The following is a 72089-nucleotide window of genomic DNA, read 5'->3' as shown; positions in this document are numbered from 1 at the left end:
ACAATATGAAGTATCTCATTGGAAAAAAAAACTGACCTGGAAAAATAGATCCAGGAGAGAGAATTTAAAAATCACTGGTCTACCTGAAAGCCATGATCAAAAAAGAGCTTAGATATCTTCTTTCAAAAATTATGAAGGAAAACTGCCCTGATATTCTAGAGCCAGAAGGTAAAATAGAAATGGAAAGAATCCATGTATCATCTCCTGAAAGAGATCTCAAAGTGAAAACTCCTAGTAATATTGTAGCCAAATTTCACAGTTCCCAGGTCAAGGAGAAAATATTGCAAGCAGCCAGAAAGAAACAATTCAAGTATTGTGGAAAAACAAGATCTAGCAGCTTCTACCCTAAGGGATCAAAGGGCTTGGAATATGATATTCCAGAGGTTAAAGCAGGTAGGATTAAAACTAAGGATCACCTACCCAGCCAAACTGAGTATAATACTTAAGTGGGAAAAATGGAATTTCGGTGAAATAGAGGACTTCCAAGCATTCTTGCTGAAAAGAACAGAAGCAAATAGAAAACTTAACTTTCAATTACAAGAATCAAGAAAAAGATGAAGACAAACATAGGGACTTATTAAAGTTGAACTATTTACATTCCTACATGGAAAGATGATATTTGTAACTCATGAGACCTTTCTTAGTATTAGAGTAGTTAGAGGGGATATGTATATATATGTACATATACATATATATATATATATAGACACACATATATATATATACATATACATATATACACATATATACACGCACGTACACACATATACACACATACATGCATATATGTGTGTGTATGTATATGTGCATATGTGTGTGTGTGTGTATTTATAGACAGAAGACACAGGGTGAGGTGAATATGAAGGGATGATACCTAAAAAATAAAAGTAAGAGTTCAGAGAAATTTACTGGGAGAAAGAGAAAAGGAGAGGTAGAATGTAGTAAACCATCTCACATAAAAGAGGCAAGAAAGAGCTTTTACAATGGAGGGGAAGAGGGGGGAGATAAGAGGGAATAAGTGAGCCTTGCCCTCATCAGATTTGGCTTAAGGAGGCAATAACATACACAGTCAATTGGGTATGGAAATCTATCTTACCCCACAGGAAAGCAGAGGGGATGGGGGTTAATGGAAGGGATGGCAGATTGGGGGAAGGGGTAATCAGAAGTAAACATTTTTGTGGAGGGACAGGTCAAAGGAGAGAATAGAATAAATGGAGAGCTCCACAGGGTAGAGGGAAATAGAGTTAGTCTTTCACAATATGAGTGTGCATGACTACACATGTATAACCTATATTGAATTGCTTACATTCTCAATGAGGGTGGGTGGGGAGGGAGGAAGGGAGAGAATGTGGAAGTCAAAGCTTTAAAAATGAATATTAAAAATTGTTTTTACATGCAATTGGGAAATAAGACACATAGGCAATGGGGTATAAAATCCATCTTGCCCTACAGGAAAATAGAAGGGAAGGGGATAAGAGAAGGGGGAGGGAGCAATAGAAGGGAGGGCAGATTGGATGTATGTGTAATTAGAATGCATGCTGTCCTGGGGAGGGGGTGGGGAAGAGGAGAGATGGGGAGAAAATTTGAAATTCAAAATTTTGTGGAAATAAATGTTAAAAACTGTAAATAAATACATTTTTTAAAAAATAGAAAGTTAGAAAAAAAGTTTGTGGTGTAAAGTTAAATTGTTCTTTAGACCCATTCAGATCACTTAGTAAGAGCCTGTAGCTAACCAAAGTGATGCCAACCGTGAGAAATTCCAATTGAAAAAAAAAGTATTTTCAAGGAAATAAAGTTCCATGGAAAATACTGACTCGAAATGCTCCTATAATGTTGCAAAATTAATGAGATATATATATCATAGTCGAACAGGGTTCTACATGAGTGATGCCAGATGTCCAGGCAAAAAAGTGCTTATGCATATTAAAGGCAAATTCACACTTTTATAAGAGCTTTAAGTATTGCTCACATTAAATTTGGGAACATGACTAGAAGAACCAATGGCTTAATAAAATCAAGATTCACTCTCATTAGCATCATGATAATAGCTAACTTTTTAAATGAATCTTTGTGTCTTCTAAAGAACTTTACAAGTTCATAATTTCATGTGATACAATAAACTGATGGGATGGATACTATCATCATACTGATTTTACTGAAAGAAATCAACAACAAAAGAGAGAATCAATGATTTCCCTTGAATCATACAGCTAGTTGTGTATGGAGCAGAATTTGAATCCAGTTCTTCCTGATAACAAGTCCAACACTCTGTCAGGCACCAATGACACATTTTTATCTTGGGGAGGGGGAGGGATTCTCTCATTTGAAAACTCTCCTCATTTTCATTCATGACCCCTGATTTAAATATAATATGACTGGCATCTAGTGCTTTTATAATCCCTACCTGCTACTGCTAATGCCAAAGCACATTCCTCCTCTTTAAAAAAAGGATATTACTGAGTGTTGGGTTCATTTAGGTCCCAATCACCTTTTTTATTATTATTTTTAAAAATAGACACAGAACAGTGATTGGCTCTAAATATTTGTTAAAAGAGTAAATGAATATAATTCAAAGAATTGTGAGAGTTTGGGATGCACTAGGCTGGGCTAAACTAGAACAGATGAAGCTTTTTGTAGTAAAAATACTTGCATATTTACTTCGAATCATTTTGCAAAATCCCACATATTTTAAATTATTTCTAGTCCTATTAGTTTTGTGGGATTGGTATAGATTTCATGGAGGTTCATTCTAGTTTTATAATGTCATGATTCTTTGAGTACAGGTCATTCAGAGATAATGGTTTTTGTTATTTTTTAAAATAAGGAGACAGGCATGCAGAAAACACAAGGAAGTTGTTTCTGTGTGTTTATCAAATTGGAAGCATTAATGGTAGGTAGGAGAGAACACAATAGCTGTCTTCAAGTATTTGAAGAGCTCTTCTGGAAGCAGAATTAGAGTTATTTTGCTTAGACCTAGAGGGCAATAAGAATAGGGAGAAATAACAGAGGCAGATTTTGGCTTAGGATAAGAAAAGAAGAAAGTTGACACAAAACATCCATTTTTATACATTTAGAGCTGTGATTCTTTAGGAAGATGTTAAATGGACACTTATAAGGGATATTGTATTGCAGGTGCCTACTTATCTATGAGTTGAATTGGACTCCTTATAGATTCTTACAAGTTGGAGATTCAGTGACTCTAGCCAATTTCTCTTGTGCACATTACTACTGATACCAAAGCTTCAGTTTTCTTCTTTCTTTTTCTTCCCTCCTTCTTTCTTTCCTTCCTTCCTTCCTTCCTTCCTTCCTTCCTTTGTTCCTTCCGTCCTTCCTTTCTTTTTTTCTTTCAACAGTTTACACACATCATCAACAGTGGGAAACCTGGAGCCTCTTGGGAGAACTAAGTTCAGACCAACATTTATATCACATACCAAAATAAACTAAAACATATAGATGCATGACCTATGTATAAAAGATCATTTTTATTAGAAAAAGATGAGGTCAATGACCTTTCACAAATATGATTGAAGTAGAATTTTTAACTAACCAAGGAATAAAGATCATGAAAGGCAAAACAGACAAATATGATTATATAAAATTTAAAAAGCTGTCCCACAAATAGCATACTAAGGACAAAATTAAAAGATAAATGGTAGAGTGGGAAATATTTTCTTATGATATCACCGATAAAAGTCTAAATTCAAAATATACGGGAATTTACATAAATATATATCACTAATTATCATTCCCCAATAGTAAAAATAAGTTTGATGAAAGTATAATGAAAATATATGAACAATCAGTTTTCAAAAAAAACCCCACAAACTATAAATGATTACCTGAAATACCCTCAACCTTTCTAATAGTAAGCAAAATTAAAATAACTGTGAGATTTTGCTCCACACTATGTCAATTGCAAAAGATGACCAAAAAATGAAAACTCAATGGTATTGGGGCTGTAGAATGACAGACACATCAATATAATGTTATTGGAGGTGTGAAGAGTGCTAATTTTTCTAGCTGAGGTATCTCAAAGGTCTTAGTGCAGTTTTAAGCTATTAAAACTTAAGACACTTTAAACTTTAATATAGTATTAAAGTTTTATAACTTAAAACTGCACTAACATATTTAGGACACCCTGTATAGTAATTTGAAATTGTGTTAGAAAAGTGATTAGACTGTCCATACCTTTTGAACCCAGCGATTACATTACAGGGTATATATCCCAAGGCAGTCAAATATGGATAAAAGAATCCAATATATACAAAAAAATTCAAAGAACTAGGAACAAATTGATATTCATTGCAAGGGAAATGTCTGAAAAATCGATGGCATATGAATGTAATAAAGTAAGAAATTATGAATATGAGTAATTTAGAAAAGTCATAGAAATTGGGTCACTCTGGTAATAAGTTCACGCTTTATTCCCCAATACTCTGGTGACAAAATCTAACCGTATGACAAAAGGTGTCATATGGAGGTTTTCAGTTTAGTGATTCTCTTGAGGTCTTCCATAAACTATGGTCTAGTCACTCTAAAAATCAATCTACAATTTCCCATTTATTATATGCCTGTTTCTAAAAGCAAAGCATTTTTTGGAATTTTACCATCCAACTCCAAGATCACATAAAGAAAGGAACAGAACAACAACAAAAATGGGTGTGGCAGGTTTTGAACAGATGATGGACATGAATCTTTAATAACTAATTGGACCTATTTCTCACTTTTGCTTTAGGGTGAGCCCTGCTGTGATTCACTAAGTTTTGAAAATTCGGATTTTCTGTTCAGATTTATGTGTGATCTGATATGTGAATGTAAACATTTTCCAAAAGCACCTGAGGAAAAACAAATTCAACTTCATCAAGACAATAAAGTTAACCTTCATTTCTGAAAAAGGAATACTTTAGGCAGGTTTTTATTTTGCATGAATTCCATTACTGTACTCCACTGACCATCTAAACCTATATTTACTTAGCTGGCTACATTTTAAGTCGATTTCTTCTTGTTTCAGCCCCAGTGAAGATTCAGAACAGCTGACCACATACCTCTACATAATAACTCCTATTACATAAACTCAACAGAATTGGGACTATATTCAGTTTCAACCGAATATTTCTTTCCCATAGAAAGAGGCTTATTTGCATGAAAAAGAGAGTCTTAGACACATTCTTATTTTTTTCCAACCTAATTTGTTCACATACACTGAGTAAAGCCTGAGGAAAATTAACAAGTGAAACCCTCAAGATTTGCATCTGTTGGAAAATGAAATATTTGGCAAGCTGCTTTCAGTTTGGGGAGATTAAAAGATGTATTTTTTTTTGTAAAGTGTTTCGAAGATTTTAAAAACACCTTCTAAATGCTTATTATGATTATTCTAATTATCATTATTCCTCAGTAAGCATTCATTTTAAAAAATCTACATATTAACCACCTTTGCACTATAGGTTTCCTTCCCTTAATTATTTCAAAAGCAGGTATCTCGTTTTGGGAACATTTATTTTTCTTGTGTGCACAGAGTCCTATCATTGTTAAGAACTAGTGTGTTTGCTTTATTTATTCAAGATTGGGAATAAAGCTACATGCAGCATATCCTGTAGATTTACACTCGGGACTTGTACAAATCAGTTGTGGGATATCAAATATATTTACTAAGTATTGAATATATCTTAAAAATTACCTAATATTATAATACAAACAGGTAGGCACTGATGGTTCGGTATAGGCCTGAGTCACTTTTCATTTTGAACAAGTTTATACCACATCTGATTAATTTGGGAAGGGAGAAAACAAATGTGGAGTGTGGTCTGGGGGGGGGGAGCTGACAGGCAGAAATGGCTATGTGTTAAATGAAGTGTCTGCTCGTCTGCTGTGGTTGGACTAGCAAGCAGTTGTTATTACAAAGGATTAAGTGCTTTCCTTCTGTTCATTTCGGCTGTTAAGTTAAGCAGCATCCATAAACACTGGTTTTCAAGGGTCACCACACTAGACAAATCTGAACTGTCATTATTAAGTGAGATTAATATGGGAGATATGGGTACCATTCTCAAATCTTTAAGTGGATGCCATAAAGAGAATAGGGACTAATTATTACTATCAGTCCAAGTGGGAATAACACGTTAAAGCTGTAGTCAGGGTTTTTAGATTAAATATTGTGAGACAAAAACTATAATTATCCCATCAAAAACCTGGGATTGCTTTTTTATGGAGTTATTCAAATTTAAGACTAGAACTTTACTTGCCAGGTTGGATTAGATATAATTGTCACTCTGTTTGTAGAGATCAAAGAATGATAAAATTCAGAGAAGACTTATATTTAGCCAGAATATTTCTTTAATTGATTTAATGACTTCGGTTTCTTAAAATATGAATACATATCAATACATTCCAGCCACTGAAACCTATCTTAAAATAAATAAATTTACCTAGTCAAATGTATCTGATACCATAAGTGATATTCTACACTAATAGTCTCTTTCAAAAGGAAGTCTGTTTCATCATCTTTCTCCAGGACCAAGAATGGTCTTTGTAATTAATCTTAGTTCAGCTATCTTTGTGTGTGTTCCCTTCCTGACTTAGAATATTTCAAAGTTAATAATTTTAAGACTCAGAAGTCCACCTTTCCTAATACAAGGTTTCAGCTGCAAGCACCCATTGGAAAAAAAATAACAAGAAACCTGACGAGATAGTATTTGGTAGGATTGACTCAAATAGGGGGTCATATCATGCCACTGGGCCTGATTCCCTGAGACTAATAGAATGTTGGCATTCAGGAAACAAATAGATGGCCAGTACCTGGCAGCTTCTTATGAAGAGGCCACTGGATAGGATTACATATGTTTAATGCATTCTTGGCCACTGTTACCAAGATATCCTTGCAAGTGCATTTAATTCAGAAAATATTATGACAGACATCATTCATTTTGAGAGTTAGTATAGCGTATTGCTTAGAGGGCTGGTCCTGGAATCAGGACTACCTGGCTTCAAATGCTGCATTTGACACCTATCATATGAACTAGATAACTCATTTAATCTCTTTGAAATTTAATTTCTTCATTGGGAAAATAAGAATGATAGTACCTATAGTACCTGCCTCCCAGGTTTGTTATGATTCTCTTATGACCTAATTTAAATACTGAACATTTAAGCATAATATCCAGTAGATAGCAATTATTATTTCCAGACTATCCCTGGTGCTGATGTTCAGAATATTATGAGTTGTTCAGGAAAGGAGGAAGTTATACACCTGAGGTCATGGAAGACTACAGCTGCATGATATTATCCCACAATAATTATGGGCATCAGGAACTAGCCTTACATTGCTCTTGGTTTTGTAACAAAAAACTGGCCTGGGAGAAAGGAAGGAAGAGGCACAGATGGACAAGGAATATTTGGAATGATTAAGAGTTTAAGACAGGTTGATTGTGGGAGACTGGAGTGAGTCACCAATCAAAGAAAGGACTCAGTGAATAAGAATGGGAAAACAGGAGACGGGGCTAGGCTGGTTTGGCATACCTGAGCACTAGACACTGATCACAAGGTATATGAAACTATGAGCTACAGTTGTATGATGATTAGTGGTGTCTTTTGTAATGTAAATTCCTTCATATATATACATACATATATAAACAATACCTATTTGATTCATAAAAGTTTATGCTTCCTTTCCCTTTGAATGATCTTGAGGCACAAATATATATGTAACAATTAACAAGTTAATACATAAACACTGGACAATAGCTTTAGTGTTTTTAAAATTAAACACAGAAGTTCGTAACTGAAAACACAAAATACTATTAAGCAACTATTATATGCCCAGAAGTGTTCTAGTCCCTAGACAAGATACAATTATGCCCAAGCAATAGTAACTGAAGATCTGATATCAACAAATTAACTTAAATAGTTGAAAGGTGAAAAGCAACAAGTGAAGGTGATATTAAATTCCAACTATTCTACTGTATAATTCACACTTTCATTTCATTCCAAAGTTCTAACTGTTTTTTAGGGGTAGGGACAGTGAGAAGGGAAAGATGAGAAAAGAGACTAAGAAGAGATTGATTATGTCAATCGTCCTCTATTGAGCCAGATTACCTTAAAGAGTTTCGTGGTATATGTTACTCAAACAGTCCAAGAATTTCATGATCTTGTCGGGCAGTTAAGAAGCTACAAGTTCTGAAATATGGGTAATATTGTGGGTTTAGAACTACAAGCGCCTTTATCAGTATTGTGGTCCAATATTCTTTACATATCAAGCAACTGAGGCCAAGACAGGTGAAATGACTTATCTAAGGTTACTTAGCTAGTAAGTACCAGAGCTCGTATTTGATTCCATGTTTTCTCCTTCCGAATATCAAACTCTTTCCACTAAACTGACTCTTATGGATTCCTGGGGATGCTACATACCCTTAAATGATTATAATTTGAGATACCCTTAAATGATTATATTTGAACTATATTGGTATTATATAGTTCAAATATAATCATATCTATTAAGTGTAATAGATATATAATCAGGTATAAGGTAGGTAATAGAGTATAAGATGCCTTTAAATGATTAGATTTGATATATATATATGTATTATGTATCTAAAATCTAATAATTTATATACAGATATTATGTCTCAAACATTCTATATGTATACATAAACATATATACAATCATATACATATATATAAACATATATCTATCTATCCTTATATGCAATTTTTATTATATAAAGGGTATGAAATTCCTGACAATTTCAATTTATAATACAACTATGAGAAAAAGGAAATATATTACAAAGAATTTCATCTTGAGGCACAAATACATAAAACAATTAACAAGTTAATACATAAACACAAAACAATAGTTTTAGTGTTTTCAAAATTAAACACAGAAGTTCATAATTGAAAACATAAAGTACTATTAAGCAACTATTGTATAATGTGAAAGCATGAACTAGTGAAAATTGTGGTAGCTAAACCTTAAAAATTCATCAGTATTGTTATTAGCTGCTGTAGTACAAATTGTCTGCCTTGTACACTGCCTTGTACCACTGTCAAGGAGGATGCCTAAAATGAACTTGTGTGGCTGAGCTTATTGGAAAATTGTTCCTGGGCAGCAGCTCCAGTTGCAGTATCAAATCACCAATTACACACTCAAACCACTGTCAATAACATCACTTAATTACATACTGGTATCTTAAATTCAATCCAAATGGTAGAATATGCATTTGAGATTGATTGCAATAAATGCATTTGCTTGTTACTTAAAACTGGTTAGTAAGGTTTCATCTCAGTAAAGGAAATTGCTAAGTTAATCCAAGTACTCTTCTCTTTATTTTCCAAATATGTCAAATAATTCATACTACATCACACCCAGAAAGACTGATATTGACCTGAAAGACAGGTTAGACTACCTCAGGTTTCCAAAGATGGGGAATGGCACAATTTCTCAGACTCACTACGGATTGTTAAGTCAAACCATTGTTTTATTCAATGGACCAAGATGTTATTTTATTTGATTTCACTAGATTTCCCCTTGATTGACAAACATATGTGTAAAGCCTTTACATTTTTATCCTTGGTCCTGCTTATTCTTTCTTTTGTTTACATTTTCCCCTCATAAATTTGCACTTTTATTTCTTGTTCTTCTTCTTCTTCTTCTTCTTTTTCTTACACATGACTTTGATAGGTAAACAGACTACTCAGTATGTGTGAGAATCTCCAACATTTTACTTTGGTCATCACTATTACTAATATTCTTTTAGGTCATAGTGCCAACCTGGGAAACTTTCGCAGTGATAGGGTTGTTAACATTTGCTCCTGGAAATGTTGAAGACTAAAGACTAAAGTGTCACTATGAGAAAATAAATAATTTCTCACAATTCCTACACATATTAAGTACTTGATAAAAGCTTATTGATTATTTGGCTAACTAAAAATTGTGGAGAGCTATGTATTTTGATCTTCCCTGCCACCAAGATATTTCTCTACGGTCATTGTTTTTCTTTGATTCTTCTTGTTCATGTTGTTTGCTTTTTTTTTTCTGGCTTTTAAATTTGTTCTCTGCTTCTGGGGCCCAGGGCACACTACTCCAGACTTTTTGTGCTGGGGGCTAGGGGTCTGGTTACTGGTTTTCTGTGTTAGGACCTTAGGTACTAGCCTGCTGGATGTTGTAGTGGTCTGATAGTTTACCTGGTGCTAAGCTGGAGCTGGTAGTGGTGGCTGGTGTGTGCATGGTGTTGACATTTGTATGCTTCTCCACCCTAGGGCTCAGGATCTCCTGCTCATCTACTGAGGCGGAGCTTGTTGCTGCCTTGTGTGATGGCTCCCCACCTTGTATTGGTTCCCTTCAGCCACAGCAAGAGGGACCTTTCCCGTTAATCCCCCTAGCCTCCTGAGCTAAAAGCCTGCTGTAACCCATCTTTTCGCCGTCTCTACTGTTCCAGGGTTTTTCCTGGGGCAATATTTTCTGGGTTTTTCAAAGTCTGTAAGAGAGGGTGAGAGTGACTTACTGCTTATTTCACCATCTTGGCTCCCCATGGGGATCTATGAGGATGTGATTATATCATACTTGTGATATGAATTTTTCTTGAATTTGGTGAGAATTTCCATGGAGGAGGACATGAGCATCAGTAATCAACACAAATATCCCTAATCACTAATTAAAGTTGATAGAAGTTGGAAATGTGACAGATATACAGTGGGCAGAAGCACAGAATCTAGGAGTTTGTGGAAGGGTGCATGAAGAATATCATGTTCAAAGGGAAGGAAAGGATCATGTTTAGGATGGAAAGGGATCTTGTCAATCATCTAGTCAATTATTCAATTGAAACAAATAGTATGTATTCAGTATGTGCTGGGTACTCTGCTACACACCAGGAATATGAAGACAAAGGAAAAAAATCACTCCCTCAAAATGGTTGTATTTTATAGGGAAGTGGGAAAACAACATCAACACATAAAAATATACAAAATATCTACTACCAAAAAAGCACAAGGTAATTTTTTGAGGTGAAGGACCTGGTTTATTTGAGGTGAATTTTTGAAGGAAAATGGGAATTCTAAAAGCTTGAGGTGAAGGGGGAGGGTATGGTAGACAACTTCTACAAAGGCATATGGATATAGTGTCTGTAAGTAACAAAGAGGACCAAGGCTAATTTGGCTGTACTTGAGAGCAGAGGGGGTGTCAAACATGCTGCTCAAGGCTTGCATGAGGCCCACAAATCCCCCTGAGCATGACACAAATCAGATGAAAATGCACGGAAAATAATTAACAAAATAAACAAAAATACAATGAAACATAGATAATGCTGCATTTTAAAACTAAGTCAATATTCAGCCACAGGTATCTTTATGTACTGTTTAGTGGCCCCTCATTTCTATTTGAGTTTGATACCATTGCTTTTGAAGATGTAAGGAGAATAATAAATAAAATTATGGGGGGGATGGTTGTATACAGGTTGTAAAGGATTTTAAATTCCAGAGGAGCTTGTATTTGAAATAACAGAAAACTGTCAGAGTTTATTGATCAAGTCAGTGATATAATTAGATGTGTGGAATACTATTGTGCTTTAGGAAATGATGACCAGACAGACTTCAGAAAAACCTGGAAAGACTTATATGAACTGATGCTGAGTGAAGTGACCAGAACCAGGAGAACATTGTACACAATAACAGCAACAGTGTATGGTGAATGATTTTGATAGACTTAGTTCTTCTCAGCAATGTAAGGACCTAAAACAGTTCAAAAGGCCTTGTGAGGGAAAATGCTATCCACATCCAGAGAAAGAACTATGGAGTCTGAATGTAGATCGAAGCAGACTGTTTTCTTTCTCTTTCTTTCTTTCTTTCCTTCTTTCCTTCTTTGTTTGTTTGTTTCTTTCTTTTTTGTTTTGTTTTCTTTCTCATGGCTTCTCCTATTCATTATAATTCTTCTATACAACATGACTAATGTGAAAATATATTTCATAGAAATGTATATGTAGAGACCATATCAGATTTCATGCTGCCTTGGGGAGGGAGGTAGGGAGGGAGGGGGAGAAAATTTAAAACTTATGAAAGTGAATGTTGAAAACTAAAAATAAATAACTGATATAAAAGAATATCATTTTGGCAGATGTGAGGGATAGATAGAAGGGAGTCAGTGAGAACAATGAGGGACCTATTGCAATTTCATAGGTGAGGGACGAGGAACCCCTAAACTACTATTATGACCATTTGAAATAGGAAGAAGGAGTTTGATGAGGAAAACATTATGGATTTAGAATTGACTGCATTTGTTGACTGATTGGATATGTTTTTTGAAGGAGAGTAAGACATTGAGGATGACACTGAGATTGTAAACCTGAATGACAAGGGGAAAAATGCTAATGCCTTAAACAGAAATAAGGATATTGGGAAAATGGTATATCTAAAGCAAAAGGTAAATATATATTTATATATATAATATACATATACATATATACATCCACACACATATATACACACTATATATATATACATATATACACATACACTATACACACACACACACACACACACACACACACACACACACATATATATATATATATATATATATATATATACACATATATATCAATCTGTTTGAAAATGTTGAATTTGAGATGTCTTCAGAACAGTTTGAAATGTCCAAAAGGGAATCTGGTATATAGAACTGAAGTTCCTTAGAGAGACTAAAATTGGACATATAGATCTGAAAATCATATGCATAGAGATTAATCATTAAACCCATGTAAGCTGAAGAAGCCAACAAAAGTTTACAGACAGAAGAGAAGAGGTCATATAAAAAAAAGCATTGAGTTTCACTCATGGGTAAGGGCTGCATTATGGATGATGATTCAGGAAAGAAAATTGATAAGGAGCTGTAAGACTGGTGGGAGGAGAATTAAGAGAAAGTAGTATCATTAAAATGCAAAAGGAAAAGAATATCCAGGAGATAGTTGGCATTAATATGAAATTATGCTGAGAGGTCAAAATGAATGAACATTGAGGAAAGGCCATTCAATCTGCCAGGAAAGTTTCCAGCAGAAGTTTGGAGAAAGCAGTTTCAGTTGTTATAAGACAGATTGCAAAGTGTTGATAAGTGAGAAGAAAAGCAGTAGAATTAAAAGGAGTGAGCACTTTTTGATTAAGAAAAGTAGGAAAGCTAGAAAATGATGACTTGAAGGCATGGTGCGTTCCAGTGAGGTTTTTATTTAAGGAGGACTTAGATGTATTATATAGCAATTAGGGAAGAAGCCAGTAGAAATGAACATAGTGAAGATCAGATATAGAAAAGGGATGATTGTGGGGGCAATCTCCTGAAGCCAATGACATCTAGGATATAAGTAGAGGGAATATAAGGGGATATAAGTAGTCATGGGAAAGAGAAAGAAATTATCATCAGAGATTGTTATGAAGGAGGAGGAGATTGGGAGGTATAGTCACAGAATTTTGAAGTGTAGAGAAAAGCGGAAGAGGGTGAACAGACTCAATTTTCTGAGTAAAGTATGAGACTGGGGCCTTAGCTGCACAGATGGGGAGAAGGTGGTGGCAAGGGTGGGGGTGGAGTTGGGAGGGGATGGGTTGTGGGAGGTGTGAATAGAAAACAAGGTTTTAACAGCTAGTGAGGTCCTTAAGTAGGCCTGGAAGAATGGCTTTCAGAGTTGCATGCCCCTACAACCTGAGGTGAACAGTCCTCCTGAAAGGTCCTGTGAAGTCCTAAACTTCTGCAATTAATAGTAACACTTTCATACTTAGCAATAACAATAATAATAATAACTGATACTTATGCAGTACTTAAATACCATCAGGAAATCAATTAGGTTTGAGTAAAAGAATGGCTTTGTTTCACCGAGGGTCTGGTTGAGATTAAATACCATATATTTGTAGTGCACTGAGTCACAGAGTTGAATTATTTCCTAGCTACTTTGAGAAGCACATGCCTAGGAGAGATGGAGGCAGATGGTGTCCGTAAAACAGAACTTGATTTGGAAGAGACACAAGCAGGGAATGGATCGGGTGTCAAGAGATTTAAAAGTAGAGGACAATAATATTGCACTGGTTAAATATGGTGTTGATCCTAGGACAGGAAAGAAGTGAAGCCAGAGCAGGGGTGGCAGCCTTGGACACCATTTTGGGATGACAGAAGAGACCATGATGAGAAAGAATATGCTCAGGACGAGTGAGCCATAAGGAAAGATTGAAGGATAGGTTGTTAATCTTAAAGAGCTTCTGAATACTTGACCTTGGAAATGAAACTCTTGTGGGTGATGTGGAGATCAAAGATATTCCTATACTCTATGTGTCGTTGAGGTGGAATGAAGAATAGGTCATGGGAATTGAGGAGATTTAGGAAGTTGGGGGGTAGAATATTTGATGGAACAACAACATGTATATTGAACTTCTTTAGCACAAGGTCAAGAGTTGGAGTGGAGAGGGATTTCATGAGTCAAGCCCTGAACTCTAAGAGAAAGAGAGAGAAAAGGAGAGAGGAGAGGAGGAGGAGGAGGAGAGAGAGAGAGAGAAAGAGAGAGACAGAGAGAGAGAGAGAGAGAGAGAGAGAGAGACAGAGAGAGAGACAGAGAGAGAGAGACAGAGAGAGAGACAGAGAGAGAGACAGAGAGAGAGAGAAGGAAGGAAGGAAGGAAAAAGGGATAGAAAGAGGGATGGAGGAAAGAAGAAGGAAGGAAGGAAGGAAGGAAGGAAGGAAGGAAGGAAGGAAGGAAGGGAGGGAGGAAAAGGAAAGAGGAAGGGACCAAGGGAGAAACAAAAAGAGAGAAAAGAAAGAAAGAAAGAAAGAAGTAAAGACAGGGAGGGAGGAAGGACATAGAGAGGGAGGGGAAAAAAGAAAGAAAGGAAGAAAGGAAGAGAAGGGAGAGAGGGAAAAACTAGAGATGGAGGAAGGAAAGAAAGAAAAAAAGAAAGAAAGAAAGAGGAAAGAAGGAAGGAAGGAAAGAAAGGGAGGGAGGAAGTACAGAGAGAGAGGGAGGGGAAAAAGAAAGGCAAAGGAAGAAGGGAAGGAAGTGAGAGAAGGGAGAGAGGGAAAAATGAGAGATGGAGGAAGGAAAGAGAAAGAAAGAAAGAAAAGGAAGGAAAGGAGGGAGGGAGGGGGAGGAGAGAGAGATGGAAAGAAGGGAGAAGGGAAGAAGAAAGGAAGTAAGGAAAGAAAGAGAAAAAGAAAAAAATAAGAAAGGAAAAGAGAAAGAAAGAAAACTAACATGCTCATAAATAGAAAGATATAGGTTTGATGGTATATTATGATGGAGTGAATTTTAAAGGAGGAAAAGATACAGAGTGATGGCAGCAGATGGGAGGGTGTTATCCCCCAAGGCTCCGCCCTGGGCTCTTTTCTTTTTTCCCTTTATATTATTTCATTTTGTGATCTATCAGATTCCAAGGATTCAACTACAATTTCTATGCGGATTATTCTTGGCTCTATTTGTCTAACCCTAACTGCTCTCTTGACCTCCATTCTCACATTTCCAACTGTCCACTAGCTAGATATTTCAAACTGGATGTGTCATAAGTCTTAAATTCCACATGTTGAAAGCTGAATTCATTATCTTTCCCCCATACACTCCCCTCTTCCTAACTTCCCCTTTTGGTCAAGGGTGTCATTATCCTTCTAGTCGCTCAGGCTCCCAACCCTAGGAATCATCCCTGACCCTACACTTTCTCTCACCTCCACTCCCCATATCCAGTGAATTGCAAAGTCCTGTTGTTTTTACCTTTATTGCATCTCTTCTGTATATCCCCTTCTCTCTTATAACATTTCCTCCGTGCTGGTTTAGGCCCTTCCATCATTTCATGCCTTGGAGTATTCCATTTGCCTTACTGTTGGTCTTCCTGCCTCAATTCTTTCCTCATTCCAATCCCTATTCCGCTCAGCTGTCAATACGGTCTTCCTAAAACACAAGTTTGACCATTACACTCCCTATTCATTCAATTCCAGTGGCTCTTTATTACTTCCAAGATCAAATATAAAATCCTTTTTTTTTCTAGTCTTAGAATTTTTTTTTCTTCCACGTATGCTGCCATTCAGTGACCCTGGCCTCTGCTATTCTATCACTCGCTGTCCCTTCATGCCTGTAATTCCTCCTTTTCTCATCTGACCTTCTAATGTCCCTGGCTCCCTTCAAGCTTCAGCTAAAGTCCTGCCTTCTCCAAGAAGGCTTCCTTGATCCTCCTTAATCTGTTTGTATGCTATTTCCCCTATCAGACTGTGACTTCTTGAGAACAAGGACTGTTTTGTTTTATTTTTCCTTTATTTTCTGATTTAACTTTATTCCCTATGCTTTGATTAGTGTCTGCCACATACTCAGTGCTTAATAAATATTTGTTTAATGACTGACTGATTGACTGATGGAGAATCCGGAAATGGTAATGGGAAGCAAAAAACATTCAGTAACCACTTTCAGGACCAGTACGTCAGGAAAAAATGGTCAGGGATTCACTATCTTCTGAGGAAGAAAGAAAGTTTAAAATTGGGTTTCCTTTAGTTCTAAAAAATGCATTGTAAAGGCAGGAAAGAAAGTTTTTTTTTTTTTTAATTGGGGGATCCTAATTCCAAAGTGCATAGTGCAAGACGTAGCAGAGTTATAGCTCAACATAGAAGATGTAGCATTATGGTACATGGGTATGAGAACGAAAATTGGGTGCTAAAGTGGTGTGGTGGTTAAACAGGTATCTAAGAGAGTAAAAAGTGGGAGGAGTATGTTGCCACAGAGGATGATAGGACCAGAAAGAATATCACTCTGTGCTGACCATTCGGCTGATGATAGAAATTGAGTAGAAAATTCCCTGACTAAACTCAATCTCTTGATATCTCAGCTCAGTCTAGCTTTGTGATGTCTAATGGTCTGAATCTGTCTTACTTCTTAGTATAGACAGGTCAGGCTGTTTGTCCAATGTCTTTATCTTACAGATGAGGAAATTGATGTCACTAAAAGTTAAATAGATGCCCTAGGTGACAGAGGTGTGATTTGAACTCAGGTCCTCTGACTACAAAGGTAGGGTTTTTTTGTTTGTTTTGTTTTGCTTTGTTTTGCTATGTCACCACTGTTGTGTGGACATTCATCTGGGGACAGGATATACAAAGTTTTACCCTTAAGGCAAAGTGTTAGGACCAGAAAGAGAATTGAAGTAGATAAGAGGGGATTAGTTAGCATTGTATTTGAGAGCAGTGAAGCATCTTAGAATCCAGTGATGTCAAACTCAAGTACAAGGGGCCCATGATCTACACATGAGGATCCCTGTGGACTGTATAAAGTTGATTTAGTTTTAAATGTAGTATTACCCATATTTGATTGTATTCTTAAGAATTTTATTAAATGTTTCCCAATCATATTTTAATTTTGTTCTACCACACCTGGGAAGTGTTGTGGGGTGTTGTGGGTCTCATGTGACTCATGAGTTATGTATTTGACTCCCCTGATATAGTCCTGCCCACATCTCCATTTTGAAGATGAGGAAACTGAGGTACATTAAGTCACATATTCAAGGTTACACAGACAAGTAGTAGAAGAATTGCAAACAAATTCCAGGTCTTTTGACTCTCAGTCCTATGTTCTTTTCATTTGACTGTATTTTCTATGACACATCTTTGAAAAATTGTGCTGTCTCTATGATTAGTGTGGGGATATTTAGAAAAAAATAGTCTCATGCTTTATGACTCAGCAATTCTATACTTTTTCTTATTTTAACTTCTTTCCTTTAAATGCTACTGAACTGCCTTTGAAAGTTTCTACCTTCATATTTAAGTGTTTTAATGAAAAAAGAAATAAAATAAAAAGAAGCATGTAGGTCAAACTAGTCAATAACTGGTGACAGCCATTTGGAGGTCTTAAAAGGTAGGAGATATTCGAAAAATTCAGATGTGTGAAGTTTGACTTCTCTCCTTTCCTATCTGAGGTCCCTTTTTCTCACATTGACATAAACCCAAAAAATTATAATATGGGCCTTTACCTAATACCATAATACTCCTTCTCTGTTTTCTCTCAGCACTCACATGGCAGGGTGTTAATTTGCAATTCTGTAAACCCATAGTATGCTCAATAAACACCAAATGATTGGCAAAAATAGAGAACTGATTGTAAGCCTTGTGCCTCTGTGTATGCTCACAAATCATCCTCTATTCATCTAAGCCTTAATTTTAGGATGTGTGTGACAATTCCTAGGCTTACCTTAAATTGACTTCAGGTACTGTATATGAATTGTTAATATACAAAGAATAGGGACCATCTGTGTATCATTATCCCTCAGGCCAGAACAAAAATAAATGGACTCAAGTTGCAATTAAATGGATTTAGGTTAGAAAAAAAAATGTGATTATAATGTTTACAAGTAACTGAAATAGATCCCTAATGGAACGGTGAAATTTAGGGCATCCAACACAACAATAATGCATATTAAACTCAATATGAATAAGATCACACATAATAAACCCACCAAACAAAAACATGGGCAAAGTGTTCCTCTGTAGTTTTCCCTCATTTAGTCTTTATTATTTTTGACAGTGAACTCAGTGTTAAATAGTATATATATTTGCATTCTAGAGTGTGTTTCAACCTCCTATTCAGTTGTAATCATTAACTTGTTGAGAAAATTATGACCTAGATTGATTTTATTAATGAATGAAAATCTGTCAGAAAAGTTTGCACCAAAAAGAAACTTCTCCCAAATTGTGTATTTGTTGTATATTTCACCCCCAGCCCCCATTAACAGACATTATATTTAGATTATCATATTATAATTTCCAAATTTTCTTAGGGGAAATTCAACTTACTTTCATGGCCAAGCTAGAATGGTTGCTGTCATAAATGATGAATGAGAAAAGTAGTATAAAGTTCCAGGAGGAATTTTCTTTCTTCCTTCCTTCCTTCCTTCCTTCCTTCCTTCCTTCCTTCCTTCCTTCCTTCCTTCCTTCCTTCCTTCCTTCTTTCCTTCCTTCTCTCTCTCTCTCTCTCTCTCTCTCTCTCTCTCTCTCTCTCTCTCTCTCTCTCTCTCTCCTTTTCTCTCCTTTTTCTTTCCTCCCTCTCTGTCTCTTCCTTCCTGGGGAAATTACAAAAGGCAAGTCAATTAGTTAGAGGAGGTCAAGGACTTAGGAACATCATTGGCAGGGCTTTCAAGGAGCTAGCTAGTGACTAGGCAATTCTTTGAGTTATTATCCTGCACTAGCTCTTGCTGGTTTTTGAAGTCTGCCCTGTTTTTAAGTCTACATGAAGCTGATTCACCAAAGAATATTAATTCTGTAATTAGTCCTGAAATTCCCTACTGTTAGAGTTGATTAAGCTCATGCCTGGAGGTTTTGCCATCAATTTTGGCAAGAGAAAGTTGGGGAGAATTGTAAATATGAAAAAGAAATGCATCCTTATCTGTCCTTCAAAAGCCATGTCCTGATAGATAGATAGACAAGTTTCCAAAGAAGAAATCCAAGCTATAAACGACCACGTGAAAAAATGTTCCAAAGCATTCATTATTAAAGTAACTCTGGAATTCTTCATTTTCATCACTTTGGCAAAGATGACCAAAAATAAATAAATGAAACCAATAACTGTTGGAGAGGCTATAAGAAAATAAGGATGCTAACGACTGAACCAATTCACAACTCTACTCCGGTGTTTCCTTAGCCTCGCTTAGTAGATGCTATCGTCTATTACTTTTTTTTTGAGGTAATAGAGACCATTCTCAGTGAGGTCACTCTTCCCCCATTCACATTACATCAAAACCTCTCCACATCTTTATTGATCCTCTCCTCCTTTACCAGACCAGAGTCTCTAGGGAATAGGTGGCCTTTCTCCTTGATGAGATCAACTCTTTATCAAAGCCCTCTTTCCCATTCTCTTTTGTCTCTTCTATGAGCTTGCCCCATTAATCATTTCCTCCCTCCTCTTCAGTTTCTCTCTATCCACTGACTTTTCATACACTGCCTGAAGATATATACAGGCTTATTCTAGCTTTAGAAAACTCTCTTTTGACCCTGTCATTCATTCAAGGTCTCGTCCTATATATCTTCTTTCTTTCACTGTCAGATTTCTCAAGAGAATCAAGCAAACTGAATTTATCAAGCACTTAAAACATGCCAGGCAGGCAATGTATCATATTCTGGAAATGCACTTTTTAAAATGACTCCTTCCCTCAAGGAGTTTACATTCTGATGAAAGAGATAATATGTATCTAAATAAATATTTTCATGATGTACATAAAGTAAATATAAGAAAACACTAGAGAGAAAGACACTAGCAGTTGAGGAAGGGAAGGGGGTGACAAAAGCCTCCTGAAGATGGTGCCATTTCAACTTGACCTTGAAGGAAGCTAGAGATGAGATGAAAGAACATTCTAGATATAAGGGATTATCAGTGCATAGGCAGAGATAGATGGAGCAATGTGTGTGTGTGTGTGTGTGTGTGTGTGTGTGTGTGTGTGATAAATAGCAACGAGACAAAAGTGCTTGCCTCCTTTTAAGCAATTGAGAACAGACAGCACTATTTAAGTAGCATGCAGCCTTCTCAGTTCCTTTTCAGCCACTCAATTTTTTTCCATCTTCTCTGTTCTCCTTTGGTTACTAACTGCTGCTTCAAAATAGGTCCTATTTATATGGCATGACTCAATATTGAAATAATTCATATTTCTGGTCAGATGCAGCACAAAATGTATGTGTATATGTCTCATATTCTATGTAAAATTCTAATTATTAGAGATTCCCAGTTATCATCCTCAAAACCATAATAGTCACATGTAAACTAGCTGATGGAAAACAGGACTCTAGCCATCTTCGCCTATAGTAAGCATTGTTTTTTTTCTCCCCTGAGAGACTATATTCTCAAAGTTTCTCTCAGAATGGTCTCTATTTCTGCTACCTTCCCAGAAATAAAATTGTCCAGATCCAAATGAGTCAGCACTTTATACTAATATGAGATGAGTATGAGGACTTTCATGCTCTTCTTTGGTCTATTTTGGATATACTATAACTTACTGAAGTCCTTCTCAAAATGTGGCAACCAAACCGCAAAAGAACCTTTTAGATGGTGTCTTACCAAAGCACAATGATGTCGAACCATCACCTTCCATGTTCTGAATATTTCCTCTCATAATGCTGCTTGATGCTACACTAACTTTTTAGTTTCTGTTTATTTGTGTTTTATTTTCAATCCACTAAAATCCCAAGACTTTTTTTCAAATGAACTGCTATCATGCCTCTCTCATTTCCATAAATGCATAGTTATATGTGCATGTGGTATGTGTAGGGGTGTATGTGTGTGCGTGTGTGTGTGTGTGTGTGTGTGTGTGTGTGTGTGTGTGTGTATGGAATGAATCTTAGAGATCAATTATTCAACCCTTTCATTTTAGCTATCACTATAAAGATGATGAAAACTGACATTTACACAGAGCTTTAAGCCAGGCAAAGCTCTTTACATAATCAGTCAAACAAACAATCAACATGCATTTATTGAGAGTCTACTAAAAGACAGGAGTGATGTTAGGCACTGGAGAATACAAAGACAAAAGTGGCATAGTCCATGCCCTTGAAGAGCTATACTCTTCTAAAACTAGGAAAAACAGCATGCATATCTATACGCAAAATTCTTACAGCCTAATTTAGGGGGAGATTATCAATTCAGGGGATCAAAAAGATTTCATGCAGATGATGGCACTCTAATATATGTCAGGAACCATTGTTAATACAAATATTACAAATATTATCTCATTCGATCCCTCAACAATCTTGTCAGTAGGTGCTGTTATGATCTCTATTTTACATTTCAGGAAGCTGAGGCCAAGAGAGGTTAATTGATTTGCCCAGGGGCGCAGCTAGTTTAGCATCTGAGCCAGATTTGAACTTGAACCTCCCTGACACAAGGCCAAGGATTCTATCCACTTTGCCACCTAGTTGTTTTAAATATGGAGATGAAAATAGAGTGGAAAGAAATGCTAATTTGACCATCACAGCATGAAGAGGATTTATGTTTTTAATATGGATAGAAATTGAGGTTTGAGCCAGGTTATAAAGGCCTTTAAATGTATGTGTGTTCACACAAACAAATGTGTTTGAATGTATATTTGTGTGGAGAGAGGAAGACAGAGAGAGAGAGAGAGAGAGAAAGAGAGAGAGAGAGAGAGAGAGAGAGAGAGAGAGAGAGAGAGAGAGAGAGAGATTTTGAAAGTTAACAGGGTTGGGCTTCACTAAGTAGGAAAATGACATGGTCAGACCTATATGTTCAGAAAATCACTTTGACAGTTACGTGCAGGATGGATTAGAGATGGGAGCAAATTGAGAAAAGGAGATCAATTACCTTAAAGAGCCTATTTCAACATTCCAGCAGAGGGATGATGAGGGCCTGAACTAAACTATGGTGGCTGTGGAACTTGAGAGAAGTGGATGAATTTGAAAAAAAAATGGTATTTGATAAGGTTTGTGTGGATTAAAGAATATTGATGAGTTGAAGATGAAACCAAAGTTGAGAACCTGGGTGACTAGGAAGATAGTGATACCCTTTAAAGAAATAGAAAATTTGAGGTGTGCTGGGTTTGGGGAGAATGATAATATAATGATTTCTACTTTCAACACATTGAATTTGAGATGCCCATGGAACGTTCATTTCAACATCCCCAATAACAACTGGTCAGTGGGTGATGTAGGAGCAGTGATCTTGGGATAGATTAGGGATGGGGGTACATGTATGGGTGTGTTTGCTGCATGTACACTAATATGTAATGTGTGTATATGTATATACGCATATAAACATGCATATTGTAGTATGCATATATATCATCCTTGTGTATATGTTTTATATATACACATAGATATATAATATGTACATAGTCATATATTTATACACATGTACATATGAGAAGTATGGCTAGAGGTGCTCATTATACCTACGTCAGCTGATGAAGTAAAGAGAAAACAAGAGAAAGAATAAAATAGGGTCCAGAACAGAGATTTGGTGCATTTCCATGGTTAGGAAGCATGCTATGGCTGATAATCTCACAGCAGACTGAGAAGGAGCTGACTTGACTGAGAAGTAGGAACAAAGGAAAAAAGAGCAGTGGTTTAAAAACCCAGAGCAGAGAGCATTTTGAAGTATGATTAGGTCTATAAGTGAAGTCAAATGATATCAAGAAGAATTTAAGAATTTAAGTGGATACTATGTGCCTGGCACTGAGGATATAAACAAATGCAATGACCATAAAAACAGTACCATCACTACTGCCAGCACCAACAAAAACAGTTCCTGCTTGGAAGAGACAATAGTTCTAATGAGGGAGACAACTATGTATGCAAAACATACATACAGGGTAAATTGGAGAGCATCTGAGAAGGAAGATCCTAAGATTAAGAGGGACTGGGAAAGGCTTCTTACACATGAGACTTGAAGGAGATCAGGGAACTCAGGAGGTAGAAATGAGGAGGGAGAGAGTTGCACTGGTTAACACAATAAGATGCTGCTAAAAGGTCAAGGATGAAGACTGAAAAAAGCCATCCCATCTGACAATTAAAAGGTCACCAGAAACTTAAAAGCTAGCAGTTTTAGTTGAATTTTGAGAAAAGAAAGTAGACTGCAAAGGATTTAGAAGTGAGTGATAGGCGAGGGAGTGAAGGCAAAGAGAAAAGGGAAGTTCTCTACCCACCCCCACCCCCGCCCCAGGAGTTTGATAGAAATAGGATGGAGAGACATATAATTTTAAGGAATGGTAAAATCAAGTTAATGAAATTAGTATTTATTAATGGGCAAAATCTGGGCCTGTTTGTCATCAGCATGGTAAGAAGTAGATATTGTAGAAGAAAAAGATGAAGGTGGAGCTTGTGGGACAATTTGCTTCAAAAGAGGAAAACAGATGGAAACAGACATATGTGTAGAGAGGTTAGCTTTAGCAAAGAGAGGAGACAGCTCTTTATAAGAGAGTAGATTAAAGGAGAAAAGAAGTGACATCAAGGGATGAGGAGATGAAGAAATAAGATGGATGGAAATTCTTAGTGAAAGACTTCTTTTTTCTCAGAAAAAAATATGAATTAAGGTCATCTGTTGAGGATAGGAGAGAGGGGGTGGTGTGTGAGACTTGAAGAGAAAAGGGATACATAAGGTAAACCTAAGTATGTATTATTATCGCCATGAATATTTAGATGCCAAGAGTGAATATATGACTTACCTTCCATAGCTGGTAGTTAGCCAAAAAGAGATTTGACTCTAGGACTTCTGAATATGAATTTTATATGATTTAAATTATCTCTAAGATGTGACTTTTTATATATCATCACTGAGTAAAGAATGCCAGAAGAATGGGAAGGAAGTAACTAACCTATGCATGAATCAAGCATGGAAACTTGATGTCACTAGCATTGTGTTCTAATCAGTTAAAGTAATTCACCTTGCTCTTGAAGGATTAAAAATTCAGTTTTGCTCCACCCTTGACTGTTCAAATTATCCCTTCAATGATACTTATAGTCATGTCAATTCTCTTCTTTCCATGGTTTTATCAAGATGTATGTGTAAAATGGAAGCACATGTTAAATATAGATGTATTTAGAAGTTCTATGGTGAATTTGTAAAATGTCATGGGTTAGTTGTACAGCATGAAAAAGTCATGGGGGAGGGTGGGAGGGTTATGATATGTATGCCATGGTGGAGAGAGAACTCATTTTGATGACATTGCAGAACCAGCAAAGTATATAGAAAATGTCCCAACCACTTACTCCCTGTAGACATTGGGTTAGTCATCAAAAGGCTATCATCTTAAATTCTATAGCACAGAAGAAAACTAGAAGAATCATCCTAGTGAGACTTAGTACGATAAGGTAGATTTCTTCTTTGTCCAAACTGTTATCTGTAATGAGCTGTAAGTATCTTCCCATCCAAAAACTTTGACACTTTTCTCAGTCATTACATCTTTCACATTGTCATCCAGATTCTCAAAAAAACTCTTTCTAAATGTCTAAGGGGCAAGGCAAGGGGAGAGAGGAAGGGTGTTGTAAACAGCATTTCAAGGAATTGGCACAATAACTTCAACTCAGCAAGGGAAAGTGGGGAGTACTAGAGATGTCATCGATTTTATGTCATTCATTTTTGTAAATAAATTAAAGTTCTTTGAAAAGTGGAAGAAATTTGAATGTTTTAAATAAATACTTGAATTTAAACTTCTTAAGCAAAGACAAGGCTCTGTGACAATAAAATCAAATAACACAATCTTGAACTAGTTGATATATTCAACTAATATAGGCTTTTGATCCCCACCCTTTTTGCATTGAGGCATACTACGCCCCTTGAGATAACTCAGACATGGCAAAGACATTTATCTTATGACACAAGAAGATGGCAGGGCCCAAGAAATAACACATTTTCTTTAATTTCAAAAATGTGATTCTTGGCCCTTCTTAAGACTTAGTTATGCTGTGTTATGAAGTAAATAAAACATGAAGATATTTTAAAGCAAATTCCATTTCCAGGTATTTACCATTTAAATTACAATGGTCGGCAAGACAAATTAGAAATGCACATCAGATCAAGAGGTTAATGAAAAGAAATGATTAGAAATAGATTGTAAAACAGGTCAGGAGGACTTTTTTCCACATAATTTTAAAACCATTCAAATAGGTGGCTGAAATAATAGTAAACAGGCTAAAGAAACTTGATTGTGGTACTGCAAATCCAATCCAATCATTTTGATTAACTTCAATTAATGGGAATAGCAGGGTTTCTTAAGCCATCATCAATGAACTTTTTAAAATTTGGTAACTGTATTTCAATATAATTAGTTTCCTTTGTAATATTATTCATTTTATTTTATGCATATAAATTATTATTCTGAGAAAGGGTTCACAAGTTTCGCCAGATTGCCAGAGGGGTCTGTCTGCCTGTCTGTCTGTCTGTCTGTCTCCTTCTCTCTCTCTCTCTCTCTCTCTCTCTCTCTCTCTCTCTCTCTCTCTCTCTCACACACACACACACACACACACACACACACACACACAGAGTTAAGAACCCCTGGTATAGAACCAATATAGTACAATTGACAGAGGGCTAGTCTTGGAATCAGAAAAATCTAGGTTCATATACCTAATCTGGCACTTACTGTGGAGAGGTTTCAAAAGTCATTTAACCCCTAAGTGCCCCAGACATCTCCCAAGGCTATATCTATTATGTCATACACAGATTTTACGATTTGCATCTATCCATGTATAAAGCATTTAATGTCTTTGACCCCCCAGTTTTCTCACCTGTAAAATACCTCAATAATACTTATACTACCTACCATAGAATTATCAGGTCCCAATGAGCACATGAGATTTCTCTGTCAGTTGTCTGTGCCTGTGTCTGTGTCTCTCTCCATATACATAGACATCTATCTATTTATCTATCTGTCTATCTATCTATCTATGTGTATGTATATATGCATATATAATATATATTTATAAACACACTTATATGCATGTGTATTTATGTCACACCTTTCAAACTGTAACATACCACATAAATGGAAATTTTTATTATTATTCTAGTCCAGATATTTTTTCCACTGTTTCTTGAATGCTGAATGGTATAATGAAATAAATATTTGATGGGGCAGCTAGGTGGCACAGTGAGTAGAGCACTGGCCCTGGAGTCAGGAGGACCTGAGTTCAAATATGGTCTCAGACATTTGACACATGAACTAGCTGTGTGACCTTGGGCAAGTCATTTAACCCCAATTGCCCTGCCAAAAAACAAAATCAAAAAAAATTAAAAAACACACCTCTAAGGTGTGAATGTGACTATGGACAAATCATTTACCCTCTGTTCTACTGCTTTCTCAGATAATATGAGAAGTTGGCCACTGAACAAGTATTTATTAAGTGTTTACTATGTACTAGGAATTAGGTTAAGTAATGAGAATCTCACCACGCTGCAACTGCAGCCATGGGTATGCTCAGGCTTCAGAAGAGGCTTGCCTCTAGTGTCCTTCAATGTGGAAAGAAGAAGGTACGGCTTGACCCCAATGAGACCAATGAAATTGCCAACACCAATTCCTGTCAGCAAATCCGGAAGCTGATTAAAGATGGGCTGATCATCTGGAAGCCCGTTACTGTACACTCCTGTGCCAGATGCCGGAAAAATACTCTGGCTCAATGGAAGGGCAGGCACATGGGTATTGGTAAGAGAAAGGGTACTGCCAATGCTCGTATGCCTGAGAAGGTGTCATGGATGAGGCGAATGTGGATTCTGCGCCGTCTGCTCCGAAGATACCGGGAATCCAAAAAGATTGACTGCCACATGTACCACAGCCTGTACTTGAAGGTGAAGGGAAATGTGTTCAAGAATAAGTGGATCCTCATGGAGCATATTCATAAACTGAAGGCAGACAAGGCCCAGAAGAAGCTCTTGGCTGACCAGGCTGAAGCTTGCTGGTCCAAGACTAAGGAAGCACAACAGCATCGGGAAGAGTGTCTGCAGGCTAAGAAAGAGGAGACCATCAAGACTTTGTCCAAGGAGGACTTTTTATTGTCTTTTGTTTTGGAGTGCTTCTCAGCACTAAGGGGGAAAAGTCAGCACCCTGAACTTCAGAGAAAACACAAGCAAAAATTACAAGCAGAAATTATGTAAATAGAGCAAAATAACACAAATCAGCAGACAGGCTTCTAGCTATCTGTCCAAGACATTACATATATAGTTACCAAAGACAGAAGCACTAACATTTGTGTTTTTCAAAGCCAAGGGGCTCCAATGGCTACGCAGAGTCTCATCTGGGCAAATCACACAACACTGTTCCAGTGAGTGAGCACCCAAAGCAAAACCCCTCCTCCCACAGTTCTGAGAGTTCAAGCTTAACTGCTACCCTAAGAGTATATATACCCTTTTTCATGGCTCAAGGGCTTCACACCTCTCCAGGGCTTCACACTTCTCCTGACATAATTAGCAAAAGGGTATGGGCTTTCCTACAAACAAAGGCAAGCCTTTATCAAAGGCACTTGATTACCTTAATGCTGAGAAGCACTCCAAAGGAAAAAAACAGTAAAAAGTCCCACTTTGGTTGCCCTTACAACATCCACAACCACACCCCCATATATGTGTATACATAAATATACACACACACATATATGTATATACACACATGTACATACACACACAGATAAATTACAATAGGCAATTTGGCATAAGACCTAGGAGGCTTGTTTCTGATTAACAAAGACCTAGGTAAAACTCTTGAATCAAACACATACTGACTTTGTGATCCTATGTAAGTTATTTAATTTATCTACGATTAAGGAAAGATGATACATTTTAGAATAGATGCTTATTGCTCTGGTAGGCTGAGCATCCTCATAAGACATCCCTTATTCTAATAACACTACGGCAGGTCCAAAAACAGTTTCTTCCTTCCTTCCTTCCTTCTTTCCTTCCTTCTTTCTTTCTTTCTCTCCTCTTTTTTCCTTTCCTTCTCTCTTCTTTCTTTCTTCTTTCCTTCCTTCTTTTCTTTATCTCTAGACATATATGTATTTAATTATAAAACCACCCTCCTTTTTGACACTTCTGTTTCCAGATAGGTCCCCATTAACGCAGATAATGAATAATGTGACGTGGTCACATATATTTGAATTCCCACTATTCAAAGTTATTGTTCTATAAAACGTGGTACTTGGTTATAGCCTAATAGAAATAGACAATATGAATTCCAAATAATGTGGCCATTCTACTGAATTCATTATTTGTAATAATTGAGATCTGACAGTATTTATATTACCTTCCTTACAAAAACATTTCCTCATGATGCTCAGTGTTTTTTCACATCCTAACTATCTGTGAAGGCTCAATTAAATTCTTACTCCATTTTAATCCCTGGCCACTCTAACCCACAATTCTAACTCCTTTTTTTTTCACCATGCTATTATGTTTATTGCCAGAATTACAAAGTTCAAAATGGTGAAGTAAAGCCGGGATTCACCTGAGTACTCCCCAATTCCCCTCTAAATAACTTTAAAAATAATTCTTCAAAATGAATTCTGGAACAATAGAATAAAAAAGAAATAAAACAAATGATGGGGTAAAACAATTTTCCAGCCCAAGACAACTTAGGTTTACTAGGGAAGCTTAAAAAGGATTTTAAAAATCAAGTAAGAGAGATAGAGGAAAAGTTGGAAAAAGACATGAGTGATGCAACACAATCATTTAAAAAAAAGCATCAAGATGGGAGCAGAGCAAAGATGGAGTAAAAGTAGGGACTTGGTTGACCTCTCTCCCAAATGCCTCCACATTAATTTAAAAAATGGCTCTAAACAAATTCTAGTGCTACATAACCCACAAAATGACAGAATGAAACAAATCTCAAGTCCAAGACAGCTTGGAAGGTCAATGGGAACTTCTATCGCACGGTTCTGGGAGCCAAACACAGTCCAGTGTGGGCTGTGCTGGCACAGACTTGGCTGGAGCAGACCAGGTGGAGCAGGCCTCAGGACACCCAACCACTAGCAGCTATGGGGGTTTCCAGACTTCTCAACCCACAAATGCCAAAGACAACTTAGCAGGTCCGTGGGAAAACTATTGGACCTGGGTGAGAGAAGAGTGCAGTCTGATCCCAGCCAGTAACAATAGTGTTGCTAACAGCTGTTGTGGGGGTAAAAGACCAAGCACAAAAGCACACAGAAGGGCTGCTAGCACAGGTTCTTTGATATGCTTTTCTAAGGAAAGCAACTTAAAGGGGTTTACAATCTCACTTTAATTAAATATACATATATCATTCACTTAGTTCAGGGGAAAAGTCAGCACCTTAAACAGAAACTACAAGTGTACATTATATAAACAGAGCAAAATAACACAAATCAACAGACAGGCTTCTAGCTGTCTGACCAAGACATTACATACATAGTTACAGAAGAAAGAAGCACCAATATCTGAGTTTTTCAAAGCCAGGGGGAATCCTTAGTGGCTACCCAGAGTCTCCACATAAACACTCTTTCACTGAGTGAGCCCCAAACAAAATGCTAACCTCAGAGTATATATACCCTTCTTCAGGTCCCAAGGGCTTCACACCTCTCCAGGGCTCCACACCTCTACACCTCTCATGACCTAATTAGGAAAAGGTTGTGGGCCTTTTTTACAAACAAAGGCAAGGCTCAGTCAAAGGCACTTGGTTGCCTTAATGCTAAGAAACACTCCAAAAGGAAAAACAGTAAAAAGTTCCACTTTGCTTGCCCTTACACAGTCCTGGGGCAGCAGAGGTGGCTGCAGTAGCAGCAAGATCAGTGGCTGCTTCCAGAGCTCCAGGCATACAGACAGTGGGAGGATCAAGTGGCTGATCAGAGAGGGGATCTCTTTGCTGGTGCTAAGGCAGGATTCTCTTGCTTTGCCCTGCTTGGATCTGTGTCACAGTCCTGGGTGGTGGTCATTGGGTGAGTAGCATTGGAATGGCATAGCTCGTGGTGGCTGTGGAGAGGAAATCCTCCTCTCAGTTCCAAGGCAGAAAAGAGTGCTTGAGGTCACTCACAGACCAGAGCATAGGCCTTCAACTACCCTAATACTAACAAAGGTCTCATGAGTGACACACATCATCTTTCCATGTAAGAATGTAAGCAAAACAGTTCCACTTTAGTAAGTCCCTTATGATTTCTCTTTCTTGTTTACCCTTTCATGCTTCTCTTGATTCTTGTGTTTGAAAGTCAAATTTTCTTTTGAGTTCTGGTCTTTTCACTGAGCAATCTTGAAAGTCCTCTATTTTATTGAAAATCCATATTTTGCCTTGGAGCATTATACTCAGTTTTGCTGTGTAAGTGATTCTTGGTTTTAATCGTAACTCCTTTGACCTCCGGAATATCATATTCCAAGCCCTTCAATCCCTTAATATAGAAGCTGCTAAATCTCGGACTATTCTGATTGTGTTTCCACAATACTCAAATTGTTTCTTTCTGGCTGCTTGTAGTATTTTCTCCTTGATCTGGAAACTCTGGAATTTGGTGACAATATTCCTAGGAGTTTTCTTTTGGGGATCTTTTTCAAGAGGTGATCGGTGGATTCTTTCAATTTGTATTTTATCCTCTGGCTGTAGAATACCAGGGCAGTTCCCCTTGATAATTTCTTGAAAGATGATATCTAGGCTCTTTTTTTGATCATGGCTTTCAGGTAGTCCAATAATTTTTAAATTATCTCTCTTGGATCTATTTTCCAGGTCAGTGGTTTTTTCAATGAGATATTTCACATTGTCTTCCACTTTTTCATTCCTTTGGTTCTGTTTTGTAATATCTTGATTTCTCATCAAGTCACTAGCTTCTACTTGCTCCAATCTAATTTTTAAGGTAGTATTTTCTTCAGTGGTCTTTTGGACCTTCCTTTCCATTTGCCTAATTCTGCCTTTCAAGGCATTCTTCTCCTCATTGGCTTTTTGGTACTCTTTTGACATTTGGGTTAGTCTATTCTTTAATTTGTTATTTTCCTCAGTATTTTTTGGGTCTTCTTTAGCAAGTCATTGACTTGTTTTTTATGGTTTTCTTACATCATCCTCATTTCTCCCCTCATTTTTTCCTCTACTACTCTTACTTGCTTTTCTAAATCCTTTTTGAGTTGGCCTGAGACCAATTCATATTTTTCTTGGAGGCTTTTGATGTAGGCTCTTTGACTTTGTTAACTTCTTCTGACTGTATGTTTTGCTTTTCTTTGTCACCAAAAAAGATTCCAAAGTCTGAGTCTGAATCTGAGTCTGCATCCTTTTTCGCTGCCTGGCCATGTTCCCAGCCAACTACTTGACCCTTGAGGTTTTAGACAGTGTATGACTGCTTGTAGAGTAGAGAGTACTTTGTCCCAAGCTTTAGGGGCCTTGCGCTGCCATTTTCAGAGCTACTTCTACACAGCCAACTTTGCCACACCAGTGCTCCTCCTTCCCCCAGAACTGCTAACCCAGACCCTTGATCTAGATGCAAGCAGGCTCTGCCCTCCTGCTCTGATCCACTGCTTAATTCCTCCCACCCCATGGGCCTGGGGCTGGAAGCAATCACAACTGGTGCTCTGGAAGCAGCCCCAGAGCTGCACTACTTGGCTGGGGCCTACCAGGCACTCTTTTTACTCCTTTCCAGTAGTGGATAAATTATCTCATCAAAAAGGCAAGAAAAAGCTGTTATAATGGAAGGGAAGGGAGGGAGGTGAAAGGGAATGAGTCAACCTTACTCTCATTGGATTTGGCTTAGGGAAGGAATAACATACACACTCAATTGTGTATCTTACCCTACAGCAAAGTAGGGAAGAAGGGAATAAGACGAGGGATGAGAGAAGGGAGGGCAGATTGAGTGAAGGGGTAGTCAGAAACAAACACTTTTGAAAAGAGACAGTGTCGAAAGAGAAAATAGAATCAATGAAAGGTGGGATAGGATGGAGGGAAATGTAGTTAGTCTTTCACAACCTGACTATTATGGAAGTGTTTTGAATAAAGATATATGTGTAACCTATATTGAATTCCTTGCCTTCTAAATGAGGGTGAGTGGAGAGGGAAGAAGGGAATTTGGAACTCAAAGTTTTAAAAACATGTTAAAAGTTGTTTTTACATGCAACTGGGAAATAAGATTTACAGGCAGTGGGGTATCAAAATCTATCTTGCCTTATAAGAAAGTAAGGAGGTAAGGGATAAGGGGGTGTAGTGGAGTGATAGAATGGAAGGAAGATTGAGGAAAGAGCTAATCAGAATGCATGCCATCTTGGGATGGTGGAGGGGAGAGATGGGGAGAAAATTTGTAACTCAAAATCTTGTGGGAATGAATGTTGAAAACTAAAAATAAATAAATTAGTCTTAAAAAGCAAGCCAAGAGATTGTTAAAAGAAGCACAAAAAAAATGGGGAAAAAAAGATGTACAGAAATTCACTAAAGAAAACAATTCTTTGAAAAGTAGAACTGGCCAAATGTAAAAGGAGGTACAAAAGCTTGTTGAAGAAAATAATCCTTAAAAAATTGGAATTGGAGGCAGCTAGGTGGTGCAATGGAGAGCAGCAACCTTGGCATCAGGAGGTCCTGAATTCAAATCTAGACTCCCACATTCCCTAGCTATTTGACCCTGGGCAAGTCACTTAACACCTATTTCCTCCCCCAAAAAGAAACAACAACAACAAAATAGAATTTGCCAAGAGGAAGCTAATGATTCCGTGAGACATTAAGAAACAACAAAACAAAATCAAAAGAATGAAAGAATAGAAGAAAATGTGAAATATCTTATCAGAATTACAAAGTTCATCACTTAATTATTTTGTTTCATGGGCGCTTTACATCCCCAAGAAGAATTATTAAATTCTTAGAGTTTGGGTTCCATGGCTTAACTTCTTTTATATATATCACAGTTCCTATTAGACTAGATTAGTGCTAGGCAGAGTAAATTCTCAATACTTGTTGACTAATTTGTAGATATTAAATCATCCCAATGATGTAAACAATATTTAATGAATGGACTGATAAACTTCTTTATATACTTCAGTTCAAAGTGACAGTGCATCACCTGAGGATTTAACATAGCCGTATTTGAAACTTACATTATACCTTTCTTCCTTCTTCAGCCAAGAAGTTTATATTTTATAGGCTATTATTTCATCTATATCACAACTCCTTGTGTATTTCTGAACTTAAGTAACTTCTGGCAGAACCAAAAATCTACCATAAAATCTCCCAAGCTTCTACTTCTATCCTACCTTGCCCATAATAATGAGCGTGAAAAAATTATTTGATAGTTTTCCTAGAAATAGAGGCCTTTTAATCTCCTTTGCCCTTCCCTAACTACTATTAAATAACTCATGGAAAATACAATGAAGGGGAAAAATCAACTTTTTCAATTCACTGTAGAGAATGTTTACTTTCCATTAGGACTTACTATCCTGATTGACCTTTAGAGATATAGTTTCGTAGCCTCATCATCCTGAAATTTCCTTTCAAGGAAAATGTTCATTGAAATAGCTGAGAAGTGAAGAAGCGAAGTTGCAATCTAATGGAAAAGATTAGGAAGACGGGATCTGTGATTGTCAATTGTATCCAGATGAGCTCAACTACTTGCCAGAGAAGGCTTTTTTGAATGTGTTATTTTGTTTTGATTTTCTTTTTAGAGTAAAGCAGTGACAGTTGAACTCTGGTTTTATGTGGCTGTTAACACATGGTAAAATAACATGGCTCACCCTGTCTCCTTTATGCAATTGAGCATGGTTTACCACAGCAGAGCTGGCTTTAGTAAATTAGACCAAGCAACTTTCAACTATGTTCTTAGCACATACCGACCTATCATTAGAACAAAGTAGATCTGGAATGTTGTTTATGCAAGGAGGTTTCTCCAAATTTAGGTAGAACGTATCTTTTGAGCTGTATGTGAAGGAAACCAGGCTGTGCCAGAAGAAATACAGCTATATAGAACAATTAACCCATCTGTTACTTGGAAATATTCAGGCAATTGAAGCATGAATTTTCAACAGGAAGGCAAGTGCCCCATTTTAGTGTTTGCTTTACTAAATGATAGAAAATCTCCATGTTCTTGCTATTTGGGCACTTGTTTGGGGGCATTTTTTTTTACTTTCATGAACCCTAGTGAATATGAAGTGGAGTATAGTGGAGGGGGACTCTTTCCCTTTCGCTCCACCCCCACCCCAACTTCCAATCTTCATACACTTGTCAAGGGAAACAAGGTAATAATTATTATCACTTTCTTTTATACAGATTCTTTTTTTCTAGTCTTTCCCAAGGAGGCCAGAGAGGTTGCACGGTATATATAATGTGTGAAACTGAACTTAGAGTCAAAGGATTATATACTTCGATTAGAAGGCCACCTTTTCTAAACCCTTCATTTTATAGATGAAGAACTCATGCTCAGAAATGTATATTATTATATATTAAATATTATTTAGTCATTTTTCAGTCACCTCCAACTCTTTGTGGCCCCATTTGGGGCTTTCTCAGCAAAGATATTGGAATGGTTTGTTATTTCTTTCTCCATCTCGTTTACAGAAGAGGAAACTGAGGCAAACGGGGTAAGTGATTTACCTACGGTCATACAGATAATAAGTGTCTGAGGCCAGATTTGGACTCTCAAAAATGAGTCTTCCTGAGTCCAGGTCCAGCACCATACCCACTGTCACCTAACCTGCTCTGTCTAGTAATTTTCTCAGGATTAAAATACTGCTTCCTGTATTTCTCACTGTCTGAGTCTATGCAAGGGTCTTTGAGCCTCAATATCGCACCCTTAAAATGAGCAGCTAGGATACAACCTCTAAAGTTCCCCCCAGGTCTAAATCTATGATTCTATGAGATACCAGTCATGGTTTCTCGATAAGGGCTGCAACAATTTTCACTCCACTTGTGACTAGAGTTTCGGAAGACTAATTTCAAGGAAGGTATTTGTTTTGTCCCATTTGTAGATTAATCTTTAGTCAGAAAGATGAGCCTCAGCATAATGAAGGAGGAATTACTTTATTGTAATGTTTATGGCAAAATTTGTTTGATCAGAAAGTAGTTCTTAATTTTTCAGGGTTACTACTGAATGTAAAATTAGAGATTCCCATATGTGAATAAAATTCATTTAGATTTATCCTTATGTATGCAGCACACCAACAGAAATAAATAATATATACTTGGTTATTTTCTTTTTTGCACAGTTGTTGTAATGATCCCAATATTTCCCCTGCAATGAGGGCTCATCTTTTTAAGGTAGTTTAAAAGATTTATTGAGATATTTTATTTTTATATCACCTAGATTCTGGATTTCCTCCTGTACCCTCCCCCCCCACAAGTTATAAACTATAATGAACAATTTTTAAAAGAAAAGTAGGAAGAGAAAAAAAAAACACCAAACAATGAATAGATTAAAAAAAATCTGATGTTATTTGCAATGTTCCACATTTTGAATATCCCACCATGGCAAAGGAATGGGAGGATATATTTTCTCCTAACTCTCTTTGGGACCAATATTATTTCATTATAATTTTGCAATATTTACTTTTGATTATTTTGCTGTCATTTTTTTAAATTTTCATTGTAGTAGTTATTTTGTATATTGCTTTTCTGATTCTGCTTGTTTCAGTTTTCTTCAGTTCATATGAGGTTTTTCAGCCCTACTTTATATACATATACATATATATATATATATATATATATATATATATATATATATATATGTGTGTGTGTGTGTGTGTGTGTGTGTGTGTGTGTATGTGTGTATATGTATATACCAATATTCTTTCAAAGGTGATATATACTTGTGACTGATGAAATGCCAAAGTCTCTAAAAAAGTTGAATTGAGAATCTTTCAAAGGTCAGTATTTAGGTCCGTACTGGGCTTGAGAGCAGCCTGCAAGTCACTGAGGAATAATGTAAGAGAAGTATAAAATAAGCTATTAAAATTTGCATGCTTATGTACCCCAGGATTCAAATTTGTTTCATTTGTATAAGAATCTCTTCATAGTTGGAAAGGATGATTAACTCACATTGCATGCTTGTATGAAGAACAGAATTGACCAGAGAACTTGGGAGAAACAGTTCTTTCTTTTTCTTGCACTGAGGGTACTCTCCACCAAAAAGAAAAAAAATGAAACAAAAACAAATTATAGGGCACCTAGGAAGCTCAGTGGATAGAACGCTGGCCTGGAGTCAGAAGGATTTGAGTTCGAATCCAGCCTCAGACACGTACTAGCTGTGTGACCCTGGGCAAGTCACTTAACCCCAATTACCTCCAAACCTCCTCAATCCCTCCAAAATATGGTTCTAGACTATCTTCAGAGAGAGAACCTGTGAGAAGGGGAAGGAGGCACATGGAGAGACAGAGAGAGAGGAAGACAGAGGAGAGAGACAGACAAAGAAGATTTAAAAAGTGGCAGCTATATGTAGGAGACAATATCTTAATATGTCCTTGATTTCGATTTTGCCTCCACAGAGAATTCAGAGAATTTCCTCTTGGGCTAGATCAGAGACCCTTTCTTGGGTAAAATGAGATATCTCAGTCCTAATGAGAGAAATTTACTCTGTATGTTGTCTCGTATATTCCAATCTATTTTCTTCTTTCCTTTTACTATCAGTTTGGATATATTTGTTTGTAAAGGAGAAAATTCTTCAGAAATAAGCTGAGAATACTTTTATTTAGCAGGATTGGGACCAGCAGTGCAGCTTAAGCTTAAGAACGAAATCATTTGCCCTAGGCTAATAATGTTTTTTTGAAAGGGCATTTAGATGCAATTCTAGTTTGACCCATAACTGAAAGAGTTATTCTTAATTCAAAGAAAAGAGCAGAGTTGCCAACCTAGTGGCCCCTTCATGTGCTTCTCTCCAGTCAGGGAATCAAAATCTCAATAGTAGAAAGATGGGAGACATTCCACACAACCCAATGAGGCACATTTGGACAACCCTTGTGGATATACACATAACGTACATGAACACATACACATATCTAAGAAAATGAAAGAAGGGACTGGCTAGTGACATTGCAAGAACTGGGGTGGGGAGAGGGGAGAGATGAGGAGAAAATTTGGAACTCAAAATCTCGTGCAAGTGAATGTTGAAAACTAAAAATTAATTAATTGAGAAAAGGAAAATGTGGTAAGACTTATATGAACTGATGCAAAGTGAAGTGAGAAGAACCAGGAGATCATTGTGCACAGTAACTGCAATGTTACCATGATGATGAACTGTGAAAGACTTGGCTATGCTGGTCAATACAGTGATCCAAGAGAGTTACAAAGGATTCATGATGAAAAAATGCTGTCCACCTCCAGAGAGAGAAATGATGAACTCTGAGCACGAATTGAAGTATAATTATCTAAAAAACAAAAAAGTGTATCTTACATACATATTTCCACCCCTACCTCTAAACTGATTGTTCAGTATTTATCAGCACACCTCTAGCCTGAGCTTGCTACTGACTAGAGCAGAAACTTTGGCTGGCTCTGTTTGCTTCTTGGGTCAGATCACCCTTCCTTAGGCAACCTGGTAGCATCCCAGATTCAGGGAGTCACCATATTGGTGCCAGACTTCATATATTCACCCATTGGCTTTAGTCCTACTGCAGCTCAGAATTCTCAAGCTCAAATAATTCCCCAGCCTTGGCCTCCTAGGTAGTAGGGATTACAGGTGTGCATTACCACATTCAGATTTGACATGACTTCAAGCCTTCTTTGACTTCTGATGATGGAGACAGAAGAAAAGCAAAAAAAGTGATATTGTAATAAGTGTAGTGGGACTGTGAAATTTAAGAAAATCCAGGGTAATGGATAACAAATGACCAAGCATAGTCAACTCTCTCTGCTATTTCAAGAAAAAAAAAATAAATGCAAAGACAAAAATGGAAATTAAATGGATTCCAGATCTTTAAAGCATTGCTGAACAGATGATTTTCAAAATAAAAAAGTTGGAAAAAAAGAATAATGGATAAAAGATGAATGGTCTGGCTGTTCCATTGGCTTCTACTCAATGTCAAGAAAACATGAGGATGATCCTCAGCAGATTAATGTGAGTAAAAGGACTGGAGTGCTATAGGATGGGCACACAGGGGTAAATTACGACCTGTGTCAATGGAGCAACATCAAAATCAGTGGATGACAGATTCATCTGAGCATTGTATCATGTTTTCTCTTTCAAATTTCATCCTTGTCATCCTCCTCAAATGTAGAGTTAACCTCATAGCACATTTCTTTTCTATTGTCTATGATTTGTGAGTAAAATCTACTGAATGCCTTTGAATAAAATTGTTCAATTTCTGCAATCATTAATTTTATGCACATGTATGATGATAGTCAAGGGAATAAAATATGTTAGACACATAAAAAAATCTTGATTTTCCTCAGTTATGAGGAATCAATGGAGAAAATTTATTTTAACCAGTAACATCAATCCCTTTGTCCAAAAAACTTTTTTCTAGACTAAGTAATATTCATCAAGATTTTAAAATTATTTTATTCCAGTATTCATTTTTTTGTTGGTGGCTTTATAGAAAAAAAAATGGAATGGTCATAGAGGAAGGAAGAGAATTTTAAGCAACCAAATGTTCTTGCAAATTGTAAAATTAATCTTAAATAATAACAATTTAAGAATAGTAAAGCACTTTTCTACACACAGAGATTTGTGGGGAATACAGAATAGCCAACATTCATAACTCCTTAGGCAACTATGTTTACTTATTTTGCATAAAATATCACCCTTATTTCACTACCTACATACTCTGAGAATTTGTGATAAATTGTCAAAATCGAGTAATCATAAAAATTATCATCATGAATGCTTTTGCCTATCCCCCTTTTTCCCTCCCCCTAAATTCCTAATAATTATAGAACCTTATACCTGGAAGGAACCTTAGTAATCTATTATTTTAACACCTTCCTTTAACTTATATGGAAATAGAAGTTAATGACTTACCAGGATAATATAGCTAATGCAAGCAAAGGAGCTAGAACTGAGAGTTCCTGATGGCCAATCCATCTTGTTCATTGAAAACATTTACATTGCCTCTCAAAGATAAATTTTCGGCCAACAAGTCCTCCCTTGTTTTTGTTCTTCTCTCTTATGCTTTATTGGAATCATATAGATAGACTCACTATTTTTATTTTTTAGTAGAATGATCTACCAATTAAATATTAATGAAGTATTTACTGTCTTTAGTTAATATCAATGTGGATGAATGTGGAAAGAGGAAATAAGCAGAGAAAATAAATAAAAGGGCCCAAAGAAAAGAAGATAAAGAAAAAATATCAGAAGATTATAGAAAGAGAACTAATAGTACAGGAAGTTCCTATACTAAGAGTATAGGAAGGTAGGATATAAGAGAACTTGTTGGTAGGGACAAAGAAGGGATTAGAAATGTTGGCTTCTTTTGGGTAATTTACCATAAACAAATAGGGGGATGAGCAAATCAGTAAGGGATTTGCATAGAAGAAGTGAGTGGTCGTTTAACAACTTTGTTTGCCAGTTTCTTTATCTAAAAAAAAAAAGCAATACATAACTCCAAGCATTGGTGTGAGGTTCGGGTGAGATAATTTATATGATTGTGTATGTTAGAGCTTTATACAAATATGAGAGAGTAGTAGTCATAGATTGGTAATAGATTACCATAACTGTGTATTTATTGATTTTATGGTGACAAGAGAACCTCTGAGGCTGAAACACATAATTGTTGTTACTTTTTCTGGAGAAACTGAGTGGATTATCTCAAAAATAGGCTAGAGTCTTCCCCAAACCCATTTGATATAATGAATGTATGAATGAATAAACAATAGCTAAATATTTATATGCAAAGCACTGTGGTAAACACTGAAGATACAAATAGAAAAAAATGAGTCAGTCCATGCTCTCATGGGAGCTCACAATCTAATAAGGGGAGATAATAAAGGTAGAAAGTTCAGTCACAGTGTCAATGAAAAGGTCCCACTGGCCCCAAATGATAACACATCTTTTTTTTCTGTCCTTTCCATTGAGGGGAAAACACACACACACACACACACACACACACACACACACACACACACGCACATCTGTTTCTGATGCTGAACAATTAAATAATACCAATAATTTTGTAATGACAACTTTCTTTTCTAGGGCTTCTGTAAGTGCTGTTGAGGACATGAGGGCTACACATCTGCTCCATAGGAATATGGCTACATAGGTCTGGGTGGAAGATGTGATAGTGGTCTGGGGTGGGTTGGGAGTGATGAGGCTATTCCAGGATTCTGGGAGTGTGAAGTTTCCGCTGGAGTTTAAGGAGAGGTTCAGAAATACAATTATTACTGGTAGAATGTGATGCTGGCACTATAAGCATTGGCAGACTCATTCCTAAACACAAAGGCTGCGCTCTAGGCAAAGCAGCTGGAAATGACCTAATTTTTTTTTTTAAAAAGAAGTAGGTTGAACAAGGTCTCTATAGCTTGGCTAGACCAGCCCTCAATTATTTAGCTATCCAAAATGCATTCTAATTGTCTCCACTATGAGTTTCTGGAATAACCAATGCTACTAATTTCTGCCCAATCCTTTCATGACCCTTTCTACCATTATACAAATATGAGTTTGTCTTGCTTTAGAATTATAGAATAATGAAAGTGCTAAATGCATGCATATGGAGCATAGAAATAATAATGTATTTTTTCAGTACAATAGCAATGGGTGGCCTTTTGTATTATAAACTATCTTCTAAAATTGCATTGAAACCCTCACCAAAGTCCACACCAGTTACTATTTAAACTCTCCTTGTAATAGAGCAATCATGAACACCTTATCATAACCAGGGGCACCATATCATTGCATTCAAGTGTTGCAGAAAAAAACATCTCCTCTTGGCTGTACTTTTACAGTAGCTTGCTGTTTGTCTGTCTGTCTCAAGTCTCTCCCTGCTTCAGTTCATCCTCCATTCAGCCAACAATGTGATTTTCCTAAAACACCCACATCATTCCTCAATAAATTAAGTGGCTCCCTGTCACCTCTAGGGTCAAATACAAATCCTCTGTTTGGTTTTCAAGGCTCTTCATAACTGGGCAGCCACACACACCCTATCTTTCCAACCTTTTCACATCTTAGCTCCCTTCACTTAGTCTTTGATCCAGGGAAAATGGCCATTTTGCTCTTCCGTGAAACTGACAATCTTTCTCTTGATGCTGGAAATTTTCTCTGGCTCTTCTCCATGCCTGGAATCTCCTTCTTACTTCTTGTTGCCTCTTGACTTCCCTGACTTCGTTCAGATCTTTCATAAAGTAACAGTTTCTTTTGTACTCCCTCTTAATTCTAGTGTCTTCTCTCTGTTGGTTATTTCCGATTTATGTTATATATTGCTTTTTATACATGTTTATTTGCATATTGTCTCCTCCATCACATTGGGAGTTCCTCTGGAGCAGGAATTGTCTTCTGCCTTTCTTTGTATCCAAGGCAGGACACAATGTCTGGAAAATAGTAAATCCTTAATAAAGGTTTAATGAATGACTGATTATATCCATGATTGAAAACAATTTTAAATGACTATGAATTAAGAATTTCTTTGAATTATAGTGAGAACAATTTTATGGCTTCTCAAAAGAATCATACATTTATACCTGCAATACTATTTTGGGCTATACACTTGGTATTGATAACCAAGTTAAGCAAACTACCTTTTGTTCACCTACTTCCTATATGTCAGAGTCAGGATTTGAACCCATCTGCTGTGAGTTCCTTCCCTCCTCTTCCTCACCTTTTATTGCCAAGATGCCTTTTGCCACTATTTCTTCTTTCATTCCTGTCTTGCCTGAAGAGGTGGCTTTACTCCTTACCAAGACAAATTACTCCACTGCACAAGTGATTCCCTTCTAATACTATCTCCTCCAACAGATTGCCACTTCTGTCATTCCCACTTAATCACTCATCTTTAATCTCTCCCAGTCAGATGGCTCCTTTCCTGCTACTTACAAACATTCCCATTGTCCTCCAACCTGAAGCAAACCAACAAAACAATTTACTTGATCCTAACTATTGTCCTATATTTCTTCTGCTTTTTGGGGGCTATGAAAAGGTCATTTAAAGTGTTTTCACTTTCCTTCCTCTCATTTTCTCTTCCTAAAACCTTACAAGTTTGCTCCTGACCTTATGGTTGTAGTAAAACTGCACTCTTCAAAATTATCAGTGATCTCTTAATTGCCAAATCCAGCGACCTGTCCTAAATTCTTATTCTTTTTGATCTCTCTGTAGCCTTTGAAAACCTTCTCCTTGATACTCTTGTCCCTCTACATTTCCAGGATTCAATTGCCCTGGCTCTCTTCCTACCTGTCAGACCACTCCTCCTTCTCAGTCACATTTACAAGAGCCTTGTCCAGATCACTCTATGTGTCCCACATGGTTGCCTCCTGTCTCTCTTCTCTTCTCCCTCTATAATGCTTCACAGTGATTTTTCTAAGGTACATGCTGATCATTTCACACACATACACCCTCCACTTAATAAACTCTAGTGGCTCCCTACCAAAAAACAAACAAACAAAAAAGCCACCTTCATAACGTAGCCCCCTCTCACCTTTCCAGTTGTCTTACACCTTAGCTCCTGCTCCATCCTCTTCAATCCAGCAACAGTTGTCTCCTTGTTATTCCAACAATAAGATGATTCATCTCTCAGCTCCGAGCATTTTCTCTGCCTGTCCCCCATGCCTGGAATGTTTCCCTCTTCACCTCTGCCTATTGGTGTCCCTGGCCTCCTTTAAGTCTGAACTCATATCTCATCTTCTGCAGAAAACCTGTCCCATGCCCTCATCCTTCTAATGCCTTTCATCTGTTTAATTCCTATTTTTACTGTATATATCTCATTTTCACACATGTATTTACTTGTCATCTTCCCCATGAGATTATGAGCTCCTTGAGGATAGGACCGTCTTTTGCCTCATTTTGTATCTCTATCACTTAGTGTAATGCCTGGCTTAATTTAGAAGTGCCAAGGTCATCTGCTGCATCTGGGGCCATCACAGCCACCTGGACTTGTGTCTCACCACTGGACTTCAATGATTCTGGAGGAGAGTGTGAAACTGATGACTTTGCTCAGCTCTGCCTCATGTTAACCCAGTTCAGCAAATCAAGACATCACTCTTGCATCATGCTCTTCATGAATGAAGGATGATCAGTAGCAACAACAAGGCCTAGCACGTAGTAAGTGCTTAATAAATGTCTACTTGCTGACCGACTGACTGATAATTCCGGTATCAAGTTGAGCACAATTTCCATTTTACTGCACAGCTCACTCGGAGCATGGGATTTCCTCAGGGGTCAGGGAAAGCAAATGAAAAGATAATAGTTTTTGTTGTTCATGATGAGGTTTTTGTTAATGTTGTTGAAAGCACCACTGACTTAAATGCTGACAGAATAAGACTGACTTTGGAAAATGTATCAGCCCCCAAATTATGCACTTGAACAACAGTGTGCCAAAGTGTGCCAAACCAGCTAAAGTATCTTTGTTAGACTTATGTGAAAATTTCATGATTTTTCATGTGTCAGCACTATAACCCTAAAGTTGGGAAAAATAGGGGTCAGTACTCTCACAGGGGTTTAAAACATGTTGATTCCTGAATGTCAAAAATGGGACAGCACAGTATCATTTAAAAAATACAATTAATTACTACCTTGATCACCCTCTTAAATGTATATGCCACTTTTTGTTTTCTTGGTAGTCTGCAATATTTGTAATATCTCCATTACTTTGGAAGTTGAGAACAATTATTATCTGTATTTGGCAGAAAGAGGAGCAGAAATGGTGTCAGGGAGCTAGGGGACTCGGCTAAGGCCACACAGTTAATTGATCCCAGAACTGCTGCTTAGGACTCAGGTCTCTTAAGTTCCTATCTTCCAACCTCCTAATGCCCTGTGTCATTATGCTGTGGTTCAACCTGTCATCACCTTCAGTTATCCCGTATCCTGCATTTGGGTTTAGCACCATAAGTAACATTTTACCTAAATTTAACTGCCTATAAAAATCAAGTAGGTTGTTAGTAGGAGCATTTGACAGCCATTCGGTAACTTACTCAAAAGGAGCACATGACATCCCTGCTAGATGGCTGTCCACACTAAAAATCTGTTCTCACAAGAAGAATCTTTGTTGAACATCTGAATGACCCACTTGTGCCTGGGCAGGAATCCATCCATCCTGAGGCTGACACACTGCTAAGCAGCATGAAAACAAAAAACAGCATTAAGGAAGCTCATATCGTATCCATTCCTTCAATAAATCCAAGCTTCAATTTTGAGGTTCATCAATTTCATGCCTTTTATCATCTCTAAAATTATAGAATAAAAAAATCAAGATGTTAACCATGTACTCAAATAATGCATTTGTAACATCCCATGCTTGCTTTTTGGGGGAAGTGCTGAGTGTGCTGCCCTCTTGTAGTAGTCTTTGGCCAACTTGCTCTAACTTGCAGTATAGAAAGCCTTTTAGCCATTGGCACATCAAACTTTTGAAAGGCATTAACCTTAAACAGGAATCCTGGCAAGGACATTCAAAAATGCGATGGGGAGAATGACTTATTCCCTTGCTTCATAAGGATGGCAGATATGTAACTCAGGGAAAGGCAGATTTTGGTAACACCTCAAACCTGGAATGTTTCCTTCTCTGCTGTGGCACCTTTTATACTGATTTCCCTGAATATTCCAAGTGAGATATTCCAAGTCCAGGGAATGTATGTAATTTAGATGAAGGTCTTACTGCTCTGATTAAAAAGTGTTCCTAGAAGAGCATTCTTTCCTATGCCCTTCTCCTAGTTCTTATTTGCACACATGAGCTTGAGCGTTCACACACACACACACACACACACACACACACACACACACACACGTTGATTTCCAGATTTAGTTGTTACTTAGGCTCTTTCTTGTCAGCCACACACTAGTGCTACTATTCTATTACTATACCCCACCAGGTGTGGGCAACCTGTGGGCTTGAGGCCACATGTGGCCTTCTAGGTCCTCAAGTGTGGCCCTTTGACTGAATCCAAACTTTACAGAACAAATCCCCTTAATAAAAGGATTTATTCTATAAAACTTGGACTCTGTCAGAAGGCCACACCCAAGGACCTAGAAAGCCACATGTAGCCTCAAGCCTGCAGATTCCCCACCCCTGCTAGGCTCTCTTCCCCTCAATAATTTCACAATAACCCTTTTGATACAGAGGGCAAAGGAATTCTCTCACTGCACTCCCTTTGAAACTATTCAAGGCCTAGGGAAAATGTCACTTCTGTCATGAAATCTTTACTGTGATCAGGGAACCTCTTTTTCATCTGAACTTCAGTATGTATAGTCTCTTACCATACTTCCATTGACATATGTATAGTCGTGCTTCATCTCATAAGTGCAAATGTAAGTTCTCAGTGGGCTCCAGGTCTGATACATTCATTTTTAAACAACAACACTTTTATATTGCAAGGTGCAATCAAAGTCAGGAAGACCCAAATTCCATTCCCAAATGGGGCCACAAAGAGTTGGACACAACTGGACAAAAAATATATACATGGATACACATACATCTTCATATTAATCTATTAATATGTTATATATATATATATATATATATACAAGTATACATGTTCACATATAATACATATAATGCACACATCTGTATATTGTATATATACATACATGTGTATGTATGTATGTATTGCTCACATTCAGTAAGAGGCACCATGGAATAACAGATAAAGGGTTGTTGGACTTGGGAGTCAGTAAGCCATAAGTTCTGCTTCTGACATTAGCTATATGACCCTGGGTAAGTGAATAAAACTTTCTAATCTTCAGTTTCCTTATTGGCTAAATAAAGAGCCTGAACTGTCCTATAATTTCCTTTCTAATTCTAATATGCCCATCCTATGACACTAAGTCCTACCTCTGACCCGTATTAACTGTGTGACCCTGGGTAAAACATTTAACATCCCAATGTCTCAGATAACTCTCTCAGACTATACATTTCAAATCAGACCCTGAGCTTTGTAGACTGAGTTTTCTCACCGGCAATATTCCAATGAAATCATAGGTCCATTTAAAATTCAAAAAAGGTATTCAATTAGAATTCAGTGAAAGAGTGAATATATGAATTTAACAGCTGGAAACATAAGCAATGTTCTAAGCTTCAAAAGTGGAGAATGGGGGAATTGGTGTGGAGTTATTTACTCATTAAGTCTCACAGGAATGGAAAGGTGAATAATAGCATCTTAGGTTCCTTTCCAAATGTTTGAAATGAATGACTTTTGTAAGACTAACAAGGTCACATCACAAATGGAGGCCAAGCCTAGACAATAGTGTGCCTATGGAATACTACTAGGCAGTACACTAACTGTCAAAGGAGGGGTGAAGAAGAGGTTAAAAATGCTGACTCACCATGAAATGGTGAATGAAAAACAGGCTCAGATAAAGATAAGCACATGTAAGTTGAACAACACCCTCCCAGGCCCACCCCCCACTGCCCTTCTTTAGTTCAGAGAGCTAAGACAGGAGCACTTATTAACATTTTTTTTTTTTATGGAGCTGAGGGAGGGTAAGATAAAGGGAGTGCAGGAGACAATGTCCAGGTCTGAGCAGAGATTACCCCTTTTAATGATCATTTTGGCAGTCTCATGAGGGTACATCATTCTTAACTTTCCCCTCCCCTCCACCCACAAAGGGCTCTCTTGGCAATGCCTAATCAGCTGCTACATGTCTAGACCGAACAGATCGCTCCAGTGAAGTCACTCTTCTCATCTCACTGAAGGTACTCTAGGTTGTCCATGGAGAACTTGGCATATTTGAATAAGTAAGCACATTTTTAAAGTGAGAATCACAAATGTCAGACTCTTTCCTGGGAATGTTTCCTAACTGGAGCATGGCCTTTCACAGGTATTAGTAGTTCTGCATTTCAGTAGATATCATCCCTTGAGGTTTTGCAGAGCTTTCCTGCATCTGATTACCAGCATGAGTGGAATGTTGTTCCATTATATTTCAGTAAGTCAGGTTGTCTCTCACACCATTTTCTACATGTTGCTGTCTAACCATATTGTTAAATCCTGGGTACCTTACAGTACTTGTGGGTCTCTGGGAGCAAGCTGTCCTGTCTCATCACCAGCTACCCAGCATACTTAGCTCTACAGGACTGATAAATTGAAACATAAACCAAGTCAATATAGCACATCAAGAAGGAACCACAGCATCTCCTGCTGCTTGAGTGTGAAGGGCAATTCTAAATGTCTTGATTCAAAACTGTACTATGGACACCAGGGAGATATTTGCAGGAAATCAGTGAGAATTCAGAAGTGGCTACTAAAGGGGTTACCTTTCTAAAGTAAACTCACATGGTTCTCAGTGTTTTTTTTTTAATTAGGGGACTTAAACTTTTCACCAGACCTGACCAAAGCAACATATCATTCCTTCCATATTTTGACTTTGCCAACTGCATTACATCCTTACATTTTTGACTCTTCTCTCAGCATTAGTGTTGCTACTCAGAGAACTTGTCCCTTTCTGTCTGTGGTAAGAAACCTATTTTATAATCTCATTGTTATTATATTTGACACTCCCATACACATTACCCACACATATTCTATCTTGCAGTCTCGTATCTAACTTGATACTGCAGAACAAATGTTTCCCTGTGGACTAAAGATATCAATCATTCTGGTTTTCATTTGCAGCACTGCATTTTGGGAATATGGGCTATAGTTCTAGTACAAAAAATATTCTGTAACCCTCCAGAGGAGGTTATGGGCAATGAATGCAAAAGCTGGACATATACCCTGGTCAATAAATAAATTTGGCTTCATTTTATATATGTGTGTGTATATATATATATATATATATATATATATATATATATATATACACACACACACACACACACACATATATATATACACACACACATGCATATATATGCGAATATGAACACATATGTATGTATGTATATGTGTATGTGTATGTATATATACATATATATTTAGTGAAGCAAAAAAATGGAATAGTAATTTCTTGCCAGCTTTGTAATGAAGACAGAAAAAGACATTTCTATATCAAGTAGATATTTTTAACTTAGTCCAAAGTTAACTTTTCTATTATATGTGTGCATGTGTCTATCAAATGATTTTTAGAATGATAGAATATTGCTGACAGAGACAAGGCTCAATATAAGGTAACCAATACTGCATTTTGTAAGTCCTTATCTACTATCCACCACTAATTTAGTTGGTAAAAACCTATTTGTCATCTACTTCAGTCCAATTCTGCTGAGAAAGAGAGGGAGAAAAGAGAGAAAGCAGATGGAGCTTGAGAAATATGGGGGCTAAATTGTAATTAATCAATAAAAAATCAGTAATTAAAATGCCTAATATATGCTAGGCAAAATACTGGGTGCTGAGAATATTTTTAAAAAAGCCCACAAATGAACAATTAAAAAAATTAGCCCCTAATTCAAAGAAATTTACATTCTATTGGGCGAAACATGTATAAATGAATACAATATAAACACACACACACATCCTTATATATGCACAGTAAATGCACACAATTTCTGATTAGAGTAATGATGACTATAGATATCAGTGTGGTTAAAGTAGACTTCTTTATAGAAATGTTTATTCATAAAAAGTAGTTGATCTAGGAATGTTACTGCATTTGTTAAAAGGGAAATTCAAAGACCAAGATAAGAAATGGTTTTTAAATTAATTTTTCCCCTAGAAATGGTTAATTAACTTTCACACAGCCAGTACATATCAGAAACAGGACCTAAACAAAAGTCTTCCTAACATCCAGACTACCTCATACTAAATGTTCCAGGCACCACTGTAATCCAGAAAAGGCCAGTTTTCATCAGCAGGAGTAATTTTCTCCCTGGGAGTTCACTATACTAATAAAATCAGAAGTCAGACCAAAAGGAAAGAAAAAAATGGGCACACAGAGGTGATGATAAATAAAAGATATATAGATAAATAGATGTAGATAGAGGATTAGAAAGATGGAAGGGAGAAAGGGAGGAAGGAAAGGAGGGAGAGAGGGAAGTAGGAAAAGAGGGAGGAAGCAAGGAAAGAAAAGAGGGAGGAAAGAAGGAAGGGTGGAGAGAGAGGGGAAGGAAAGAAAGAAGAAAGGAAAGGGAAGAAGGAAGGAGGAAGGAAAGAAAGAAGGAAAGAAGGAAGGAAGGAAGCAAGGAAGGAGGGAAGAGACAGAGGGAAAACAGATAGATAGATAGATAGATAGATAGATAGATAGATAGATAGATAGCAGTTACTAAAGATCTTTGATAGCAAGAATTATGACTTACTTGTATCTCCCACAGGCCCTAGTAAAATGCTTTGCATAAAGTAGGCACTGAATACATATTTATTGAACGAATGAACATATGTTGATGTTTTGTCTATACATTCAGTTTTGTTTTATTATTTTAACCACGTTGCCCAATTGAATCTATCCTAAAGAAAACAAAAACAAAACCTCATTATCGCTCAACAAAAGAAAACAAAAAAAATGTAGGCAGTTATTACACTGGATGATCTGTTATATTTTAAGTTCATTCATTTAACACTATTGATATTTTCAAGTATTTAGTTCTTCTGTCACTAATCAGAACAGTAAAAATATGTGCATATACACACAGGATGTTTTGGCTCTTATATATGCACACGTGTATATATGTATATAATCAGAGTGTATTTTCAAGTTGGTCAACTGGATAAGAGCAATTTTCGAAGATAATGAACCAAAGGATCAGAACCTCTATGAGTGGATATTAGAGTTGGACCTCGAAATTAAGATCAGTAAGTTTATTCTTTGACCAAGTTGGACAAAATGAGTCAATGTGTGAAAAAAAGAAAAAAAAATACAGGCCTCTTGGAGCAATTGCAATGTAATCACTACTGCAATTATAAGGTGTCAAACACCTGGAATTGCTGGCAAATTTCTTAAGCTTATTTACGTGCATGAAAGGAGGCATTTATTATGTTGCATGGTAACATATTCTTAATAAGTTAAAGCCTTCCTAGTGAGTAATTAGGAAAATCAAACTGATGTGTATCCTAATATTCAATAGCTACATCTTACTTTCCTTTTCCTTAAAAATATATCAGGCCTGTTTCTTATGATGTAAGCCCTCTAACAAAATCATAAGCCCCTTGAGGGAAGGTCATTTTATAAATTCTTTTGTATCCCCTAACATACCTGGCACAGGCCTAGAATTGAAGTAGGTGTTTAGTAAATGTGTTGATGGGTTGATACTCATGTGTGTACTTCATTGTGTAAATTAAATAAATACCGAGATTCTGGTCTATTTCACATGCTGACTGTCTACCATGCCTGGAACACTCTTCTTTACACTTGCCTCTAAGAATTCCTGGAAACATCACTTTCTTCAGGAATGGTTTCCTGGTCCCCCTACCCTAACCCACCCTGGACTCCTAGTACTTTTTCTTCTAAAGTTACCTTCCTTTTATTCTACAAGTATCTTGTATTTATTTATTTCTAGACATGTTGTCTCCAAAATGAGAATGTGAGTTCCTTAAGGGCATTTTATTTAATTTTTTTTTTTTACACCTCAGCACAGCACCTTGAATGCAGTAAACACTTAACAAAAGTTTTGCTAATTTTTGCTAATTTCCTTCCTTTCTTTAAGTCTTAGTTCTGGAGTCACATCTTTTATGGAAAGTCAATTCCCTCATCAGAAAGTGATTTCTGCTTCCTTAAATTCAGGGTTTCTTAATTGTGTGTGTGTGTGTGTGTTTGTGTGTGTGTGTGTAATGAACTACTTTGGCACACTAGCGAAAACTATGTAGCACTTCCTAAGATATATGAGTGTGTGTGTGTGTATGTGTGTGTGTGTATACATATATATATATATATATATATATATATATATATATATATGTGTGTGTGTGTGTGTGTGTGTGTGTGTGTGTGTATTTAAACGAAATTTGAGTTAGGGGCAAGTTAAAATTTTTAAAAAAGTTAAAAAAAGATGTTTGTTTTTAATAATACACTCCAAATCTATTCACAAACATGGACTGTGACTCTAACTTAAGAACCCCTCCTTTCTTGTGTCAGGATGCTTTTTTTTGGTACTTATCATTAACACTATTTTTAAGGATAGAAGGGAATTTAAGGGAGGAAAGTTAAAGTCTTCAATGGTACCCTAATTTATAAGCTCATGGATCTTCAAAGTATCACATGAAATTTTAAAAATATGTAAGGTAGCATTGAAAAATCGAAAGGGTACAGGGTTTGGAGCCTGTTCAAATCCCAACTACGCAATGGGCAATTCACTACCTAGGTCTCAGTTACTTCATAGGTAAAATGAGGTGGTGGATTAGATGCTTCCAAGGTAACCCCCAGTTCTAAACTGATCATCCTATGAGCATAGATGATCCCATAGGACATGTGAGTCTGGTGGCCAAGACAAGTACAAGCATGATACATTCACAAAAACATAATTCTTCAGAGATAGAGGTAGTCCATGAACTTGCCACCACACACCTTAAGGACAGTGTTATTAAAGAGAAAAGAGTTTATTTCAGGGAAAAAACTGGGATCATTAAAAGCTCTGTAAAATTTGTTATGCTCAAATGAAATAAAAAGGAATTCTGTTCACAGCTGACAACCAACCCATAACTCTAATTTTGGCACAATTCATTAGTACTCTTTTTGTTTGAATGGAACAGAAGAATCAATGGAATATTGGGAAATTTTAAAAATTATTAATCAAATTGTATTATTAATAACATCCTCTATAAGCATAGTATCTTTCTCCAAGGAGCTCAAATAATGTTTGGAAAATACTCAGTGAATTGTTAGAACTCTGTGGCATCATTCAACCAAACTCAAAGCTATGTGCAATGCAGATTTGTGAGGGAGCAGTGCTATGAATGATTTTTAAAATCCAGATGTAATCTAGCTCTAGTTTTTATATCAACTGAAAAGAAGTGTCTATTGCATAATGAAATTCTTAAGATGGATTAGCATCTTAGTTTTTCTGTCCATGTGGAAACAAACAGAAATACTTCTATTTCTTTCACTAGACTATTTGTCAAATTAAATCACAGAAATGAAAGGAGGAAAAATGAAAATTGTCAGTGATTCTTAAAACATGGAAAGAGAAAAAAAAGAAAGATCATCGAATAATCACCTCATGAAAACAACCATTCTTGCAGAGCTAATTCCAAGTGACTGTTGTATATCTTCAGTGACAGGAAGTATGAAAAGTATGATGGTGATCCCAAAATAAAAGGATGTACCTACCTCTAAGTTTTGAGGTGCATGTCAGGAAGATTTAAATTTATAATTAGAGAATACTTCCTTAGATCTCTTTGGTGCCTTCTAAGGAGATTAACCAATAGTCCACCTTGGTAAACCTTAGTCTGTCATTTCCCACCACAGTGATATGAACATATCCTCTACCCCAAGAAGCTAAAGTTAGTGATAAGAATGAGCAGCATTGTTTAAGGCCTTTAAAATGTTGTAGAAAATTCTGCTTGGTGACTTATATGATAGAAGAAAATAAAATTTTAGCTCAATTTACCCTAGAGATGAGGAAAGAATAATGCTAATGTCTAGCTTTTATTTAGTATTTCAAACTTTGCAACATGCTTTACAAATATTTCCCGTCATCCTTTCAACAATGCTAGGGTATATATTTGATTATTATTTTAATTTTAAAGATGAGTAAACTGAGGTATAGAGAGATTAAGTGACTTGTCTAGAGTCACACAAGTAATAAATATCTGTGATCAGGTTTGAAATGAGGTCTTTCTGATTTCAGGTCAGGTGATCTACCCAGTGTAACACCTAGTGACCAGGGGAGTGGGATAGGGATGAGGTCAGTTTACTGGCATAGAACATTGTGTATAACATCTGGTTTCTGCAGTGTGGTAATTGGTTTGGTTGATATTTTCTCTTTAAAGAATATTTGCATAAGGGATGGCTATTTATAAAGGGGTAGGAGGAGGAATATGGGGAGAAATCTAGACAATATAAAAACCAAACATACCACTCACTTCATTTTTCTTTTTATCTACTTTTTAATTACTTATTTATATCATACTATTCATATCACAATATCATTTATTCGTATAATATTTTTAGTCATTTTCCTTCCATTTATTTATTTAATTCATTCAAATGCATTCTTTTTAATGTGAGCATTCATACATTTATTTATTTATATAGTACTGCAATCTATCTTTTTAAGTCTTATATACTATGATATAAATGAGTTGCAATCTGTGTTGATGGTCCACTAACAAAATCACAATTTATGACATATAGATACATTCTGAACAAAGTAATGAATTTAGAAGCTAGGGAAAGCCCCTACCCTTATAAACCTTAGAATCTGGTAGGAGAATATGACATAAATAAGAATAATTATAATGCATAATAACTACTAGAAAGTGAAGAAAAATGGATATAAAAATGGGTATAAAATGGAAAATATTATTACAAGCTATCTAGATCACTAAAGGATGGATAGAAGGCACTGGATCTGAAAATTTAAAGATAATTAGATTTGAACCGAAGAAGGGGATACAAAAAACAAAGAAATCAAGTAATAGTAGGGAAGGCATAGAAAACAACATTGAGACAGAAAGTTGAGAGTCTCAAGAGAACAGAGAATCTTCACTTTGACTAGTGGAATGTTAAATTTTCATTAAAAAGTAATAGAAGAAAAACAAAACAAAACAAAAGAAGTAGTAAAAGATGACTGGAAAGTAACAATAGCGTTCAGAAGGCCTCGAACGCTGGCCCAAAAAGTTGACAATAAATAGTAGATGTTTTGGAGAAGAGGTGTAACTTGACTGTGCTTATGCCTATGTAAGATTAATTCAGCAATTTTATAGAGAATTAACATAGAGAATGAAGTATTCGATTATAAGGAAAATAGAACTGTGAGGAGGTTAGTGTTATAGGTGAGTCATAGAATTACAGAATTTTAGAATTACAGGTGAGTCAGAGAATTATAGAATTAATAATCACTAATTTTAGAGTTGGTAATGATCTTAGAAGCCATCTAATCTAACCTATTATTTTATTGATGAGCAGGTAAAATGACTTGCCCATGGTTATATAGCAGGCAAGTGCCAGAAGCAAAATCTGAACCTAGGTCTTCCTTATTCAAAGTACAGAAGACTATGGTAATGAAGACGTGTAAGTTAGTGGTGGCAGTGAGAATAAAGAGTGGTTTTGTGGAAGAAAGATAGCAATGGTTGATTCCACAGAACTTGGAAACTGTATATGAAAAGTAAGGCAGGAAAAAAAAAAATCAATGCTCAAGTCAATGTTTCTAATATTGGAGAACAGGTGAATGGTGCTGCCATAATCAGAAATAATAAAATTAGGTGGAGCAAGAGATTTTTTTAAGTTAAGCATATTTTTATTTTGAGGAATTAGTGAATATCTAGAACATGGATGAAAGGGCGGTCTAAAGATATCTATTTTGGAATCAAAACATGAAGATAATTATTGAAAAAGGAGAGTTAACAAAATTGCTAAAGGAGAGAGTTAAGAGAGAGTATAAGGTAAAGACAATATAGTCTAGGGCAGAATGATGGGGGGGTATTCCTGAAAAAAAAATGTCCGGAAAGAGGGAAAGGAATAATAGCGGCAACTAAGGTAATAAATTGTCAGGAGAAAAACCAGAAAAGCACGGTGCCTCTGAAGTCAAAGTAAGAAAATATATACAGAAGAAAGGGGATAGCTGATAGCAAGGTCCTTGAGATCAGAGGAATATTTTTGCTATTTTGACATGGCCCCCCAAGCACCTGGCATAATGTCTTTTGAATAGTAGGGGTAGGGATAAGACTGCTTGTGTGATTTCATTGGCATAGAGAACTCTTTGATGATGGAAATTTCTCTATCAATACCAGTTGGCTAATTCTTTATAATTTAGAGTTTCAAAGATTTTGCCAGAGCACTAAGAGGTTAAGAGACTTGCTCATAGTCAAAAAGCTAGTATGTGTCAGAGGACTGAATCCAGGTCTTTCTGGTTTTGAAGACAACTCTCTATCCATTAAAGTCCCTTAATATTTAATACATTCTTGTTAAATTGAATTAAATTGAAATGATGCAGCAAAGTTGAGAATGTGGACCAAAAACAAACAAAAAAGAGATTTACTTTTGGAAATTAGAAGATCACTGACAAGAGTCTGATTTCCACTTTCTATAAAAAAAATCCCCTAATCTCCAGCAGAAAGTGATTTCTTCCTCATCTGATTTCTTTATATTCCTTTTGTGCCCTTCCATGTTTTATCTCTCTAAATTGTTAAGTATCATGTTATAATCCAGCTCCACTGGGAGAGGCAATTTCCTCCTATGAAAAGAAAAGAGTGGTTGGCATCAGCTACTAAGGGAAGAGAGAAAATTAGAGAGGAAATTCAGAAAAGAAATAGGAGAAAATAGATGGAGGTCTACCACATTTTCTAGAAGCATGGTAGAGTAGTATCCATTTATATATCATTTTAATGAGTTTCATTGTGAAGAAGCAAAGGTCAAAGAAAGACTTAAGTTAGAGGGGCAACTAGGTGATGCATTGAGACAGGAGGACCTGAGTTCAAATCCAGCCTCAGACACTTGATACACTTATTAGCTGTGTGACCTTGGGCAAGTCACTTAACCCCAATTGCCTTCCCTTCTCCCCTAAAAAAGAAAAAAGAAAAAAAAGAATTAAGTTAGATAAGGAGAATATGTCTGAACAAATGGGAAATCAACAGATGCAATGTAGAACATGGATTGTAAGGAACCTTGGACATTATGTAATCTAATAAGTACCTGAAGAAAAATCCACTCTGCCATATCTCTTACTTGGGCACATGGGAAATCTACTTGAAGATTCCTTATTAGCTTCTTTAAAAGATTATCCAATATGGGAGAACATTAGTTATTAAGAAAACTTTCCTCACATCGGTCCTAAATCTTCCTATCTGATCTCATTTGAGCCTCAAAAAACCTTGAGAGAATATTATTCTTGTTACCTCTGTTTTATAGGTGAGGAAACTGAGAAAATTCAGGTTACTTTGCCCAGATTCCTACAGTTTGTCAGTCTTTGAGGCAAGGCTCGAAACTCAGATGTTCTTGACTCCAAGTTCAGCACTATCTATAACACCACCTAGGTGCCTTCATTGGTCTTATTTTTGCATCTAAAGCTAAAGAAAAATGTCTACTATTTCTTTTCATGTAACATAACCTCAGATAATTTTATGCAGTTATCATTTCCCCTGTAATCATTGTCTTATCTTGTCTTGAATTCCTTCACCCAGTTGTGAAAATTGAAGGTTGTACATGGTTTCTGATCCCATGGGACTCTGATGAATGTCCTAGTGTAAATTCTCAAAGAGTGGAGAGGGGTGGGATTAATTCCTCTTAAGTTTTCCAAATGATCCAGCTAGAAATGCAACATACCCCTCCATCTCATGTCCCTGAATAAATTGATAAACTATTTTGTGGCCTATTTGTCCCTATTATGAATTTCTCCACCGACTTTCTGGTGACCTATAATTGTGATTCAGTCAGCCATTCAACAAACATTTATTCAGTGTTTGGCATATGACAGACACTAAGCTGTGGAATCCTTAGGGATTGCAGTATTCCATAATTCACTAACATATTATACTATAAGCAGAACACTCATGTAAAAGAAGATGGGATTTCATTTCAGGGAAAAAAAAGAATAACTGAAAGGACTGGGAAATATTGCAAACCCCACTTAATTTAAAAATTTCCTACTCATACTGAATCCTAAATCCAATTCCTTGTTCATCTGCAGTGGCTGGACAAGATCTATGTGCTGATGGGATAGATCTAAAGGCTACCCATCCAACTGTGTGCCATAGTCTGGATATCAAGAATCTTTTTTGTTTGTTGGTTGGTTGGCTGGTTTATTTTTTGTTTGTTTCCTTGCTTGCTTGTACTGTTGTTCTTTTTTTGGCCCATTGTTGTAGATTTCATTTGGAAGGCTTTGCATGACTCTCAGGCTGATGCAAACGATACAACATTGTCTGTATTAGTATCATATAGAAACCTTCACCTTCCGTAGACTATCTCCCTTCCATTTGTACTCTATGACATTATTCATTACACTGTTAAACAACTTCTGTAGGCAAACATCTCCTTGATTTATGTGTTATTAAAAAACAGAGGTTTCTCAAAATTATTTAAGTGTATTGTATTTATCAAGTAATCATCTATGAAGCTAACAGGGAAAATGGGGGAACTTTCAAGGTAGAATTTTACTATGCTGAATCAGATAGACAGACAGATAGATAAATAGCTAGACACACATATACATGTACACCTATATTTACATACATATACGCACATATTTTTGAGTAGCCAATACAACAGCATAGTGGTATCTTGTACTTTCAGGACCTTTCAGTCAATGATGAGCATAAAGATGCTGTGCACTAGAGAATAAAATTTGTGAAATAAATCTTGAATGTTCCTTCTCATATTTTCAAAAGACTCAATATATTTGTAAATTATTTATATATACACACATATAATATATATATACACACATGTATACATACATATGTATACACATACACATATATACACATATATATATACACATATATATACATATATATACATACATACATATATATATATATATATATATATATATATATATATATATATATATATATATATACAGAGAGAGAGAGAGATGAAATGTGATGGTAATTACTGCTATCTTTATAATAGCTATTTTATGGTAGTGAAAGCCTCAATGATATTCACAGTCATTTTGGCTCCTCCCCACATTTTGACATTTTGAAATTGACTCCTAAATAATGCAGAAATTACCTCACATCTAATATGAACATCTTTTGTGGATTCCTCTTGTGGATATAGATCTATATCTATATGTGAGTATATGTTTATATATGCAAATATATATACATATTTCAGTGCCATTTCTATTTGTTTCTTTCCATATTTCTATTGTTGATATTGTACTCTAGATATAGTGTTTCCATTATCACTAATAGAAGACATTAAAAAATAGAAATACTTAATTTAAAAAATTGAGGGTTTGCTTGATATTGTCCTTCCAATTTCATCCTTAACTGTTATTGGAATAATCCACCTTAAGAGGATTTCATTTTGGGCTTCTTGTAAACACTTTTTCCTCTGTTTTCTACTTGTCTCTCTTTTCAGGAAATCCTGCTTATATAGCCTTTTACCCATCCTCTGTAACAAGTTTTAAAAGCCTTTTGTTTTAATTTGGTATTGTTATTGATTTCCATATGTCTTGTCTTAAAAATAAATTCAAATGTAAGCTGGCTAAAACACCATCTATTAGTATCTTTTGGCATCCTGAGTGTGAAAACTGTTTCATGTAGGTGAAACTTTGTTTTAGGGAATGATCAGAGTCCACATTAATTTCCATGTTTTTATCTAACTCTCATTTTTACAATATGAATAACTTGTTTAAAAATGTTAGATTGGAAATTTTTTTCATTTCAAACCACACTTTCTCATTTCTAATCTTTCTCCTAATTTAAAGGTGATGTTTAAATTTGGTCAAAATTTGATTTTCTGACTATTTATAGAGAAGTAACTCAGAAATTATTCCTGTATTGGGTATCAATCCTTTATCATCTATTAAAACATCACTAGAAGCAATGAATAAATGCCAAAGCATAGTTTTGGAATTTAAATGTCGCAAAAGCATTTTAGGAAAGTTCTATTAAAAATGGCAATATATGAAAGAACAGTTAGTGAAAATAAAAAGGAACATGGAAAAAAAAACCATCAGTGGAAGCAGCAAAGAGCAGAATAAACATAATATATATGAATATATGTATACACACACGCTCACACTTAAGTTCTTGCTATGTTCCAGGAACTGTGCTAATTAATACAAAGATTGATAATTAAAAATAAAATTGAAGGATAAACTCTAACTGCAATAATTTAAAAGTAATAATTAGATTTTAGGGTATTATAACAGTATTGAAACATAATACATTTGGAACAAAATAGAATTCCATAAGATATGAGGGAGGGGAAGGCATTAGGATATTTAAGCAACAAATTAGAAAAAAAGTAAATAAGTAGAGAGTACGAACTATAAGTAGAAATAATTCATAGAGCTTTATAATAATACAAATGATATATCATAGAAAAATCCAAAATCCAACACTCAAAGGTGTATAATTATTAAATTTCAAAATTAGAAAGACAAAGCCTTCAATGTCAGTCAATGTTATTGTTTATATTGTTTCAGCCATGTTCAACTCTTCATGGCCCCATTTGGGGTTTTCTTGGCAAAGATATTGGAGTACTTTGACATTTCTTCTCTAACTCACTTTTCAAATGAAGAAACTGAGGCAGACAAGGCTAAGTGACTTGCCCAGGGCCATGCAGCCAGTTTTTGAGGACAGATTTGAACTCAGGTCCTTCTGACTCCAGGGCTGGCATTCTACCCACTCTGCCACATAGATGTCCCCATGTCAGTCAATATACATTTATTAAGTGTTTGCTATGTGCCAGACACTATGCTAAGTGTGGAAGATACAAAACAATGAGCAGGAAATAATACTACCCTCAAATAGCTCACAATCTGATGGGGGAAGACAATAAGCAAATAAATATGTAGAAACACTCTACAAACAGGACAAATAATAAGTAAAAAGAAGAGAAGGAAGACAGAAGGCACTAGAATTAAGAGGATTCAGGAAAGGCTTCCTGTAGAAGATGAGATTTTAATTGAGATATAAGGGAAGTCAGGGAAGAGAGCTTGTAGAGATTAGAGGGGGGGAAATCCTAGCATGAGAGATAGCCAGAGAAAATGCTTGTAGCCAAAGGATGGAGTGTCTTGTTTGTGGAACAGCAAGGAGGCCAATGTTCCTTTACTGAAGAGTATATGGTAGGGAGTAAGGTATAAGAAGACTAGAAGGGAGATAGATTATAAAGATTTTACACACCAAATATAGGACCTTGTATTTATTTCTGAATGGAAGAGGGAGCCACTGGAGTTTATTGAGTGGGATAGTGACATGGTAGGATTTGTGCTTTAGGGCAGGGCTGTCCAAAATGCAGTCAGCAGTGCAATTTATGTGGCCCCCCTGCAAGCATAGAAATTTACATAAATTCTTCAGTAAAGGAAGCCTAGCTATCACAGAGATCTTACTAAAATGGAAAATCAAAATATATTATCTATTGTTTCAATAAAAACCTACGGTTAGACAGCCCTGTTTAGGGAAATCACTTTGGTATCAGACAATGGATTGGAGTGGTGAGTGACTCAAGCCAAATAGACGCACAGGCAGGCTATTGCAATAATCTAAACATGAGGTCATGATGGCCTACATTAGGCTGGAAACCATATTAGAAGAGAGAAGCAGGATTACTTGAGAGTTATTACAAAGATGGAATTGATAGTCCTTGACAATGCATTGAATATGGGGGTGGAGGGTTAGAGAGAGTGAGGAGTTAAGGATGATACCTTGGTTGTGGGTCCAAGACAATGGGAAAATGATGATGCCTTCTATAGTTATAAGGAAGGTAGGAAGTGGGGAGGGTTAAGAGGCTAAGATAATGAGTTTGGTTTTAGATTTGTTGAGTTTAATATATCTACTGGACATCCAATCTGAGATGTCTGAAAGGCAGGTAAAGTTATGGGGTAGAACTGAGCAGAGAAGTTAGGGCTAGGTAGGTAGATTTGAGAATCTTTAGCATATAGATGGTAATTAATGGGAGCTGATGAGATGATGTAGTGTTGTTTTATAGAAGGAGCAGAAAAGAGAGCCAATGACAGTGTTGAGAAAAAAAAAGCTTACATAAAAATATAAATTTGAAATATATTTTAGACTTGTTTCAGAAAACAGAAAAGTTGTCAAAACTGGAAAAATGGAATATGTCATAAAGGTATAAATATTATATTTGAAAATTACCTATCCAGAAAATGGGCATTTAATTTCAATACAAAATAATAACACTGAAAAGTACAAAATCTCAATTAAGAAAAAGCAACCTAAATGATCTATGTATTAAGTAGGAATCATAAAACAGTTAGTTTTAAGTTGGAAGAGACTTTAGAAGACATATATTGCAATGTTTTCACTTTAAAAATAAGAAATTGAGGCTTAGAGAAGATAGATATTTGCCTGGAATAACATAGTTATTAGTTGTCAGGGAAAGAATTTTAACTCAGGTCACCCTGGCTCCAAGTTCAGCATTTCAACTAATATGCTATAAGAATTCTAGAAGAATAAAACAACAACAGCAAAACAATTGCACAAAAATTTCTTTAAGACAGTTTGGACTAGTTACTGAGATAACAAATAAGGTATATAAGCTTTAAAATGTGAAAAAGAACTAGAAATGTTGATTTGAAATAAAGGGGGGAATTATGAATAATAAAAAAGAAAAACGGTGTTCATATTTTAAAAACTTTCTTGTTTTAAAAAGCAGTAATATTTTAAAAGAATGAGTCCCCAAAGGAATAATTTTAACTAATAAATGTAAAACAAAAGAATATATACAATAATAACTAATTTAAAATTGATTTATTAGTTTTTTTAACAAATTCTTATTTAAAATAATAGATGTCACTCCCATCATATAATTTTAACAATCAAAATGACAGGGGAGAGGAAGGGATGGAATTCTAGAAGATAAATCAAATTGAACACTAATAATATTAAGCTGGGATTCAATCTCTTTGGAAAACAATTTGGAATAATGCAAAGAAAGTTTCTAAAGTGCTCACGAACTTTGACCCGTTGATTCCACTGCTAGGCATAAACTCTGAGGAGATCAGTGACATATTCACTGAAATATTAATAGCACCTTTATTATGGTAAAGAATTGGAAATAAAGTGGATGTCTATCAATTAGAAAATGAGTGGCTAAGCAAACCATGACACATTAGCTTAATCCAATATTAATATTTTGTAAGAAAAGATGAATGTAGTGAATAAGAAGCAAGATAGTATTTATATGATCTGATGCCAAATGAAATAATAGAACAAGAGAAAAATATGCACAATGGCCATGTCATTGTAAATGGAAAGAACCACAACTACAAAAATAAAGGGTACTGAATGTAGAAAAATTAAAGGGACCAACCACAGTTCAAATGAAGGAGGTACTTCCTTCCACTATTCTGTTGAAGGCAAAATTAGGAATTTGGAACACTGCATATAATGTCAGGTTTGTTTTTTTTAATATTGGTTAATTTTGCTAAACTTTATTTTTTCTCTTGTATTATTTACAATAAGAAATAGCTACAGAACATGGTGAGAGAAAGCACAATGGAAAATGTACGTGATAGAAAAACAAAAGACACCAATGAAATTTAATTAAGAAACGTTAAACAGTAAAGATTTTAATTCCCCTGTTAAAACACATACACACAAATTATAGAATGGATAAAAAAAAGACTAAACCATAAAATCTTAGAATTACAAGAACCTTTGATACACAGAAAAGTAATTTGTGGCTACTACCAACATGGATATCAGAACCCTGTCAATGCAAATATGCACTCACAGACTGTTGATAAGATGATTGAATGAAAACCCCCAAGACATAGGCCTAAGACACTTTCAAGAGCAGTAGACTGGAGCCTGAAAACTTTTGTTCATGTCCTTGCAATGGCATTTACTAGTTGTGTGACTGTGGCCAAGACATTTAAACTCTCTGAGCCTCAATTTCTCAATATAAAATACAGGGATAATAATTTCCACATAATCTGTTTTCAATAATTTTAAAAATAACACTTAAAGGGAACACATTTTGTACAAGAAGAAATAGGTAAATTAATACTGAAAGGTGAGCCTGGGACTAAATCTTGTACAGCTATAAGCATTAAAAGAAAACCAAGTAATAGTAAAAATGTTAATAAAGTTGGACTCAACTCAGGGACCATCAAGAGAGGTAGATAGCAGTATTATGTAATGATGAAAATAACATACAAAACGAATATTCAAAACCTTTCAATTTATACATACCAAACAGTTCATTAGTTAAATTAGTAAAAGAAATGCTAAAAATATTGTAAAAAGAAATAGTCAAAAAACATGATAATAATAGGAGGTTTTCAACACTCCATTATTGTGACACATCTAGCAAAAAAAAATTAAAAATAAAGAAATCATAGAACTGAACTGCTTATTAAATAAGCTTGAAAGAAAAGCTCCTTTGAAAGAACAAAAGATAAAGAATCAAACTCATATTACTTTCAAAAGAACATGAGACTCACAAAACTAATGGTGTGTATGTCAATAAAGACGCAATTGATAAAATTAAAAAGTCCAAAGTATTTGTATTTTCCAACAAAGATAAGAACATTAAAAATTTAAAAAATGGGTAAAAGATTTAAAGCTACATATAAATGCATTAGAGGAATCTATTGAAATAATAGGGTAAGAGAAGAAATTTGAAAAAATAATAATGAAGAGATAACAATAGTAATATTCCTACATGTTAAAGCCTATGTAATTTAAGAAAAGCAGGCCTTGCAGAAAAAGTTGTATTCTTAATGTATATCTTATTAAGGGTGCCACATTTTAGAGTACAATATGCTAATAAGCTGGATACTTCCTAAAGAGAGTAGCCAAGATGGTGGTAGGCTTTAGTGAGATTATCATCATCATCATCATTGTAGTAACATTTATATGGTATTTTAAGATTTGCAAAGCACTTTACACTTAGTTTCCTTCATATCATCCTCATCACAACCCTTGAAGGTAAGTAAACTAAATCAGACAGCACTTAAATGATGAGGATCACACAGCTAGTAAGTGTCTGAGCCAGATCTCAACTCAGATCTTCACACTCCAGGTCAGTGCTGTACCCACTGCCCCACCTAGTTGTCATAACATAGGAAGATCACTTGAGGTAACTGTGGATGTTTGACCTGGAGAAGTAAAGATTTAAGAGGTGAGGGGCCAGGGTGCATAATAGTTTTATTCAAGTATTTGAAAGTCTGTCATGTGGAAGAAAGATTAGCTTCTTTTATTTGCCTTGCTGGAGGGCTTAATTAGGAGCAGCAAGATGTACATACAAAAAAAAAGTGGATTTAAGTTTGATATAAGGAAAAAGATGTCCTAACAATTTGAGTTACCCAGAATTTGAATAGGTTACCTCAGTGATTCCCCTTCATTGAGTGTCTTCAAAGAATGAATGGATGGCCACTTGTCTATGTTGCAAAGGCGATTGCTTTACTCTTTCTAATTGCATCTCCAGCACGATGCTTGCCACGTAAGAGACATTTAAGGAATACTCGTTGATTGATTCAATCAAGATCAGGTACAGCTCAACATCCCCTGAGGTCTCTTCTACATCTGAGATTCTGTGATAATGGTCCAAAATAAAAGCGTAAAGATTATCCTGCATCCTAAAAAAGAACAAAGTAATTCTTCAATAGAAATAGAAAAATAATGAAAATAAATGGAAGAGCATAAATAAATAGAAGAGAAAATGGAAAATGTGCATTTATAAATCAAAAATAATGCTTCTATAGTACCACTGGGTGTTCCCAATCTCCCCTCATAGTCACTTTTCCCCAAATTCACAGGAAACAAGAAATAAGAAAGTCTTTCTTAAATAGGGAATGTAATAGTGGAGTCAATTTATCTATCAAGTAATCCGAGGGCTTCCAAGTCTTTGCGTAGGCTTCTTGTACTACTTTGGCTGATGGACCAGAATCAAAGCCCTTCACCCTGGAGACTAAAATTAAGAACAGCACATACATTTGGCAGAGAGGCAGAATGTCTTGATATGAAAACCTTGGAAAGGGCTACTTCTAACCTTGGGAATTGTTCATCATTGGAAGTCTTCAATAAGAGGTTGTGGATATTGCAGATGGAATTCCTGTGTAAATTAGGTAGATTACATAAATTTTCCTTCCTAGGCTCTTCCTGCTCTTTCAGTAACTTTCACTCTTAGTACCTAGATAGCACAGGCATTTCTGTAATCACAGAGAGGCACAAGAGCACATCCTGGTTCTGCTGCCCAAATGATCTCTTAGTCCATAGTCACATGTAAAGATCTGTGAATATGATGAAAGAGATAGGAAAAACTTAAGACAAAGTTGACTCCTAAAACTTTACAGGGAACATAAATGCAGGGTAATATCTGAAGTAAGCCATCTTATAACAATATGGCATATATTGCCATAAATTCTCCAGAGAGTTCTCCTCAATATTTTGTGTACTTTACTTTCCTTTTCTTGATATCACAATTACACTAGTGGAGAACATAAGCTATGCATCACTCAGTCTTGCCAAGTGACTGGCCTATTTTCTGTTTCCTTCCTATGTTTCTTTGATGGCATCTTTTCCTTAAGTTTCCTTGAGAGAGATAGACACAAACAGACAGATAAATGAACAGACACAGACAGATATAGAGACAGACAGAGAAAAAGTGACAAAGGACATACAGACACAGGGAAACAGAGAACTCTTTATGTTCAAAGGCAAATTAAGAGCTTCTTTATTATGTCATTATTAAGAACTCAAAGCACCCAACAGTCAGAGCATGGCTGAATAACTAGAATCATATAACTGTTGTATTTTGGGAAATGGTTGAACAAGTTGCGGTATACAGTTGTGATGGAATAGTACTGTCCTATAAGAAAGGATGATCTCAATGATCTTAGAAAAAAATATGGACACGCTCACATGAAATCATGAAGAGTGAACCAAGCAGAACCAAGAGAACTTGTTTACAGTAACAGCAATATTGTTTTAAGAACATCTTTGGGTAAATAAATTATTTTGACTATTGTAAATATGCAAATTAAGTATAAAGGACATGTGGGAAAAGATGCTATCTGCATCCAGAGAAAGAACTGATAAAAAGAAGTACATATAGAATAATTTCACACATATGATGTAAAATTATATATGCATATATTCATATACACACATGCACATATATGTATACATACTTATACACATATATGTGTATGTACATAAATATACATACATATGCATATACACATCTATACCTACTTGTATATAATAGTGGCCATCTCTGGGTGTGGGGGAGGAAAAAAAGAAAAAAAATACATGATAACTTTCTTGTATATTTAAAAGCAATAGCAAGTTGTACATAGTAGACTGGCAGTTTCATGTGCAATCATTTTTATTGTATTATGGAAATACTTGTTATATTCTATAATTTAAAATAAAATAAATTGTAAAAAAATAGCTGTTACATTGTTTGGTTTGAGATAATTCTTGTCATAGCCCATACTGATCCAGCTCTCAGCCTGGTTCAACAACTAGGAAAGGAAGCCCAAGAGTCAATAGAATAGCAGTGAACTCTCAGACCACCAATCCTGCTTCCGACCTGCCTTCCTGCAGTCATCATGTAAGGGAGCAACTTAAGTGGAGAAAAGTCCCATCATCCCACTATTAGCATCACTAATTTCCAACCAATTGCCACCAGTGTTGTAGGTAAGCCAATCTGGATAAAGGAATAAAATATCATGAGTCAGAGACAAGATAAGCAAGACTGCTTCTTGTCCCTGCCTGTCAAATGAAACCACATATATGGCCTACTCTGAGACTCTAGCCCCTGATAATAAAGAAAGATGCTAGATGCATCCAGAGAAATGACAAATAGAAGTATGTATAGAAGAATTTTTACACACACACACACACACACACATACACACACAAGAAACCCTGAATTTAAGGAAGCCATATCAATGCAATGCTATTCTATAATGAAATTGAGTGATAAATGCAAGGAATATAAAGAAATTTGAAAATTTTTGCAGTATAACACAAAGGAAAGGAAAAAGATCAGTAGAAAAGCATCCTACAGACTAACTAAAATTGTATAAAAGAAAAAATGTGCAGAAATATAGAAATGATTGGATAAATAAAGAAAATATAAGTAAACAGGAAGCAGTCAATTGATAAATTTCTATGCACATACTTCAGCTACATTTTTTTCAAATGGAAAGAGCTGAACAAATATTTAATTGGTTTTGTTCATGCTTAAAGTTAAGTTCATAAGCAATTATTTTAAAATGAAATTAATACTTAGCCAACCAAACAAGGTTTCACTAGAGTTTTACTTAGTGTGTGAGGATCCTTCCCAAGGAAGATGATATTAAATTAGAGAAGACACAAGAAGCAAAGTCAGATAATAAATATTGGTCCTTGAAGTGGAGGTTTGATATTTAGATCAAATGGAGGAAACAGATTAGCAGCTGAACTAATGGAATGGAAAGTGAACTTTGGAAGGCGCATTCTTGGCGTTAGCCAGTATAAGGAAGAAGATTACAGCCATTAATGCCAAATCTGTATTTAATAACAAACACCAAAATGTTTCCCATTATAAATTCTTTTCTTATCATTTTATTCAACATCATTTTAAATCAAACACTTTAACTCAAGGGACGATTAGTTAGAAATGAGACTCCAAATGAGACCATACTCTAAATATGTCCTGATAGAGTCCACTGTTACCATTTTTTCTACCTTTGCCAAAAGTAAGAGAAATACTTTCCCTCCAGTGACATTTGCTAAGTGATTTAAGAACCAGGAATAAAGGACATTTAATAAATACACAGAACCATTATTAATCTCTGGCCTTAAGCTAATGCCAAATGCATCAGATCAGGAGAGGAGCCAAGAAATCCTCCTTCCCAGAGGTTATACTATCTGCCTTGGATAAACTATCTTTAAACCATAAAACAAACAGAGGCAAAAGCTCAAAATCAGATATGTTTGAGAATTGCAAAGGACCTTAAGTGTCAGCTTACCCAACCCCTCTCATTTTACAGAAGAGGAAATCAAGGCACAGATACATCAAGAAATTTTGCTAAAGTGACAGTACTCTCTACTCATTCAATAAATATTCTTTGAGCTCCTAAATGGAAGACTGTAAGAGATTCTGTAGGGATACAGCAGTAAGATAAATGACATATATAGGTATTAATGCTTGCCAATATAAGTCCTATGGTTGAGAGGTAGAGGACTTCCAGTTAATGTAGTACTGTTTATCTGCATTTAACAGATAAATTCAAAGAGATTCAATGTTTTGCCTAAGTTCCCACAGCTAGTAAATGTCCCAGATAGGTTTCAGTCCCAAATTATTCCTGATTCTAAATCATATGCTCTGTCTACTACACCAGAGGCATCAAACATGTGGCCCATGCAAATGTGGCCAACAACATTCCAGATCTTAGTTGAAAGCAAATTAGAATGTAATTTGGTAAATATTTAACTAGTCAAAATGCAATAAAACATAGATAGTGTTACTTTTTAAAACTATATCAATATGCACCCTTCAGAGTTCGTTATGTACATGTTAGTGGCCCCTGTTTCTATTTGATCTTCTAACCACTGGAATATATCACACTACCTTTAATATGGATGAAATGAAGGAAAAAATCAAAATATAGAGAAGACATGGTTTCTAGACTTAAGAAGTTTACCTTGGACTTTACTATATTCTCAATCATTTTATACATATAGGAAAGCAGAATTAATCCTAAATCCAATGGTAGTAAAAGCTGTGATTGATAAAATATTTGTTTAGCTTTAATAATATTTTACAGTTCACATAAATCATCTCATTTGCTCAATTTGGTGATTTCATCCCAATAAGCAACATGTTCTTTCTAGAAAACAGTAATCACTGGATCATAGCTCTAGTGCTGGAAGGGAACTTAGAGATCACTGAATCCATATCCATCATGTTAGATGAGGAAGCTGGGGCCCAAAGAGATTAAATGACCTGCCCCAAATTCCTTAAATAATAAATTGACATAATTAGGATTTGAGCCCAGGTCCTAAACTCTAAACCAAATTGACTGATAATTTAATCTCTTTGGGCTGAAAGTAGAAACAAGCTTAGTCTTCCTAAAATGAATTTGGTTCAAAGATTTTTGATGTCTCTACTATGTGCAGTGCTCTGTACTTGTTCCTGAGGGACAGAGAAATGAATAAATCAAGGTCTCTGTTCTCACAGAGCTTACAATCTAACAGACTCATAGAGCATCAGAACCAGGGGGTGGGGTGGGTTGAAATGATCTAGTCTAAATACTACATTAGCAGATATCTCAACAATATCCCTGACAATTGGTTACCTAGCTTTTCCTTCAAAACTTCCATTGATGAGGAACTTACTACTTCCAGAGGAAGCACATTTCATTCTGGGATGTAAATGACAATTAGAAAGCATGTCCCTGCAATCCCCTTTCACTAGGGTCAAATTAGCCTCTCTGTGACTTCCTGTTCTATGGTGCCAAGAAAAATAAAACAAATGTGTTCCCTCCTCGAACCCGTTCTTGGTTTGAATATCCCTTTTAAAATCTCAGTTCCCTTTAAAAGCAACTCTAAGCTAGTTTAAACACTGTTAAATACTTGTTTCATTTTGTTTTTCTAATTGTTATTGCAGTTACTGGGGCAGATTTAAGGAAATTATCTGCCATTACTTGTAAGTTCTTTAGAATGTTTTTGTAGTTCCTTCCATGTGTAGGATATAGATTATAACCCTAGTTTTTTACTCAAACAGAATATTAGCAATTCATGGGTGAAAGGAACTTTAGAAACATCTAGTCCAGGCCCATCCCAAAACTAATTCCAAGCAAAGAATTTAAGTGAATTGCCAAAATTCACACAGCAAGTTTGTGGATCAACCAAGACTAGACTCTAGGTTACTTAAATTTTAGGACACTATTCTTCTGCCTAGGCTTCCCTGACAGCATAATAGAGTGTGCCAATGTGATAAAATAGAAAAGCAGAATTTTAGTAGGAAACTGATTTAATTATATCCACTGAGAATTATAAAGTACAACAAAACTCATAAGTCCACAAAAGAATTCCAGTTGTAACTACACGTCATCAAATATTTTGATGAAATATTAAAAAAAGAGAGTCAAGGATCTGAGTTTTCTTATAAACAATCAAAAAAGGTAAATGTTTTCAATGGATTTAAAATTAGCTTTTGTCCATTAAATCAAACATATTTTCTGTACTTTTAGGAGGTAGATATAAATGGAAACAAATAAATTGTCAGAACTTTAGTGTAAGAAGCAAATTACAGGCAATATCCTGGGATCAGTCCAGATTGAGGACAATATCTATGCCTTCTAAAGCAACAAAGCTTTCCAATAAACAGTGATATTTAAAAATAAAAACTCTAAAAAGCCTTGAGGCATTAAATGATATGGAATTATATTTTAAAAATTACTTACATTTACCAAACTTAGAAGATAAATTAATATAATGTTCAACAAGAAGGGATAATTTTTTAATGGAATAGTATTTGGAGCTTGAAAGGAACTCAGAGGACATCTTGTCCAATTCTTTCAATTTACAGAAAAGGAGAATGAAGGATTTAAAAGTAAGGTAATCTACCAATACTCGTCCTTGTCATAAGTAGCAGAGGTAGGTTTTAAACCTTGTGCCTCTGTCTCCAAATCCACTGGACTTTATAATAGATGTGGATGTGACCAATGTTCTTCAGTTTAACCAAAAAAAAATGAAGTAACTGAAGTGCTCCATTCTCTAATATTTCTAGGTTTTTGAAGCTTTTAAAAATTATTTAATGGTTAAAATTTTGGAAAGAGTATTGAATTTGACATTCGAAAACTTGGGTTCAAATCTCTCCTTTGCTAGGTACTACCTATATGTCTTCAGTCAAGTCATTTAATCTCTCCAGGCTTCAATTTCTTCATTCATAAAAATGAGGGGTTGTACCAGCTCATCTCTCAAAGTCCATTCCATACTCTAATCTATGATCCCATGACTTAACTCTAATTAATGGATGAAATTAAAAGAAAGTACTTATATTTTTGTTTCACATTTTAATATCATCATCTTTATTATCATAATTATAAAGAAAGAATTTCTAATTGATTATAGACCATAAAATATTAAAGTAGCTATGTATTCCCACATCTTAGTTTAGATTCAGGAGTCCAGGTCAGTGTGTTTGTGTGTGTGTGTGTGTGTGTGTGTGTGTGTGTGTGTGTTTGTCTTTCTCTATTCATGCAGCCTGACTAGAATAAATATAGTCTTATCTCACTTGTGGTCATAAGAATTTTTTTTGTAATATACATTAACAGCCTTTATAGTAATGTTTTTTGAATTGGACTGAATTGTATTAATCTTATCATCATGCTCTGTGAATTCATAGGAACCCTCCTCATGAGAACCATCATGTCTACAAAGCAAAAGGGAAATAAACTCAAAAGGAATTTGTATATTTGGACTTAAAGTGAAGAAAATTTGGAATTAAAGACTCAAATAATATCAGAGTTGGAGGAGACCTCTGGAATGTGTTACTTCAACCCCTTCTCAACAATCTTTAAGGTAATGTGCATGTATATAAAACATCCTTTATCAATTCTTGTCTTCATCTGTTTAAAGATGTTCAGTGAAGGGAAACGGAACCTCCAACTCAGCTCATTTCATTTTGACAGTAAATTTTTACTCATCTTACATCAAAATCTGTTTTCTTTTAACTTCCACTCATTAAGCCTGCACTGATTCTCTAGAGCCAAATTGAATACGTTTATTTCTTTTTTCCACATGATGACTTTCCAAATATATGAGGATATTGAACCTGCTTCTACTAAATCCTTCTTTAGGCTAACTATCCCCAAGTTCTTTATCACATTTTTCCATGGCAGAATTTTGAGTTCCCATACTATACTGATCTGTCTTCTCTGGTTCAGCTTTAGCCTGTCAAAATCGCTTCTAAAATGCCATGGCCAAAGTTTGACACAGTGCTT

General features: G+C 35.9%; 1 protein-coding gene across 1 annotated transcript; it reads left to right on the top strand.

Annotated features, from left to right (window-relative positions):
• The first annotated feature begins 26879 nt into the window (after nucleotides 1-26879).
• LOC118829900 (60S ribosomal protein L19-like) lies at nucleotides 26880-34076 on the top strand. The gene is made up of 2 exons (XM_036736729.1): nucleotides 26880-27470; nucleotides 34023-34076. The coding sequence occupies exons 1-2, from the start codon at nucleotides 26880-26882 to the stop codon at nucleotides 34074-34076; spliced, it is 645 nt and encodes a 214-aa protein (XP_036592624.1).
• Nucleotides 34077-72089: the final 38013 nt, after the last annotated feature.

Source organism: Trichosurus vulpecula, chromosome 8 (assembly GCF_011100635.1).
Source record: "Trichosurus vulpecula isolate mTriVul1 chromosome 8, mTriVul1.pri, whole genome shotgun sequence".
Taxonomy (NCBI): domain Eukaryota; kingdom Metazoa; phylum Chordata; class Mammalia; order Diprotodontia; family Phalangeridae; genus Trichosurus; species Trichosurus vulpecula.
This window is presented reverse-complemented; position numbering and strand designations above follow the sequence as displayed.

Coding starts and splice junctions, on each gene's coding strand:
- LOC118829900 (XM_036736729.1), top strand. CDS start 26,880: ATGGGTATGCTCAGGCTTCAGAAGAGGCTTGCCTCTAGTGTCCTTCAA. Junction 27,471..34,022: donor AGGACTTTTTATTGTCTTTT/GTTTTGGAGTGC, acceptor TTTTCTTTTTAG/AGTAAAGCAGTGACAGTTGA.